This window comes from Dromaius novaehollandiae, chromosome 9 (assembly GCF_036370855.1).
Source record: "Dromaius novaehollandiae isolate bDroNov1 chromosome 9, bDroNov1.hap1, whole genome shotgun sequence".
Taxonomy (NCBI): Eukaryota; Metazoa; Chordata; class Aves; order Casuariiformes; family Dromaiidae; genus Dromaius; species Dromaius novaehollandiae.
Genome location: NC_088106.1, coordinates 29,708,756 through 29,780,844, shown reverse-complemented (window position 1 = coordinate 29,780,844; position 72,089 = coordinate 29,708,756). Strand labels below are relative to the sequence as shown.

Sequence of the window (72,089 nt, the reverse complement as noted above, 5' to 3'; positions counted from 1 at the left end):
CATCGCTTTGGAGGACTGCTCTCGCTATTTGCTCCGTTGCCTAAAGAGGAACCTGAACTGTAAGTAATAGTGGTAGAAATGAAGCAGAGAAAAAAGGGATGAGAAGAAGGGATAGAAGGGGTGAGGTCAGGAGAGAACTAAGGAAATAACAGAGAAAGGCCAGGTGGGGACAGAGGTTTTATGTCCATGCCCAAGTTTTAAGGAGTCTGCTATGTTTTTCCATAGGAGCTCCCAGGAGGAAAAGCTTTCATCCCCAAGTAGCTCCTTGAGAAGGTAATCATCTCTGCGTGGGCTCGGAAAGAATAAATTACACCAGACAGAACCAGACACTATCTGTGACAGAGGTAGAGTTAACGGCTGTGAGGACCACGGTCACAGGAGAGCAGGCTGGATTCAGAGGAGCCTTTGAAAGGAGCCTTCCCAAAACCCACATCCCCACGACACGAGCAGCTGAGACGAGCCTGGACATGAACAGCAAAAAAATGGATGTTTCCTCACCAGCAAAGGCCCCAAGCAAGGCGAGCAGGTTGACAGGAGCCAGCTCCACCAAGAGTACAGGCGGCCAGACCCATCCAGCATGACAAGGCAGGTCAAGCTGCTATCGGCACGCCCGGATCCAGAAAAGATCCATGGCCTCGGGATGTAGGAGCATGTTTCAGGGGAACAGAGAGAAGTTCTGCTTCTCTAAAAAGAAAATGAGGGAAGATATATTCCCCTTGGAGATCATGGTTCCCAGGAGAGAGGGGAGTTCAGTAAATATTGTGCATTGTGGTAGGAGTGTTGAGGCCTGCCGTGTCTTGGAAAAGGTCATTTGAATGGCATTTTCTATCTTAAATTTTTGTGATTCTCTAGAGGGATGGAGGGAAAAAGGCTGTGAAGTGGATTCCACTGTAGTGGAGCCAAAAGCAATCACATTCCTCATGCTGAGGCTGTGCCGGCAATTTTAGCTGAGATCCTTGGCTGTGCTTTTGAAGTAATGGGGTTCATATGATGAAAACAGGATGCTCCAATGGCCAAAATATGAGTTTAGCTTTGGCTTACACCTTTCTAATTCCCCGCTCTGTAATAAGATTTTCTATGTAATGTTGGAAAGGCTTTAAGAGCTATGACTCACAAGGCAGGAGGACTTGCATTGGGATGGCTGATGCCAAGGCACGCTCCTTGCAGAGCTGAGCCTGAACCACTGAGATTTACAGTCTGGTATGCAAAGACAACCCAAAAGCTCTATTTGACTGACTGCACAAGCTTGGCCTGTTAGGGTAGTCATTCAGGAGTTGCTGCCTGCCTGGCTTGGCTTTCTGTGCAGCAGGAACAAGGCAAGACCTGAAGTCAGCTCATCAGCTTTCTTGGCACAAGTCACCAGTCACAGCAGCTTTTCGGAGAAGAGGAAAAACCCACTGCAAATTCCCTTTTCTCACAGGAGATTTACCCAAGGAATGCATCTCCCAGCCTAGTGAGATGATGCAAAGGGTGGTGACCAAGCTGTAAGGGTGAAGGAAGCCAGTAGCTGGCCTGGCTCTCAGGATCGTCTCCACATGATGGTAGTGGGTTATCACAGTGCTTGCTGTATGCATATTTTGATAGAGTTTAATAACAGTGCTGCTTGGAAGTGCGTAGGAAGGCAACAGAATAGCTTGAGGCAACTCATCTCCAGAGCACATTTCACAGGCTAAGAGACCTGGCCTGAGCAATTAGCCTGAGGAAGAGGCTTCTTAGAGGTGTCAGTAAAGTAACAGGACCTGCTTACCCAGAGCTGGGGCTGATAGATGGAGAAGACACTATCATCTTGTCCAAAACCAGACTGCAGGGAGCAGAAGACAACCAATGATGTGTGGTAGGAAAAGGAGCTGGCCTGAGGAGAAGACACCTGTATAGATTCTGCAGAAGCCATACCCATTTGGTCTGCCATCCGAGTGGGTGAAGTGCTGGGCTACGTCTGTCAGGATGGAGGAAGAGGTCTAGACCTCCACTGAAATTGCATGTTGTGTTCTGAACATCACCTTTCTTGTACCACCTGCTAAGATTAAAGAGCCCTGGGAATCTGCTTGCCCCAGCTCATGGCATCCAAAGAGAACAGGCACCTACCGGAACCTGCTCAGGCCCAGAGCACAAGCAAGACGACCTGTGGCCGACTTGTGAAAACAGGCAAGGGCAGAGCACGTTTTACAGCGTATCTCAGCATGCTCAGACCTCGCATTGCTGTTTGTAGCACAGTTGTATGCCCTGCTGCAATGGAGACTACTGAAAACCGAAAGCCTTTTCCTGATGAGAAGAAGAAATAACCCCTCCTACTTCTGGGTCTTCCATCTACCCCTTCTTCTAGTAGACTTAACCATTGAATAGACTCGACTTTCTGAATGCAGAAGCAGAAATACAGATTGGAAACAGGCAAAGGCATGTGCTAGCAACACCAAAATATTGCAATCCATTCAGGCCTTTCAGTTAACAGAGTTGAGAAGTAGAGGTATTTGCTTGTTCCTCACCCTTCTTGTAATAAAAAGCAATAACTGAGGAGAGCAGGAAGAAGAGGCACTAAATGCTTGGATTTATCCAGCTTTTGGAGAAAAACCGCTACTACTGATGAAAGTGCAGATATCTGTTTTAGTTTTCAGGGAGGATAGCCTCAATTCTCACACAAGAAGACCATTTCTAGTCTTCAGGGGAATGAACAGGGCCTTGATCTATAGCTCCAGCTTCCAAAGAGCAAATAAAATGCTTTCTCTTTTCATCCACATCCCGAAAGAACTGACCATCATGAAAAGTGAGAGCACCACTCTCAGAAGGGAAATTACCGGTTCGATTTCCGAGCTGAAGACCTAGCCTCTGGTCGATGCTGCAGATCTGCTGGCACAGCCGCTGAGCACACCCAAACATGCATTTCGAGAGCCTCCTGCCTCAGGCATGTGATGTGCAATGGGAAGGTGAAGGAAAGGGGAGGGAAGACCAAGGGGAGACAGGGAGTAAGGGGAATGGGGAGAAGGAGACACTGGGAACTGAGCTTTTTCTACAACTGAGATTTAACATGGTTTTTGTCACTTGTAAAAATATCCTCTCTGCTCACCAGAGAGTTCCTGACTCTCAAACCTAGCAGAAACCAAGTGAGAGCACTCTGGTAGATGTTTGCTCAAGTGGCTTTGTTTTTTTGAGTGGTGGATAGGCTGTGAATGAAAAGTTTCACATTCCTCTAGGGAAACGGAAAGGCAAAAAGAGCCAAGTTCCAGGTGGGACAAAACAACTCATCTTTCTGAGTCTTCTCCTTTGGACAAATGAAATGGAAGAGACCCATTCAATGCTGCATGAGCATAAGACAGAAGCATGAACTTAAAGGTGCGTATAGCCTCCACTGATTTTAAGTGGGCTAGTAACTGTCTGAAGCTGCAATTCGTAACCTTCCCAGGTTATTAATGCATGGCACTGACTTTGCAGGACTTAAGCACCTGCTTAAACTGTCGTGTGAGGGTTGCTCAAAAAAGGGATGTTTTCCTGAATTGCAGCTGCTACATTTTGCAGACTTGAGGCCTGAAGCACCTGAAGATTTCTGTGAAAGGAATAATGGATTTGCTAAGTATTGTTATTATTTAACCAACAAGAGTGAAAATTGAAAAGAAAATCTGTTTACCAACAATAACAATAGCAGATATTTGTCATCTCTGTCAGAAATTCACAACCCTGCAATTTCACAGGTTTCATAAGCTCTTGCTGTTAATTTTCTTGTTTGGGTGGGTTTTGCTATTTTAATGAAACTTATTTACACTAGCGACTGGTGGAAAATCATTCATTAGTGGACAAGAACTATTGATTATTTTCATCCAACTACTCAGCCTTGTTCTAGCCAATTACTGTAACCAATAAATACAGAAATATCAACCTTGCATTCCTGCTACTATTTCCAGTAGAACCTTAGTCCCTGGATAATATGTATCTTGCTGGCCTCAGGGAAATGCTGTGCTGAAGAAACCTCTTTTAACATTTATGTCACATTGCTGTCATCTGCAAGCTTCTGGAGAGCAAACTAGTCCCAAGAAGGTAAAGACTGCTGGTTAGGACTTTCATATATTTAATAAAGTATTTACTGGGAGCACAGACAGAATTACTTAAAAAAATAGTGCCAGGTTTAAATGGCTGGATAAAGGCAGAATCTTAAACTCTGATTTTACTATGTAAATTCGGCCTGATTTGTAAAAGTCTTCACCTCTTAAAGGTGGCATTCATCTCACCTGCCTTCAGCTGTCTAAAAGCTAAGTAAGAAATCTGGGCCTCTCGTGGAGCTTGTGGTCCATAGAAAGGGCCCAGCAGTGCTGGCGGGTGCCAGGGATGGATGGCAGGAGTCACAGCTTTAAAACCTTGGCCCTTTACATGCATTTTAATGCATTTTGGAGGGAAAAAAAAAAAGTATTGCCACTTTTTTTGCTGGAGACGTAATTACAGCATCACAGAACAGTTGAGGTTGGCAGGGACCTCTGGAGATCATCTAGTCCAACCCCCCCGCTCAAACAGGATCACCTAGAGCACATTGCCCAGGACCGTGTCCAGACGGCTTTTGAACATCTCTAAGGTTAGAGACTCCACAACCTCTCTGGGCAACCCCCGGGCTCGCTCCCCACAAGCTCTGAATGTCTCCAGACCTCAGGGCGACATGTGGCCAAGACCAAGGGGTCGGGTTTGGTTTGCTTGCTTCAGTTAGGACTGAAATTATTTTTACCCCACAATTGTGTGAAACATGAAATCCAATCCACTGCTCAGTGAAATGTCACCCCTTTTAGCCACCAAACCTGGAGCAGTATTTCAGACCCTCCAGCTGCTTGGTGTGGCCAGAAACTCCATAACTGCTGCTTTCAAAGAAAATTTGGCTTTTTCTGTGGAAACCCCAGACAAACTCCTCTCCTCTGACCCATATGATCCAGCTGAAGTGCCGCTGCTTGTCCCCTGGGAAGCCACCCCATCAAATTGCTGCGGGAGCCTTGGCAAGAGGGGCAGAGCCATGACGCAAGAGAAATACTGGCCACGGTTTTACCTTTCCCAGGCGTTGCATCAATAAAACAAATAACTAAAATTTAATTTAAAAAAAATCAGCACGAGACAAAGATTAGCGGCTAGGTGAAGGAGTCACATGCATACGCATGCACATAAATGCATATATATATATATATATATATATATATATATATATATAAAGGGGTTGGTTTTCTGCAAAGTCTAGAGCACTGAAAGTTTCTCCTGAGTAATTTCCCAGTAGTCCTCGTTAATTCCTTAAGATTTTCCCCACTTCTTTTCAAAGCCTAAAGTTCAAAGACACAGAAAGGCGCTGCATCAGCACTTTCCTTTTTCCTTTTTTTATTTGGTTTTTCAGCAAAGTTCAATCAAGCCTATTAACTCCTTTCGTTCTTTTTTTTTTTTTTTTTTCCCCCTCCTTCCTTGAAGGAAAAGCAGCCATGGGCTTCAGCTAAGGCTGCTAGACACAACTAGATTTTCCTCCTTTGTGCCACCCCGGGAGCTGCCCCTTTCCTTGACAGACGTCGTGTCCGTGTGTCCATCTGCCTCACGCCAGCCAAACGTATGGCCCCGCATCGCCCTTCCTCCATCAGCCTTACCAAGGTGCTTTCTTCTGGCCCTGGACAAGGGACTTTATCACCCTGAGTAATAGGGGATTATTCTTAAAACCTTACTTAATTACTGAGTATGTATCTATGCATTTCTTGAGTATCTATGCATTTCCCATGAGCTCTGACAGCTGTTTTTTGCAAAAAAGCGTAGCTATCTTTATTAAGTAAATATATGTTGCAAAGCCGTGCTGCATTTTCGGCATGCTGATGGTTCCTCCACCAGAAAAAGAGCTTTTGGGCAAGTCACTCATTGCACACCCCTGGCATAGATCTCCCGCCTGGCCAAGACGGCGGGTCCCTGGGTGCTCCGTGCCACCGTCGCCTGGCTTCTCCCTGCCAGTGAGCCGCCAGCATCGGATAAAACCACTCGCCGCTAGAGCAGTTTCAAGCAGAGCGCTACAGCTATGGTCGTTCTTGGTTATTTATTGCTAAAGCCAAAGCAGCTCAAAATCAGGTGAGGGATAGTTTGGTGTTGGAATTGTTTTGAGGCAAAAAAGAAAAAAAAATAAAAACCTGATGCTAAGGGAAAAATAATATAAAGGGCTTTTTTGTTTCCCTGGGAAAGCCTCCAGAGTCTTCCAGCCAGGCCAACCACCTCCATTTGGCTCCCGGGACTCGGCTGTGGGCGGATGGGGCAGAGGTGACACATCACCTATCGCTGTTCGCAGCATCGCGGACGGCGCGGGAATCCCCCCCGGGCTCATCTGTCTCCTTTTCCCACTTGGCTCTAATATCGCCTGCCGTGCTGGTGAGGCAGAGCCCACGCCACCGCTGTAATTGCGTGTTTAGCCATGAGGCGCCACACCTGACAAGGCAATGACTGGGAAATAAATGATAATTTAGTGAGGCCTTTTTTTCCTTCTCCCCCCGCACGCGCTGGAATCGGTGATTTGAGGCCACTTCGCCTGGCACCTGGGAGGGTGTATGTGCTCCTGGCTGACACCAGCCTGCGCGTAACGGTGATTAACCGTCCTCCCCTGGCAGCAGAGGACAGGCTGGAAATGAGGAAATCATTTACCTCGCAGCCCTGCTTCGCATGATGGGCACGGCTGCCGTCATCGCGTTCAGAGGCCGGCTGGCTCCCGGGGAGCTGTGGCACGGGGGAGGACCAGATTCGTTTTGGTTTAACATCCTCGGGGACGGCCACTTTCCCAGGGCAGTGCTCCCCGTCCTGTCGGCATCAGGTGCAAACCAGCTCCCGGGGTGCAAATAAGCCATTTATGCCCGTGGGACCAACTGGTTGGGAGTGGAGAGCTTTCCCCATGCCTTCTCTTTTCCTTGGTCTCTCCTTTTTGCTATTACGAGAATAAAATCGAAGACCCTTGCTTGATTATAAAGCATAGCCCTGCCTGCAGGCGCTGCACGGCAGCGTCATTCCCGCGTAGGCATTTCAATCCATTGCGGCTGCGAAGGGCTTTGGAAAACCTCAGCCTCTCAATGCAAGGCGCAATAATTAATTGCAAGATCGTAAGCAGTGATTTTCTTGTGCCCCTCGGGACTTAGATCTCTCGGCGTCTGAAAGGCTTGCTTCGCTATATCACCCAGAGCATTAATGCAAACTGCAGACAGTAATTATACCAGACATTAAAGTTCTGTAATTGTATGTACTGTGTGCGTATTTATAATGCAACAGCGATCGTAGCGCCGTGGCAGTACTTCTTTCTCCTTGGTGTCGCATCTCTCTGAAAAGGAGAAGGCAAGTCACATAAAACATAAAATAAAATCCAAATATATAAAGGTCAGGGTAGTAAATACAAAAATAAGCATGCTGTCCCTTTAAATATTTATCATTAGTGACATTTCATTACAGGAGGGCTGGAATTACAAAGTGTGTAACGAATTTTAGGAGCGTGGGGGGCCCAAGTCTCAGGATAAAAAGGCTTTGAAATGGGATGAAAATATGTTGAAAAGGGGTATAGATTATAGGCATTTTCATGCCCTCCTTGAAGCAGATTTAGGTTAGTAAATAGTTTATTGATGGTGCGCTCTGCTCCTCCAGGTAAATCCTGATGAGGCCCAGGGTGTGCGGATATCCCGCAGAAAGCAGGGAGCTGGGCTGGGGATTGGGAATGGGCTGCAGAATTAAATGAAAATGGTTTTGTGTTTGGCAGGACAAAGCCATGAGGTCCACCGAAGACCTGCCAGAAGGAGAGAGATCAGATCCAAAAGCAAGACTAAAAGTGGGTGATGTCCAATTGCATGTGAAATAATACCCCCAGCAAAGCTAATATGCGAAGGGAAACACCCAGAAAAGATTTCCCCTGGGGAAAGTCCTCATCCCAGGTACATACGCCCACCCCGGTGGGCTGTCAAGCAAGACAACAAGCCGAAAAACCTCAGCAAACTCCATTCCCATTGCAAACCCAGTCATACCACTGTATCCGCAGCCTAGGTGAAAAATAGCCACTGGTCTGGGCTAAGGAAGTATCCCTTGAATAAGAAACACTCCCTTTTGGGATGGCTCTCACGAAGGGTCTAATATTTTTAAGCCCTCTGCCTAAGTGCCGATTCATCAATGCATTAGAAACAGAACATTAATCTGCTCCTCTGGTCTAGGCCTTAATTGTAACATTTTCCTTTTAATGAGGTGAAGCAGGAAAATGGGGAGGTAATTGTGCCAGTGCTGATGGAGGGTTTCCTTTACAATTTTAAAACTAATGATGACATAAGGCGGGTATTATTTCTCTTCGGCAAGGGGCTTTTTCCCGCAGAGGTGATCGGTTTAGAGCAGAGAAAGCGCTGGGGCCGTCGGCGAGCTGGTCTCCAAAGCACCTGCTCCAGCAGGGCTTTAGGGAGCATCACTGCAAAAAACGGTCCCTTCACCAGCTAAATGCCTGGGGTCTGACAGAAGGGATATGCCGGGCGCTGGGGTATATATATCTTCCTGACTTTTTGCATGTGGGTGGACGTAGAGCTGGGAAAAGCCCTGAAATTCCCAGCCCTGTCCCCTACGCCTATTGGATACATCTCTGGGGGGGAGGGGAAAAAAGAAAAAAAAAAAAACCACCAAAAAACTCCATGCCCAGGAATGCTAAGTTTAGCTAGGAGAAATCTCAAAGGGAGCGGGGTAAGGGGCAGACAGCTCTGACTGCAGTTCAGCAGTAGAAACCAAACAAGCATATCCATGAGGCTTTTCTCCGAAATCCGTCCTCACATCCCTAGAACATACCCACGCTCTCCTGGGACAGAGCATGTATTTTTCTGATCTTTTTCTGGACAAATCCCAACTATAGATTGTCATAAATGGCAACGCACACTGTTGGGTCTCCCTTCGGTCTCCTCTAAGCAGGCAGAAATGATAGCAACAGTGAAGGGCTCACACGGGGCTCATTTCCAGACAAGCTGGGAAGCCGTCAGGTGAATCTCTTTGTATAAATCTCCTCTTCTCAGTGTTTTCTTCACCCGATGGTGCCCGTGGGTTTTGCTGGCACTTGCTGAGAGACATGACGGCCACTCTTGCCCTCTGGTTTCCTACCCATGTCTCACACATCAAGTCACTTGGGTCTTCCCTTTTGGGCTCCAGAAACCTCCCCTCTTGCCCCACCAAGCCTTTGGAGAGGTGACAGATGAAAATCTCGGGGACAGATTTGGGCAACACGAGGTTGTTGGGGTGCTCAGGCAGGCGCCAGCAGTGCCAGGAGAAGATGAGGCCATGTCAGGGCACCTCTGGGGAAGCGCTGCTTTCCTGGGGACAGGGACAGCCAGCGTGGCAAAACAGCCACTTTTGTTCCCTTCTCTTCCTCCTCTCCTGCCTGCCCCAGCTCTGACACTTCCATCTTTCTGTCCTCCTCTCTGGGAGGCCTCTCAGGAGGACTTTGGAGGACTATCCTCACAGACTAATGAGTCTCAGAATAATTGGTCTTCTGAAGGATTCAGACTCATCACTCTGAGTGGAAGCTACTAATGTTGGTTATTGTCATTGCATGTGGCCCAGGAGGGAGTTCTGACCTTGCACGGCCTAGCCTGCACCCACAAAGACATTCATGGGTAAAACAATTTCAGAAGAGTCACCAGGGTGCAGAAATTGTACAGAGACAGGGTTCCTAAACTGCCATCCTACACGGAAAAGATTTTTGCCATGTCGCTGAATTTGAGAACCTCTCAAACCAGCACAGCCTGGGGAAAGGAAAGGGAGCTGGAATTGCTGGGAAGGGGGACTGCATGGGCCAGCTCCACCACAAGCAGCAGCGGGATGGTGCCTTAGGCCAGGAGGAATGAGGATATGCTTGAGACATGACCTACAGCATGCATTTTGCATCACATTCTTGGTCCTTCAGCTAAAGGCATAGAAGGGAAGAACAAACAAGGCACCAGCTGCATGAGAGAGACCCACAGGTCAGGCTCTGCAGGCCTGGATGGCATCAGATTCCCCTCGCTTCATGTTCTGCTGCAGTTCCTGTTCTGCTGAGACTGTGGCAGGGATTAACTCAGGCCAGAGTAGGATACAACCAGTGTAACTGGGCTTGTGGAAGAGCCTGGGTTGATCAAGAGCCAGGGTGCCAGCAAGCCAGCTCTACCCACCTGCCTTGTCGTAGGCTGCACGGCCCCAGGATGCCCATGGTGCTTGCAGTGTTAGTGGGGCAGGATAGGAAGTGCCCAGCTTTTGCAAGACAGAAACCCAGCTTTATTTCAAGCCCAGACAAAAGAAGTTTCCTAGACACCTGTTGGCTAAGCCAAGCTTGCAAAGTGCCCACTGGTAAAGGGGCTTTGTACCTGCTCCTGGCTCCAAGGTTCATGCTGCATTTGAGGCTGATAGGTGGCAGGAGCTCTAGGAGAGCCAAAGAACCAACAAATCCCTGGCGCCTCTGCGGATGTGGCCAAGACATTCTCACATCTCCTGGAACTCAGATTCTGTGTCAGGATTGATACAGGAAGAGTTGATGCTGCCTTGGATGGGGCGGTCCACACAACTCTTGCGCCCTTTTCAGCCTCATTTTCTCTAATGCCATATAATAAAGTATATGCCATCTATATGGGATGGCCTAACTCTCACTATTGGCCCAGGTGAGACACATGGCAAGAGACCACAAGGCTGCCTCCCTTCTGCCTGTTAGCAGGTAAGTCAGGTTAGTCAGGTCTGGAAATTTGCTTTGTATTTCTTTGAAACTTCATTTCTCAGAAATATAAGTAAAATATTTTGGCCTAGAAACTTCAAACGTGATTTAGTACCTTGCCCGTAGCAAACAGTGCTGCCACTGGAGGCACTGGGGCATCTTCCATGATTAACAGTGCTAGCACACACGCAGTGAAGGCTGTCTGGCAGATGTGCGCGTCAGAAAGCACAGCTCAGGGCCTGGCTGTGTGACTGTCACAGTTAGGCAGGGGCCTTGAGTACTGTTTCAAGCACCGTTGGTCTTCCAGTGTTGACTGTGCCGGTGTGACATCTGCAATGGCGACCTAGGGGAGCTGACACAAGCAGACTCGCTGAAGGCCCTGGAAGAAGTGTGCTGGTACAGCCAGTCTGGGCACATCTGCAGGAGTTTTGTCTTGATATGGGATGCGAAATCAAACTAGCGGAACGCTGTGAAAAATTACAGGGTCAGAAACTCATGGATTCAGAAAACTGGAAAACGTGTTTCAGGCCTGTGCACGTCTGCTGGGGCTGCTGCCAGAGGCCCTGCTGGGTGGCCTGGTCCTGGGGCTCTGCTGGCCTGCTCCCTCCAGCAGGTCTGCCTCTTCCCAAAGCACCACAGCGGCACAAGGACCAGCCCAAGGCTTTGGTTCTCAAGGCCTCTCCCCTGGGAGAAATGGGTGTCCCAGATGCAACAGGGCTCTTGGGCAAGCAGTGAGATAACCACAAACTCAAAGCAAACAGTGTGGGGAGGCAGGTCGCTGGGATGCTCCTGTACAGCTCTTCCTTTATCCCAACAGAGGGACACTCGTCCCGCTTCCCCTTGAAGGTGGCCAGTGTCAGAGACACCACGCCATCCCGGGCAGTCTCAGGGCATCACCAGCTTGAAAGGCAGCAACGTTTTCTGAAGGCCCAGTCTACATTTCCCCTGCCACGCTTCAGTGCGATTGCTCCTAGTCCTCTTCCCCGGCGAATTGCTCTCTGTTCCTCAGCTGCATTTTCACATGCCAAACAGCCAAGTCGTCCTTGCTTTCGTTTCTTCCTTCTCATTTGCCCCATGTTCCCACCATCTCCTCCACTTGCGTTCAGTCCCTTCCCTCCCACTATTTTACGACATGTTGAGACTCAGGGTTTCATAGCTGCTCCACCTGCTCTGTCTTCTCCATCCCCAACCCACCTCCATCCCGTGGTCACTGGGACAGCAGAGGGAAACCAGACATTTATCCCTTTCTCTTCGCAGTTCAGTTTCTGGCTTTATTTTCAGCTCCACCTTCTTTTTCCTCCCTCTCAGTAAAATTTCTTAACAAGCTCAAATCTTACTTTGTATTAAATCAAAAGTCTGAGCACTATGCAAGGGCTCAGAAAAACATGATTTAAATGGTGCCTTGCCCATTCACATCAGGTTAAGTCTATAGAGGTAATTTACTGCATATAGAAACAGGAAGGCAGAGGGCAGCTCATTAATGTCTAGGATTATTATTATTATTATTGCACTAAAACAGAAGATCTTTTTCATTTTATTTCTCTTCCTAGTGAATACAAATCTGTGGTACAAACAAGAAAACCCTCCCCTACCAATCCTTATGGGTCGCTATTGATTTCACGAAGGGAAAGAAAAAGAAAGAAAAACAACAGAATAGAAATACATGAAAAATCTAAAAGCTCACAGAGGCAACAATTTAAAGGATTTCAAAGGCTGTTTTCATAAGCCTTCTGGGACTCAAATGTAGCATATTGATTAAACTTCGGAAGCAGCTAAAAGCAGCTTCAACATAGCTAATTAATACAGTGATGCCCTGATGCCCCTTCTACTTGTTTTACCAAGCTTTCGCCTGTCAAATCAATTAATATTCACTACCCTGATGAAAGCAGAAACTCTGTTTATCATTTGATAAATTGATCAATGTATTGACTCACTCAACATAATTAACTGACCTGTCCTGTGGGATTTAATGTGGTGTCCTGTAGATGCTTTTGGGGTGACACAAAACACACAAACTCATATAGACTCTTGTTTTGACTCTACAACAAAACCAATGGAGTTTCCGATTTGAGGTGGCATTTGATGTTCAAACTACTCACCTGATTCTCCATAGACTCCTGGGCAATGGTCCTTCAAGGAGAAAGGTATGTCATTATTCCCTATCTGAATGGTGCTCTGTGTGTGTGCTGGACATGCTGATGGTATTTAGGATGTGGTCTGCTGAGCTCCCTTTCTTTAAGGAAAATTCCTCTACTTCTGATATTAAAGGGAAAATTTCACAAGGAGGATGTGAAATCGTCTCTTTGCATTTATCCACCTGCATTTCGTTGGGAACTCCACCTGTCCTTTGTTGTAGATCGCCAAGTTATTCTCTGTATATGTCTTACACAAGGACAAACATTTTCCCACTTTTCCACCATTCAGGGTAGTTTGTGGCAGACGTCTCCCCCGTAAGTCAGTTCAGAGCTACCCTAATGAGGCCGACACTGAGACAGCCAATACTACTGCACTGTAATATTCTAAAATGGGGCTTTCTCTCTCTCAAGTCTCCTTGAACTGAGGAGTTCACACCTATATTCAGGTTCCTGTCTTGAATTATTCCTCTTCTGAAGCCATCCTGAAAGTCAGATGCCTCGATGAGGCTTTTCGGAAGGTCCTTAAGGCAGTCAAATGTTCGTGTCAGTTTTCTTTTGGGATTGAGGAGCCAGTTTTGCTGCTTTCTTGTTCTTCAGAGAAGGTGAAATATGAGGCAAAGGAGAGATCCAAGGCAGGAGTATGCAAAGTGTGTATTATTTGGACACTGTACCAACCAGGATGACACCAGATCCAGTGGAGGAATAGGGGCTAGCTGGGAACAGTGTGCTATGAGATGTTTGGGGGAGACCTTGGAGTAGTCTTGTCTGAGATACACTCACCTATATATACCTGGGGTGTTTCCAGTCCCTCCTAGGGAAGCAATGGATCAGGACATATGCTGCAACACTTGGTTTAATTTGCAATTGCTCGCCCCAGTTCGTCAAGCAAAAGACGTACCACGTTGCCACCTTTGTTGTGGTAACATGTACTCAGGCAGGCTGCCAAGAATTTATCGCTGTGCATGCTATGGTCCTCTGGAGGACCCACGTGGCTGGTGGCCCAGCACTGTGCTGATGTGATGGACACCGAGGGAGCAGCCACCACTCCTGTTTGTCACCTTTTGGGGGCCCCTTTTGCATCATTCTGTTGAATATGATAGCTCCCAGGGGTGAGCTGGAAATTCTGGATAACTTGCAGCTCTTGGAAGTAAGGCAGAGGGATGCTGGTGGGTGTGCATGTACTCTGCTTCGGATGAGGAACCGGCTTTGATTCAGAGCAAGATTTTGGCACCCCCAGTAAATAGCTGTAAGCTGTGTATTGAATTTTAATTCAATGCACCACATAAAAAAACATGGGAAGAAAGAGGGGGAAAATAGTTGCATAAAAACATTTCAGCAACATCTGCTGCCTTTCTCAGATATTTCACCAAAAGCCTATGGAGTTCAAATATTTTCTTCTAATTAGAGAGCTTTCCTCATGAACAGCTCCCCTGTATGCTAAAATATATGGACACCTCCCTAACCACCCAGAGAGCCTCCTGGAACCTGCAGCATTGCCAGCACAGACACATACTACGGAGAAACACACATCTCTATTTTAAGTTATCTTTAGTGCAAATACCTAGTTTTCCTATGGGAGGAAAAAACATTCACCACCTCTCTTCCTTCCTTCACCAGACCATGCACTCAAATCATCCGCTCTGCTTTGTTCAGCTGGAGCACTTGCTCCCTTAGCCAAATAAGCCAGCACTCTACAAATTCCCAGCAATTGCTCTGCTGAGCACTGCTGATCCATTCCTGATAGTCTGAGAGCCTCTGCTGTTTTGCTTCATTCATGACTATTTGGGAGAGCGTGCTCATATTTTCAAAACCTTTTCCAGAAACCACTAGTACCTGATCTCTGCTTTTTGGCTGTGCTGGCTGTGCCCCACTGCCATTATGATAGATTGCACTATTCCCATGGTGCATTTACTGAGCAAACATGGTTTACCAGGACCATTTGTGAAGAGATATACATGTGGATAAAGTATTCTGGCTGCTTGAGATGTCCTACAATGAATGAATTCTTCCATGTTCTTCCATATGCTTAGTGGTGGCCTATCTCAGCTATTACGTGGGTGAATATTCAGTTCAAATGCCTGAAGATGCTCAAGATGCTCATGGATTTTGTCAGGGTGTTTTCTGGATCTAGCACAATACAGATCAAATTAGTTGGTTAATTGTTAAGCCTTTCAAGGAATAAAAAGAGGAAGGTGAGAACTCAGGCCCAAAGGTGGAACAGTTGTGCTAAAGCATGCTCCTAGATAGAGCTGGGCAGGAAGCAGGTGTCCTGTTTCACGGACTATTTGGGCTGTTGGAAAATCAGTGTGAAAAGCAATTTGGGTGTCTGCCATTGCTCTTAGTGTCCTTCCAGCTGACCCCGCAAGTATCCTTCAGAAAGCAGCAGCGCTTCAAAATCCAGTCCTTGGCTGCTGGTGGAGAGGCGTTCAACCAAGTGCCGTACATCCAGGGGGACCAGGCGGCGATCCAGGCCCTTTGAGCAGCCAAATCCTGCCACAAAACACCTAGGAGCTCCTTCTGCTGGCACGATCTGCAAGGCGGGCAGGCCACTCTTAGAGCAGCTGCAAGGCAATCACAGGGAAGACACCAGTCTCTGTGCCTCCAGCAGTGGACGCATTCAGAGATGGCAAGCTTTCAGCTGGCATGATTGGCTTCTCCCTCTCCACTTCCCTCCCTTCTTTTTCCCATAATGAACCTTATGGCAAAAAAAAAAAAAAAGAAAAAGAAAAAAAGATGGTAGATATTTATCAAGTCAGTAACTAGAGCTTTAGTGAGTGTAAAGGAAATATAAAAAGAATAGGGGTCCCCCAATCCAAAATTGGGAACCATGAAATCCTGAGAGAGAGTCTTCATTACTGCTGGTTTCTTTGGGTTCCTGTCCAATTTATTGTGATGTATCAGGGAAGAAAAGCCTTCATGAAATAAATATGTCGCAGGACAGCAAGGGAATATTGTTTCTCTAGCCTCAGGGTTAAGACAACCAACTCAGATCTCATGCACCTGGAATTTTGCAGCTCGTTCCCATTACCCCTCTATCAGCAACACGAACACGGGTTGCAGGGAAGAGCTGCTGAAATGATCTGGACATGATTTACGAGGCAGGATGAAAAGAGCAAGGGAAGTCTAGCTTGTTAGTTCTGATATTTAGAAATGATAAACAACATGAAAGGGAGATTTTCTTTTTTTTAGTGCCTCCACACAGATGCAAAACACGTAGTGATAGCTCAAATTAAGAATGGGAAAATATTGGCTTAACAGTAGGGGAAAACTTCCTGGCAGAGAGATTTGTTATGAATGGATCTATGCTACGAATTGCCTTCCCAAAGGAAGGGTTGCAAACCCTACTGCCTGATCCATTTAAAGCCAGATTAGAGTAAAACATGTAGCAGAGAACTGCTAGCAAAGTGGCTACTGATTCCCAATATTTTCCAAGCTCTCCCATGCACCTGGGCAGGAGCTACTAAGGACTTACGTGCTGCCTTGCGAGAGGAGGAGGTCAGGAGGGTGTAGAGCCTGCTCTTCTCTCATTTCCACCGTGAGAGATCAGGAAGAAAGCTTTTCACTGCAAAAGAGAGAAAAAAAAAATCTTCCTTGACTTCTCTTGTACCACTCTGCCCATCCTCAGGGGGACAGTGCCTTAACAGGTGCCTCTGGGGGCTGGTCACAGCCGGCAGGTTGAGGCTCTCCCCACGGTCCCATCCCTTCCCACACGATGCAAATCACTGCCTGTGTTTCGTCCCTCGTCTGCAAACGCTACAATTAATTCCCCAAACGTGGCAATTATTTCAAAAGTACGGCATAAATGGTACAAACCGCCACTTCGCACAGCAGGATATCAAAACCCAGGCACACGAGGGGACCCACAATCCAACAGTGTGTAAACAGGAGTGACAGCCCCAAACACAGGGCAGCACAAAGCTGTGTTAATTACTGCTCCCGCCACAGCCTGGTAATTTGCTGATACCAACGCCTTCCAGCACAGCCCCTGTGATCTGCTTAGTAATTGGGATACTCACAACACGCCGGGCAGAGGAAGCCAAAAAGAGCTTTCTCTGCTTCCCCAGCATTCACCGGTAATCTCTAATTGCGGCGTCAGCAAAGGTCAAGTGCACTCCTCATTAGCTTCCAGACCAGTCGTCAAGAGTGCCTCGAGTCCTTGAGATTTATGGGGAGAAGGAGGCAGAGGACGAAGTGAGTGGAAGACAGATTGGCGACCCACAAGCCATGGGGTCTTGCCCCCAGGGGAGGCTGACAGACAGTTTTGTCGACAGTATGGGTCCTTCACCGGGTGGAAGGACCAACCTGCTAGGAAACGTTGTCAGGCAAAATGTTCTGATGGCCTTCAGGACAGTTGGAGAAGCTCAGTGGAGGCCCAGATAGTTTCTGGGGAAGTTAGAGGGTATCCTGACATTGAGCTGTTTTAAATAGTTTACATGACAAAATGTTTTGTGCAGTGAAAAATAGCCTTTCCCAGAATGACACTTTGTGCAAAATGTCCCTTCTCCCTCTGCATTTCAAAAATTATCAGCAACATCAGCGTCACTTAGAGAAAAGCCAGCTGGAAAAAAAAAGCATGCGCTTGTAAGCAAAATGTTTCAAACGACATTTGAGAATTATTCTCAACAAAAAATGTTAACTTCGCAGAAAAAAATATGGAAAAACAGAAATGAGGTCTCTTCCTTGAGATACACATCTGAAGTTTTGTGTTTTCATGAAAACAGTTTCCAGTTTTATCATCTCTGACCGGAAAAAGTCTACAGCAGCTCCTTGGAACTGCCACTTGCTGAACCTTTTCTGGTGGTATCACTGCTGCACTTTCCCTCCTTTCCTTGCGGAAAGCAAGGTTTTAACAGAAGAGAAGCCGCCCGTCTCCTCCATCACCTTGGCTCAGAGAGACGTGTCACAGGAAGGTACACTCCCCATAAGCTCTGCAGGAAAGCAACACAGCATAGTGGGGGTCTCCTTCAGAAGGGGGCACACCGGACCAAACTACACGCAGAATAAGGAGCAAGTTGTGACAGATGACATCGAGGGAGCGGCAATCTGGAGACAGGCAGCCACGGAGGCTTGATCAGGGCCAACAACTCGATGGCTGCTGTATTACTTGATTACCTGAAGACACAAGGCAGAGGACAAGGCAATGATTTTCAAATGCATAAGGGGAGAGAGAAGGCAGCCTTCTCACCAGCTGCTGCAAATACAGCAAGGAGTAAGGGGCCTGAAGTGAAACAAGGATGCTCAAGTTAACTCATCAGGATGTGCTTTCTAGCAGTGCAGCACAGAAGAGGGTAGGGGAGACTGCAACAGCAACAGCCCAGACAACCCCGCCCTGAGCCTGTGGGATGCAGAAGATGGTGTCTATGAGCCCTTCTAGTCCTATTTTTTTCCATGATTATCTAAAATATTCAGGAATCCAATACCTTTCCAGGGAGCCACAGAAAAGTCAGCTTACCAATGCTCTGTCTGCAGAGCAGAACTAGAAATGCCTACTTCTCTAGGCGGTCATCCCACCTAGGTCTTGCATCCAGCACTCTTCTCTGCTCCCCAGGCATCATAAGGGTTTTTGGAGCCTTTCCTTAGCATTTCGATGAGACATAAGCAGATTGTAGCCTCTGAGGCTAGAAAAGGCTATCAGCTATTGAAAAAAATCTTCCTTTCCTCCATTTATACTTCTCAGGAGTGTATTTATAGACCACAGTCACATCTCCTTTGACTGCCTGGGAGATGGCACTGGCTACGTTTGAAAGACTGGCTGCAAAAGCACACACATGAGTTGCAAATAAAGGGCTTTATTCTCATACACATGGGGCAAAGAAAAAGGCCTGGTTCAGACCTGCACGGCAATGGGCAGAGCCACCACGGTGGCAGCCCACCCCAGGCACTGGGTGGGATTTCTTGAAGCAGTAGGCAATCCTCCTGTCCCCATTCCTAATTAAAATGCACAGGGTTTGATTCTTAATTGCCCATTGTGACTTGCAAAGCCCATCCATTAAAAACTTCCCCAAATTTCCAAATAAATCCAGGGTCCATTTTGGAGCTCAAAGTCATGCATCAGTCAGATTCATTTGCCTGGTAACATGAAAGTCCCTTCCTATTTATCTTCTCATTTGAACTATATAAATACCCCGCAGCAAAAATCATTGTCTCTCCACAATTCCGACAAATAGCAGCCTTTGAAAAAGAAAAATTAGTGGTGGGTAATTATTTTTGAGGCAGATACCAAAATGATAATTTCTTAAACAATTACTTTGAAATATTAACAATTGTTCTCTAAATCCCAATTTAATTCCTGATATGAATTATAGTTTGTCAGATCTGTGCTTCTGAAACATTTGTTCCTTGAAAAGAACATAAAAAAATGCCAACACAACCTTTTGCTTCCTAACCCTCTAAGCAGACTAAAAATGCCTTTGCTCTTGTTTTATCAACACAAATAATTAAAACACAAGAGAATGTTTGGGATTCATACAGTTGTATTTGGCATCCTATTCATATTTATTTGATCTGTAAGATATCATTTTAATTAAAAGCTCAGTCTCCCCCCTCCCCCGCCCCCCGGCCCGAGAATAAATTATTTATAATAACATCACTGCTTCATGCTACTGGAGACAGGCGGCTCTTGCGAAGAAGTCAGATGTTGGCAGCGGGCTCCACGTGAGGGCCGTTTGCCCAGGACTGGGATGCCAGGCACGCACGCAGGAGCAGAAATGAGCAGCAGAAAAGGGCAAATTGGGGCTCCTGAGCCATCTGCAGCCCGTGAGATGCTCGAGGGAGCCTCCTGGCCGGAGGTGGCCGAGCCCAGCAAGGCTGTGCTGGGCCAGAAGCTGTGGGGCATGGGAATTAGGGGGTTTCCTCCAGATCCCCATCACTGATGCGCTCCAGGCCCCCAATCCCCATCGCCAACATCCTCCAGGCCCCCAGGCCCCATCCCTGGCCTGCTCCAGGCCCTGCCGTGACGCCTAGCCCAAATCTCTCCCCGCCACTTCTTCGCTGGCGTAAGGTCACTCAGGCTCCTGGGGAGGTGGGTTCCCGCAGGGTAGCAGAGCTGGCTGCCAGAGCTATTTATAGCTCACCCAAACCTTTTCCAGTCCTTGTTCCAGTTGGCAAAAAATTCCAGCCTGAAAAGTCTGCACTGCAAGGCAATTTTTTTCCCTCTTGAAATGAAGTTTTTTCTTCTGTATGAGGGTTATATTTATTTAACCATTTCTCTCCAGTGCTGCAGTTTGAGGGTAGGAGTTGGGATTAATTATACACACTCCCAGAAGCAGAGAGCAACCACGAGACCATTCGGTTTGCGCTTGCATTGTGTTTTCACTGATGCACGCAAGACCTCAGCCAGCATCCGGTAAGAGTCTTTAGCTGAAGCACATTTATTAAAAAGACCTTTATACTCTATTTCCTCTTCTCTAGCTTTACTCCCCATAGTACAACCTTTACTCACACCTGTTCCCTTCGAAGGGCTTTAGAAACAACTCAATACTGGAGTGAGTTCAAATTAAAAAAAAAAAGAGATTTTTTTTTTTTTTTGTATTTCCTTTCAAGTCCAAGGACTAAATCTAGAATAGGATACTTCCCACTGAATTCAGGGCTTGGCAGATCCAGTCCCAAACTCTGTATTCTGGGCGGAGTTTTTCCACGTGTGGTTGGCTTGCATTTGCACTGCGTAATGGCTATCTTTACTGCAAGCACGCTGTTCAGAAGTGACAGAGTCCCCACGCTTCCAGAGTCATGCAGCAAGCGCTTCCAGCACACGCCAAGGGCCACGTACCTCAACATGACTGGGAAAGACAGCCCACTCCTAAATGGGCTGCTCTGATTTCGTAATAAATGGACAACTCTCCTGGGACTCACAGTGGTTAAAATGCTGCTCCCAAAAGCAGGCATAAAGGTTTTAGTTAAATTATTCTTGATTAGTGCTAATACTAACAGGAACCTGCAGATAAGCATTTGGGCTGGGTCCCCATCACTTTCTTCTCTACAGCTGCTCTGACAGCAACTCAATGGCCACTTAATAACCTGGTTTCCATTCAGAAGGACTCTGATTTCCATAAATGAGGTAAAAATGCCTCCACAATATAGGTCACATAATTAAATACTAGTACCTAGAATTATTTATGAGACATTATAGCTATGCAAATCCACCACTTGAAGCATTTTTATAAGTATTTATGAGTAACCATGAGAAGATCATCCCAAGCTGCCAGTGGAAAGCAAGGGTTGGGTTTTATCTAAAATTAGCCACACTCTGTGTTGGCAAGAGGGTTTTTTTCACAGCTTAATAGACTGTCCTTGCACCTTTGGGAGACCTGGTCTTTAGTTTTTAATTTTTAACATGCCAAGTTAAAGGTTAAATGTCACGAATTTAATGCAAACGAAGGGGCTGTTAACGTGAATACAGGGACTACGTGGAATAATGTGTAACTGTGTTTTTCCAATTCAAGGACAAAGCCCAGTTGCATATAAAAATGGCCATGGCCACATGGACCTTTCTGGGCCAAACTGCCCCAGGGACCACGAGGATTATGGGGATGACGGGGGGTTACGGGACCACAGCTTGCCATGGTAAACCACATTTTGGCAGAGGGGTCCTGCAAGCTCTCCTCATCCCCTAAAGGCAGCATCTGGCAGGATCTGGAGCTGACTCATGGGTTTGGTTCGCTCTCAAGAACTTCTCAGCTGGTGGAACCTCCCACATGGGGCTGTCCCCAGCTTCCTGATAGGGAGGTACGCAGGCACAGCAGGACCACAGCAAAGTGAGGCACTGAGGAGACACAAAAGCTCACTTTGTGTGGGAATGGGAATGCAGAGACAGCAGGAGCAGGAAGAAGTCTTCTTCCTGGATGAACTCAAGTCAACCCGCAATTAGGCTGGGAGCACTGGGAGAAGCTGGGAGGCTTTGAAGGACCTTTCACGCTAAGCTCTCTGTGGCTGCAGGCTTCAGCACAGGGTCCCTAGCAGAGGATGCCCACAGACAAGCTCTGAGGCAACTTAACAAAAGCATCTTTCCATGCCAAGTCTCCAGGTGAGTCTCTTCGGTATTTCCATCCATTGCTCCTTTTCTCATTTCCTCTTCCCCATCTGTAGGACAAGCGACAGCCCATGTCTACCTCTGCATCCCCTCCCTTCAGCATGCCTGTTCCAACGTCGCTCCTGCTGCAGCTCCCTTGTGACCAGGGAGGTAACCGAACAGCCAGGAGGAGAAGACCCATGTCCCCTTCACTATCCACTCCCAAGGCAACAGCAAAACCCAAGGCAAAGCATGAGAACAGAGCATGATGTTGCCCTTGGAAGATCTCCCTGTCCCGATAAACCTGTGGTCAGGGCTTTCCCTTAAGTCTCATCTTTCTGCTTATTACCTCTGAATGAACTTCACCTGTGAATCCAATGGCTTTTTGAACACGTGAAACTGGTCTCTGCAACCTCTGGTGGCAAGAAGTTTGATGGTGAACCATCCCTTTCCTATCCCAAACCCTCCTTTGCAGTGATCCAGCCTTCTGCCTCAGTCCCTCACGCAGCAGTTCAGGTTCGGGGTGCTCCTTTGGCCTAGGCAGCACCACCTTGCACCTCTGGGGCCATAATCCCCATCGTGTGTCTGGGCTGCTGCTAATCTAATCTGCTAATACACTCCTTGTACGGTGACTAACTGGAGAAGAGGGTGCTTAAGGAAAAAAAGTCAGGGCCAAATGAACGGGAGGCAGCAAGGCAAGCTTCAAACTCTGAGCCAAATGAATCGCCAGCGGCAATTTCCACATTTCAAGCTGCCCATGTAGGCTGAGAAGATGTTTTAGTGAGCTTTCCAGCCGGAATCAAAGCTCACTGAATTAGAGAGGAAAAAACAAAAAGCCTTCTTGTGATGGCTCTAAAGCAATTCCTTTAGGAGATGCACAATATGGTCAGGGTGAGAACCAGTGGAGTCACAAAAAACATGGTCCTCCTCCCCACATGTTCTAGTTTCACATGCAATAAATACAGCCAGGCTGAGAAAGATCTCGTAAGGCACTGTGGGTATCTGCTTCCCTGAGCACAACAGCCGAGGAAGCTTTGCAGCATCACAGCAATGGTCACATCCCTGCCCAGGACCAGCAACAGCCCCTTGCGCACAAGCACATGCACACGTGCACAATCCTGACCTCTACACACATGTGGCAAGAGGCCACCCCTGCCCTGCTCATCCCCGGACCAGCCATCCCTCCCCATGCTCCTGGCACCAACCAGGCTCTCCCAGGAACGGTTCTCGTTGAGGTGTCAACCCTGGATGGGGGTTTCTCCTTGGAGAAACATCAGCTAGCACAAGGAGACATTTCTCCACCTCCTCTATTTATTTTCCATGTTTCTTTTCTTTGCCAGATCCTTTTTTTTCTTTTCCCTTTTTTCCTCCAGCTATCTCCAAACTTTTGCAAGGAAAGCAGCTACTTTCAAGTAGGAATAAAATAAAAAAAAAAAAAACAAGGTCACTGGAAAAGATAAAAAATAATGAGTTCCTTTCTGCTGGACTCAGTGCTCGTCTTTCCCTCCCCCTCCCCCCTTTCATCTCACTCCAGAAAAAGAAAAATAAATCTTTACTAATCCCGCTGGAGCCCTGCCTCCAGATCCGCTTGCGATGCCAGTTGTAGCCATACTGAAAACTGAAGTTTGTTCTCAGACCCTGTGAGAATTTATTTATTGCTCCGGCCCCCAAAAGCTCCCTCTTCCTTCTCTGTTCCAGACCCGCTTTTCCTTGCAGGGCAATTGCAGCTCTCAGCTCCAGGTCAGGCTCAGACCAACTGCTGGCCACTGACAGCATATCTTCTCCTTTTTTATGACTTTTAGTGGTTTTTTTTCCTTCAATTTCCTTAAATCTCAGGGATTTGGAAACCAATGAAAGTCTCGGAGCTCAATTTTAAATAGTTGATTAAAGAGCAGTCAGCAGAGAATGAGGAGGAAGCTCTTGGGGAATAAAGATGATTTTTGCCATCTAGGTTGCACACAGGACAGCTACCCAGAGCTTAGCCCACCGAGCACCAGTCACACCTCCGTCTGCTGGCAACAAACCCAGCTTTACGGTGCCAAAAGCGCCAAAGAAAATTGTCCAGGAGAAACACCTCCCCCCCCCACACACTTTGTGGCAACATCCATCTGGGCAGAAAAAAGTCTCAAAAGTCGTTTTGCTCTGCCACTTTTTATTCCAGTATTATTCCAGTTAATGTTCTGAAAGGCCATTCCAGTTTGAAATGGGATAAAACACTGCGTTTGATCTAAAATGAATTGGGGTGGGGAGGAAAGGGGTTATTTTGGTAAAGAAAAAAAAATCAAAGGGTCTGTAGTTCCCACTGATCCAAACCATTTCTTATTTGAAATTTTTGTTGAGGGTTGGACAGCGAACTGAGAAGTTTTTCATTTGTCCAGCTCTAATTGGAAGCCCTGAACTGACGGGTACTTCATATTCGCAAAATATAAAGCGTGAACGCTCCCAGTGGGAGGGATATGGCCTTGCTGCTGCTTTCATTTTATTGGCTTGCCTCCTCATTTTAAGGCAAAAATGCTGGATGGGCTGAGTGGGGAGGAGGTGGTAGGATCAAAGAGAGGTTATGGCACACTCTTACGCTCTTCGAGCTCCTCCTTTTCATCGGATTCCCTAAAAATCAGTGTGTCCACTGTAATTGCTAATCCCAAGTGGTGCTTTGCCCAGATTTGTGCAAGGCGAACCTGGGAGGAGCGAGACATCTGGCTGTGGGAGCTTTCCGGCGTGCCTGCTTTCAGGCTGTCCTAAAGAAACCTCCATTTACAACTGGCCTACCCCTAGAAAACAGTGGTGAAATCACAAAATATTTTGCAGAATACCTATCCTGTATGGACCAGGGGGACTTGGCTGGTAAAACACCTCTTTCGTTGCATTGTCCAGCCCCGGAGCCCTGGGAGGTTGCCCCAAGGCACGCGTTCCCGACGGCATGCTCCTGCTAGCTACTCCAGCTGCTGTCCAGCAGCTCCGCCGACAAAACCCCAAATGGGGACAGAACTTCCACAGGCTTCAGCTCTCTCCGGGGCCAAGGGCAATCAGGCTTTCACCCCCATGCTGCAGTCGTTTTGCAGCCTTTCCTCGGTGCTCATTGCCGATTTCAACCTTCAGCAGCTCGGTCTCAGCGGAGGCATCCTTGCTGGCATCCGCCACGACACAGCGGTCTCTGTCATATCCTCTCGGCGGTTAACGGGCTGGTGCCTCCTCTGCCAGCTCCTGCCTGTGTACATACATTCACAAAACCTCTCCCAAGCACATCTGATTGGCAGCATTTCTGTATCGATGTAGACAGAGATCTGTATCATCTTCTGTGCTTCAGTCCCTGTTTGGGAAACACTGCCAAATGAGGGGACTGCCAGAGCAGCGAAGGAGTCACACTAACAGCAAGAGTGGGCTCAGATACATCAGTGACTGGCCCGAGCCCTTGGAGGGACTGGCCAAGCTAGGACCACCTTGGGTTCAACTCTGAGGAGTTGGCCTTCTCTAAAGGAGATTCCCTGCATCATCAGCTGGTCAGGTCTCTAGCTAGACATTAAGAGACCTTTTGGTGAGGTCGGTTTCCCTCTGAGTGCCTCAGTCCTCGTGCAGGACACATCCATGGACACAAGGATCTGAGCTGCACACTCGTTCACCTCATGTGAGCCAGTTGTGAGTCCATCTGTCTGTCCAGCAAAGGAGCTTCAGCCCTCCTCTTCCTCCCTGCCACCCATCCCTTCCAGCAACCTCCGCAAACGGCACCATCTATCCTGCAGGCACTTCACAGCCAGGGAACAGAGCCCATGCCGAAAACTGCTGATGGAGTCCAGAGCAGAGGAAATAAAACCGCTTTAAATGGGAATTGCTCTGAAGAGCCCTGCCGAGGGAGGGCAGGCGGCGAGGGGGGAGAGGGGAACTCTGCAGCTGTTTTCTTTCATGTCCTTTAAAGCTCCTGTTGGGTCGTTTTTTAATTAAAGTGTTTGGAGAAGGCTGATGGGATTTACTGCTCTTTGTCCTTGGCAGAGTCGCGGTACGCAGAGCGGCATCCAGGGGCTTGCTGAGGAAAGCGGTGCTGGCGCCTTGTGGCCTCCCGCTCCGTGGACAGACGTGCCGCCCAGTCAGCCCCAGCGCAGGCGACCTCAGCTCTTAATTGTATTTCTTTGCAAGCTGCTGCTCCACAAGATCAAATGCAAGATGAAGGCGAGATCCAGCCCTGTGGAGGCAAGCATGACCCCAACATGGATGTTGATGGAGACCTCCAGGTAGGGCTGAAACAGCTCCCAGGCCTTGTGCTTTTGCTTTGCATGGGGCAAATAACCATGATCAGCTCTTCCGAGAGACTCCAAGCAGTCTCCCAAGGAGGAAAATGCCCTACCCTGGGACAACCCGAGCTCTGCTCCTGTCCCAACCAGCACACCACTTCCAAGGCCTTTTGCATGTGTGTTTTATTTGGCAGCTTTCGACAGAAAAATCACATGCTGTCAATCACTTGCCCTTCCTGGGACAGCCTGCTTCATCCCATGGCAGGTTCTCCCCAGGCATCGGCCAGACCCGACCTCCATGGAGCATCTGGACCCAGTGTGCCGGTGAGAATCCAGCAGGACCATCGGCTGAGCCCTGGCTCTATGCCATGGAGCAGACCTCTCCAGGAGGAATACGAGGCAAATGTTTTCTCCAAAATGGGATGTCCTATTCCCCTGCCATGGAGCATCCCAGCCACACCATGAATATAGCAGTGCAAATAGGTCAACCAAACTGTCAGTGAGCCAAAAATCTGATTATGTGAACTCGTTGCTCTTTACCATTACTATCCCAACGGCTTATGTTGGCGGCTGGTGGGTTAACCGTCCAGCTGAGTCTCTTTGTGGAAAGAGAGGGCTACATAAAACCAACTCTTTCTCATGGTAAAACCTGCCCTGAAAGCGTTGTCTACAAAGAAATGCTGTACTTTAATCCCAGCTGGTTTGAATTTTCTGCATATTTGTAAAACAAATGATCTTTCCATGCTTAGCCAATGTAGTTATTAATGTTTTCATCCCCGAACTAAAACACATTGCAATTTCAGTACCTGCTAGTTATGAATAATGAACACATTAAAAAAATATCAGCATTTGTTCATAGGACATTCATAACAAGACGACAGTGTTACATTCAACAGTTAAAGACACTGACAGACAGTTTGACCCATTCGGGGATTCAAACCCCCCAAAAGCTTCTCCAGCTAGACGGACACCTTATCCCAGCCCTGCATCTTCCCCCTCCCTTTCTTCCAGCTGTAGTATTTGATGGAGGCAGGAGAATTGGGTTGCTGTAAGTGGCTAAATGATAGCAGCGAGATAAGCAGTGCTCCGCTCTACGCCACGTTTTTTGCACAATATCATGGTTCATTATGAAGGAACGCAAATACCCCGGCAGAATCCTAACCTAATGAAAGTCTTATTTTCCAGAGTAGCAGTTCATTACTGGACTTGCTGCGCAGTCGAAACCCCTAAGGTGAAAACAGCACAGGGCTGCTGAATCTCCAGCAAAATCCTAGTAGGCTTGGACATTTGCAATTCTGCTGCATCTTTCGTTGCGGGTGGGTGGATGTTGCTTGCTCTAAATCAAAGGGGTTTTGGACTCTGGATGGCCTTAGGGGGTGCGGGAGTATGGAGGCTGTTCCCACACTGCAGCCGGTGAAGCTTTAACACCATTAACCAGCTAGATGCTCAGCCTGGGATAGGTGATCGCTCCCTGACAGTAGGAGCATGGATGCTGGTATGCAGATGTGCGTCCTGACTGCTCCCTAGGAGAGCCATCATGAACCATGGTCCATGGACAGCCTGCCAGAAGCCTGCAGAGACGTGTCCGGTGCAACAAATCTGCGCACCCTTACTTGCAGCAGTAAAAGATGGCAAAACGTTGTCATCTGTGTCTTTTTTTCCCCTCATCTGTTCACAAAGCAATGGAAAATGTAGCAACACAGCCAACTACAGCTCTTCTAGGACACAGCCTCTCCTCTGCAAGAGCATGCTGGCATCCCCTGCCTGGAACAAGATTCATCTCCCAGGGAAGCGATGCTTTCATTTTGGCCCAGCTGAGCATGAGAAATGCGGATGGAGCAGAGCATGAATCCAGCCTGAAAAAACGGCTGGTTCTGCTTCCACAAAACCTGCCACGCAGCCCACCTCTGCCATCTGCAACCTCCTGTGAATCTAGGTTTCCTCAATAGCAGGCGTAAAACGTATTTACACTCTCCTCCAAAACAAGCAAACAAAAAAGACAGGGAGTGGTGCAAAATAAAAATAACTGTCCAGGAAAATGGGCAGAGAAAATACTTCCTTCCTTCTCCAGCCTTATGGAGGAGAATCTGCTGTACATGTTGGCCTTCTTCACTGGTGCACTAAGTACACTTCTCCGCAGCGCCCGTACGTAGCCTAGGAGCCATGAATCCATTTCCTTCCACTATTTAGGCCTGTAGGAGATGAAGGCCCACTGGTTTTCAGCAAGACTGCAGCTCATCCTTGAATGTGGAAACAAGGCTCCTAATTCGCCTAAGTCCAGCAATGCTGGGCAGTACAATTCTTAACGACCTCTAAAAGCCTGGACATCCAGACTCCAAAGTCGCAGAGATACACCAGAAAATGCAGTCACTCTCTGTCGGGCAGAAAACAGCAGTTACATGCCACTTCTCTCCACATTACAACCACAACCCATCTTCTTCAAACACGTCAGTTATACATGACAGCTAGGGCTGTTAAAAAAATGAAGACTAACAGTCATGAAATTCTGTGGAATTACAAAGATATTTGTACTTCTTCCAGGAGGGAAGAGCGCTCATCTCTGCTAACTGCACCAACTGAAAGTTAAGTACTTAGACACAAAAGTTGTCTACGCTCCCTCTATTGAAACAAGAGGAGACAGATACCTCCAGAGAACAACTGAACCCATCTGCCATAGACACCTCTTTTGGGATAGGGAAAGTTGTCTTCCGGAAGGAACTTGCTTCCGCATGGACTACAGAGAGCGCCAAAATGAGCATGCACCTAATTTTTACATGATTGGTTAGGAGAGATGAGTCCCAGTCCATCTGTTAAAATACATTAGTTTTTCCTTCTTGTCATTCTTTGCAATTATTAGTAGTGCCTCCTCCCTGCTTCGTTATCCAGAATATTATCAAACATGTCCATCATGACTACATGGAGGATCACTCTAAATAATAACAAGAAAGGAGTGCTCGTCTGTGAATTCGGCATACCCCCAATCCCTGCTTTCCCCTCCCCAGCACACTGGCATTTTGTCTCTTTTATATCTTCCTTCCAAAAGTCAGGCTCTAGAAACTAAGCGCAAATAAAACACAGTAATCCCCTTCTCCACAGCAGCACTTCGAGGTGACAGAGACATCCACAAACATGTATTTAGCAATATTACCATTAAGCCAGCCCATTATTCCTAGTCTTACCCTGCCCTAAGCCTGAGCCTTCTCCATCAGAGATGTCAATGCCAGCTCCCAACAGAGCTCAAACCAGCAAAAGAACAAAGGGGTCAGGAGAGGAGCAAAAAACACTGGATGCAGGTAGGGAAGCACTTGCTGGAGTTATACATTTCCCAGTGCCATGCACACACAGGGCAGGACCATGCTTGGCTGGCCGGGGTGAATGCAGGTGACATGCTTCTGCTTCAGTTTCCCCCTCTACAAGATGAGACTACCCACATGAAGCCACCTTTAAAAATCACAGAAAGTTCTTTGGAGAACGGGAACTTGAAACTGGTTGATCTATTTATAATATTTGCAGGTAATGGAATGCTAATATGATTCATTAACGCTGAGACACTGTTCATTACTGTCTTTTCACTCTTCCTTTGCAGGGCCTGTATTTCTATTTTACATGTAATCTGTTTTATTAAGCAGGTTCTTAATATAAAAAAGTATTATCTTCCATGTAGATTTTTTTTAAAGCCCCTCAAATTTAATTAGGCCCCAAAAGGTTCAGGGAACTTTGGATATGTAGCTGAAGTCTGGAAAACTCATTCGTACTCCACCTCCAAAGCATTTAAGTTTTCCTCTTCACTGTTAGATACTCCATCTTCTTCCTCCTTGAAATGTCAGACAATGCAATTATTCTGTTCTTCAACGTTTTAGCTACCATAGGAAAGGAGAGAGCTGTTCTATTACCCTCCAATCTGCAATACCCAAGCGTTATCCTCCGCAAGAGGCTCTGCCCACGGCTCCCCTGGAACTGGGAAATAGCTGAATAGGACTCTTCAAGCTCCTCCCAGGTAATTTTCCATGCTGAAAACCGAAACCTCCAAGGCAACTGATTCTCTTTGTCTTTGGGATGCTGAGACTGACTCCCAGGACTTCAGCAGTGGTTTAGGTCTACTTCAGCCAGGTTTGCTTCAGCACTAGAAAAGGGAATGAGCTCCTGGTTCTGGTAAAGCTCATTCCTTAGCTAACCTTGCCTGGTATTCACAGTTTGAAGGTATAATGTCTCAGAGCCATCAGGGGAGAATTCATCAGGGGATCCAGCCTCAAACCAGAACCCCAACTCCTGGTCTGGTCCCAGACCGTACCTAAACTTCAAACTTTGTGTGTTCACTGCTCTACTTTTTTGCTAGCAGGAGGGTTCGCTAAAGAAAACCCTCTAGATTCGAAGAGTGGTGAAGCCGCAAGGCCTCCAGAGGTGTCCCATGGCAAAGACTGGGTCTGAGTCAAGGTGTCTGGTATTTTTACTGCTTGGAAATGAGTCAAAACTGAAGCCAGGCACTTTTAAGAAATGTGACCTTGAGCAGGTCAGTTCTGACAGCTGGGATAGACCTCCCAGCTCAGGACCTGTTCTTGACTGTTGGTCCCAGCACTGACCCACCTCCTTTCCAGCGGCAAACATCCGAAAGCCCTCTGCTGCTACCTCTCTACAGTTGCCCAGTGCAATGAGGGCAAAACACGCTTCAAAACCAGTTGCCACGTTAAGAGGACTTACTGCCCTTTGGCTTTGCACTGTGTACTGCCCACGTTCAGTCTCTTTTCTAGCTGTCAAGCCTTCCTCCAGCAACCAGGATTTGCAGTCTTCTGCAGCCCTACCATCCTCTCGCTTTCCTGCTGCTAAAACCTCCCCTCCCTTCCAGGTAGAGGATTTTTCAGCTGCCATTCCTCCTCATTACCATAAAACAGTTAGCTACATATCGTTCCACTTTATGCGGAAATTGGAATTTCATCTGTGACTTTAAACAAATGGGAAAAGGTTCTGAAACATGTGCTTTTATTGAATTAAATATTAACATAAATACAGGGGGCTGAATGCAGCACCGGATTATTAATTTTAATATTTAATCCAACCAGAAACCTTATGGTTGTTTTAGGGCAGTGTATTTTCTTTAATCCAGTTCATTTCCCATCAGCACTAAAATTAAGTTTTCTTAATGAAGGAAGGTGATCAGGAAATCACATTCCCTTGTTACAGAATATTTGGAGCTAGCGACTGAGAGCATGCAAACAATAAAAATAAAAAGCAGTAACAGTACCACTATGTTGGTACAGACAAGGAATGAGGAAGATAACTGATATGCTGCATAGCTCAGATGAATAAGAGCCTCTGGAGATTAAAAGAAGCAGGTGACCCTTAAGTGTTTATGATTCTGAGTGAAAACAGCACAGATGGCTCACTTGGAGGAAGGTGTTTTCAAATACAAGCTCACCTACCAGGCAGTATGGAAATATTTAAGAAGAACCTCTTCAACCTAGGTCCCCTCACTCTCGGTTCCTTGGGACCCCAGGTGTGGCGCTTGTCACGTCACACCCACAGCAATGCACCCAAGACACTGGACTTAGCAGGGACATTCGGATTTCAGCAGAGCCATGTACATCAGCTGCAGAGCTGTGCTTTAAAATACACTCCTCCTAGCTAGATCTGGCATGTTCCCAAGCTGTTGGGTCCACACGCCCCATGCCTTTGAAGGATGCTCGCTGCATGCTTTGGAGGAGCGGGTATTGGAAGGGCTGGCCAAAAGCACTGCTTGCCTTATTTACAAGAATTTAAGTGTAGCATTTTTGGCTGTATCTGCTGTTTCTCAGCTATCCTGCCAGCTGCTTCTCCCTCCTCTAACTGGAAGGGAAAAGGTGTGGCAGACAGCATGTCTGGATTTTAGCGATGACATTTGGAGGAAGACAGAAGAAAAACAACCCAAGCAGGAAGATGCTTTGGAAAAAGTATTTTTTGCCTGCTGCAGCTCGAGTAAGGCAGTCTAGTACTTTTTTTTTTACACCAGTGGAGGACCTGATCCAGAAACCTGGGAAGAGTTGCCCTTCCTCAAATGAAGCACCCTCATTTCTTTTGCGGCACTTATTGGAAGGGAAAGGGTATAAAGTTGCTGGTGCCCAGTAGGGACTTGACATGCGCATCACTTAACCATCCTGGCTTTAGATGGACTCTGTTCCCCAATAACACAATAACCCTGTGGGCAGTTATGTTTTCACGGTGGACAGAAAAAGCCACCTTTGCTGGGAAGCAATCTGTGTTGTGGGTCTTCTTTGGCTCCTTGGTGAACAGCTGCCTCTTGCACTACCTACAAAGAGGGAAGCAACCGAGGAAGAGGTGGGAGGTGAGGTTATTGCTTTGGGAAGTTGCTCTGTGATATGAGCTGGGAAGAGAGACTAACGCCGAGGGAGAGAGAAAAAGACCTGCTACAACTGACAGAGAAGGATAAGAGGCAGCCAAGAGTGACGGAGACCAAACAAGAGAGACCAGGGCAGAGGCGGAGGACAGCAAGGATTCATTGGGATTCAGACTCGCCCAAGCGAAGGAGCAGACAGCAGCTGACTCCGGATGCTGAATAGCAACGAGCTTCTCCGAGTGCCGGGCAGTTACCTACAATTATTTTCCAGCAGCGCTGTCCAGCTGGAACGAGGGTGTGCAATAGCAACGCCGCAGGTGGTTTTGCCTTTGGAGACCCCTCTCCGACCCCAGCCTCAGGGAGGACCGCTGATGCATTAACTCATTCGATTACCTTTTAATGCTGAGGCCCAGATTTTCTCCCCAGGTTAATGCCAAGCAGAGCTGCACATGGGCTTGAAGAAGAGGCAAGATGGCCCATCCATGCCAACACATCCTCACATTTCATTGTTTAAGCTCTTAAGCTTCTATTTGAATTTTAGCTGTAAAACACTGAACTGATTACAACAAAATAAAAGCCCTCCTTAATCCAGAGAGGAGGTCTCGATGAATATTTCAGCCAGCCACGTCTTTGCTGCATGGAGGCTGCATTCTTTAGGAATACTGCTATTTTCTAGGGCAATGAGAAGGGGAGTCCCCCCCCCCCCCCCCCCATAGCATGCAGTAAACCAAAGCCAGATTCTGCCAGGCCCTGTGAGTATCCTGCATGGTACAGGTGACTAAATGGGCAAAAAAAAAAAGGCAGGGAGAATTTGTTCTCTGCTACCTGCCCGCATGATTCTTGCTAGAGGGGGGCCTGGAGTGTGATCCTTGGAGGATACTGTAAAATTCAGATTATTACTTGTTACTACAGACCCAACAAAACACTCTGACCTCTAAGCATCTGGCTGTTGCTGAGCTGGAGATGAAAGACTGCCAATTCAAAGACAGCAAAGCTTGCCTTGGAAACAGTGACATGATGATTATTGCTATTGTTTATAATAGCACATAATGATGGAACTGGAGAGCACCATGGCCACTGGGAATCGATTCCAGCATAAGCCCTTCCTGGTCCAAAAGAAAGGAACAATGACAAATGTTTCTAAATACTGAGGGAAGTCAGCAATGAACTTACTCATGCCTTGGCCACAAATTGGACGCCCATATTAATGACAGTGTCTCTCAGCCCACTGCTGCATTACACACTGTGGAGGAAAATGATATAGTTATGGTCTGTTGCAGTTGTTCTTATTTACAAGGTTTCAGATTTTCTCCTTTTCATGCATACGCCTTTGCTCCTGCACAACCAAGACTCGAGCTGATGAGGCTGTGAGGAGTTCATGCCCATGCTCACCAGCCTGGCTCAAACCCGCCCTACGATCTGGGCCCTGCGGGCATCAGGGAGGCATGAAAAATACAGTAACCATACAAGAAAAAACAGGTCTGCGGAAGGGTATGACTGCTTGGAGAACAACAGCTGGTACCGCAGCCACTGAAAGCCAGAGCAAGCTCAGGGAGCAAAAAAGGGCCTGACCTCGCACGGCAGAAGGGGCTGGCTCTGGAATGAGCATCAACAACAACTTAGCTCTACAGAAATAGCTTCCAAGAAGTGGTGGGAGCATCTTCCCCACAAAACCCGGGGAGGTTTTCATGGGACAGGCTGGAAACGTGAGCTCCTTGCAAATACAGCTGCTTTGCTCCCACACTGGCACAGCTGAATGGGGACGAGGTGAATCAGGGCAACTTGCCTCAAGTTCCTCGCTAACTGGGACATCTCTCCACCACTCCCTCCTGCTCCGGGTAGGTACAAAGAGAGCACCCCAGAAGCATGCATTCGTGACTAATTTCCAGCCGGTACCTTCACAGACCCCAGGCAGCCTTGCAGAATAAAGGGAATCTGCAAAACAAAATGAAAGAATTTGTGCAGATGAAGGATGGTCTTTTCTTTTTTTTTTTAACAATAATCATTCATTTATTTTGTACCTGGTTAGAAATGTTAATAAAAATTAAGTTCTCATTTTCAGCAACATTTTCTTTTCTCTCTCCCATTTCTTTTCCAGCCAGAAAAAATACATTGTCATAAAATTTCTTCACCTCGAGAGATAACCCTCTCCCATCCCCTACACTGAAAAAAAGCCACTTTTGAGACCCTTTTGTTGGGATCTACAAGTGACCTCATGTCCTTGAGCCAGGACTCCTGCGCGGGAAGAAAAGGCAACATTACCACGACTGCACTTCCTACTTGGCAGTAACGACGAGAGCAAAAGGTAACAGGACAGAGAAAACCGGTAACCACCTGATGCCGCAGAGCAGGCGTCTTGGGGGGCGATGCACAGAAATGATCACTAACTGCCAACTGTGCTCACAGGACCAAGAAGGCTCTGGCACAGCTGTACTACTGGATGGCTTTGCTCGTTGCCCAGGCAGTCACCAGTTTGGGACACACCAACAGGCAAATAACAGCAAAAGCTGCATCAAAATAAGTGTAGCGTGAAGTAGGAAGACCCAGGAAAGATTCAGAAGCTCCGATTTGGTCAGCCTGAGCCCACCCACATCCCTCTGTTGAATGTTGCCATCAGCTGGGCATCTTGGAAGGCCAATCATAAACCACAAAGCACAAGGAAATTAGAAAAATTAAGCCGGATTCACCCACAAACTCCTTAAGGGCTGTAAATCACGGCAGCGCCAAATGCAAGGCCCTCGAAAGACACTTGACCCGGGCTTGCACAGGCTCTTGGGTCACAGCAGAGCAACAAACCCAGTAATCACACCGTCCCCTAGTAAAAGCCGTAGCTGCTGTAGCACCTCTAGACTCCCACCAAAGCACGTGCTACACACACCTATCACCGCAGAGGCCACTGTGACCCACACGGTTTGCAGGAGCCACAGCGTCGCTGAAACCGTACTGGCATGGTAAGGGGCCAGAGCTGGACAGTCAGGCCATGATAGATGGACATCAGTTAAATGCTATGACTGAAGACACAGACTCTCCTCAAGTATCATTTACTTTCAGATAATCTTTAAGGCAGGAAACTGATGCTGGATGTGTCCTCACCCTTATTTCCTTATGGACTCTCTCTACCTGTTGTCCCTGGACGTTTATTGTCCTGCTGTCAGCTCTTACCTTCCCTCGTCTGGAGAGGCAGAGAGCAGCCTTACTGGCAAGACACTGGGAAATGTGTACCTGTGAGGGACAGGCATCGCACAGGCTGTGTGCCTTTGAAATACGGTGCAGGGATGCACAAGGGCTAAGCCCAATGCTGTTTGCAGTAGGGCTAGCACAAGCTAAGGCAGCCTCTCCGTGGCCATCCGCCGTGCCCAAGCTGCAGATCTCCTTCGTTACCAGCAACGGGAAGAATTTGCATGGCTCCCGAGGTGACGGGATGGGATTTTGGAAGGCCACCTTGAACCTGTTCTTCTCTGTCTTCACCCCTTCCCTCCCATCCAGTTGGTGGGAATCAGTGTTGCTATGTATGAACACAACCTATGGGATGGTCCCCAACTACAGCCACCATCTAAACACAGCAGCACTACTGCTACCTCTAGAGAGATGCACTTTGATAGGATGGACTTGCCCTGCTCTAGAAAGCTGGTCCAACTCCTTCCCATTCCAATGCTTCATTTTCTTGTACTCTCCCTCACCTTATTTAAATCAGTGATGGGCTTGGGAAACGGAGTGCAACCACCTGCCTCCAGCCCAGTGCACTGAAGTGTGCACAATTAGCAAGCACAGGGCGGGATTTCCCTCTGTGGCTTCCTCCCATACCAGGGGGACGCAGACTGCAGAGCTGGCTTTGCATTTTGCTTGCAGAAGTAGGAACCTCTGCCCAGGGAGGTTTGCCCCCAAAATGCCCCTGCAGTGCTTGCGCATCCTGGCAGGCTTCTCCCTGATCTTTTTCATGGGTGGCTGTTAGCACTGCTGGGTCGAAGGCTGCAAGGATACCAGTTACCACGAGAGGACACCATCCTACCTCCGACTTCCTCAGAGCACAACGCTTGGTAAAAATATCCATAATAATATTACAGGGACCGACTGGAACACACACAGCGGAGAGGGGAGCGAGAAAGAAACAATATGTTTATCATCCTGCTACACCCAGCGAGAACACTGTCTTGCCATTTATTTATGCAGCAAGTACCCCTTTAAATACACAAATCACAGGAGCATTAGACTGTAATAGGCAGACCAGAGATTAGTTGGAATATAGTTCATTTGGCGATTTGTGTGTGTGTGCCCGTGTGAGCGTGCATGTGTGTGTGTGTGTTGGTTGACTTTATAATGGAATAAACCACATTTAGCAGCTAGGTAGCTATGGAAACATAACCAAAATTGTTCTACCACCTTTCTGCCGCACTGCTTTCTGCAGCCCTGCAAATACTGTCAAGGGAGGACTGAATATTGTTTTCTTATAAATAATAGAATGTAAAAAGCTACAGAAAGAATCACTAAATTAGGATCTTGAAGTGGGGATGTTTCAGGAAAAAAAATGCCCAGTAGATATAATACTAGTTTCTGATGACTTAGCAATGATAAGGGATGTATTTTTATTCTTTTGTCTGTATTTTCCTAACTTAGAGAAAGACACAGGTTGAGGAAATATATGTATTTTAGTGCATGTACGTGTGGGGACGTAAATGTGTGTGTGTGTGTGTGTGTGTATAAATATACATGCATAAACACACACTACAAACTGCATCTGCACAAACAGAAATACATCAATAGCATTCGGGTGCTTAAAAAGCAAAGGACTTTTTGCTGCTACCCAGCTTGTCACGGAGAGCACTTTCCCCACACCGCAGTCACAACCAGAAGCAATTCCAGTTCTCCAGCCCAACTCAAATCCAGCCGGGCTTCCCAATTTCTGGCTTGACCTTTGAATTTGCCAGTAACCACAGCCCTACCTAAGTGCTGCCAATCTTGCTGGGGCAACCATGACAAAGGCCGAGAAGACTGGTTATATATTGCAGCTGATTTTCAAGATCCTTTAAACCGGGAATTAAATTCTGGCCCACTGGAGTCAGCAAGAAAACATCGAGTTGTCTTTGCTAGGGCCAGAATTGCGTCCTCAGACTTATGGCTATTTCCCAAGGCTGAGCAGTCAGGGTGAGTCCACTTAAGTCTTTTAGGTCAGAAATCTGTCATCCACTGCAGCCCAGATGACACAATGATGCACAAGTGACACCTTCCTGCTCTGGCATTCGGCTTACGGCCATTCCTAAGCCGGAAGGGGCTCACCAGGAATGGCCAGGACAAGGACGACATGGAACTAAGAGAGGCAAATGGCAACAAGGGTCTTGCCAGGTGTGCCACTTCTTACCAATGTGCCCCCAATGGTCTACATTTCGGGTGCTGGCCCTGCTCAGCATTCCCACACTTCCTTGGCCATTGCCCTGGGCAGATTTTAAGGGAAGTACAGCCTTCTTACTTGTATGTATCTAACACCAAAATGCAATCTCTCCTCTACTCTTCCCATTCAGCACTTAGAAGCAGTCCCCTGAAGAAGAGAAGAAACAAGCCAACGCATCTTGCTTGCCTTGCAGATAACATGATGCTCTTGAGGCAATGGTCAAATACAGAGAACAAAGTCCGGGGTTTCTATACAGCACCGGGCCAGAACAGAGGTCCATCTAGCTTCATGTCCATCTTCCCCACACTACACACAACTTTCTTGGCTCTGTTTGCTCTTTCAGTTCTGTCTTTTTCAGATCAAGGTGTCCTGATATTTTGAGCTCCTATTGCTACGAAAGGTACTCTGTAACCCACTCCCTTTCATGTCTTTCCTTGCAGCTGCTGGCCTGAGACACAAACACCAGCACTACACACAGCATTCAAGATGTGGGTACACCATAGATGTATCCAGCAGCATAATGATAGGCTCTGTTTTATTCTCTGTTTTTCTCTCTGTAATTCTTAACATTCCCCTTGGCGTTGTGATTGCTGCTGACATTTTCAGAAACAGTCTGCAATGCCTCTACAATCTCCTTCCAGAGAGGTAATAGCTCATTTAGACCTTGTCACTGTAGGTATAGCTATAGTTGATTTTTCTCCATGCGCAGCTACCAACAATGAGTTTCCTCTGCCATTACATCATGTAGCCATCGGTATGCTGCAGTCCTGCACTTCTTCACAGGCAGCTTTTGTTAGCACCGTCCGGAATAATTCCGTGCCCTTGCAAATTTTGTTATCTATCTGCTCCCTTTTCCAGATCATTCGTGGATATGTTGAACACCACCAGCCCTATCATGGGTACCTTGAGGACTTCACGTGTAATCCTCCCTCACGGTGAAAAGGGATCGTTTTTTCTCCTCACACCTTGTTTGAGGGGGCTGTTTGTCCACAACAGCACCTTTCTCCTATCCATAGCAACTATGTTTTCAAAAGCCTTTTGTGAGGGCTTTGGAAAAGCAGCTCGGCACCTAATAAGCTCTTAATGTTCTGAGCTTATCCAGATACTGCCTTATGCCAGGACCATGAGCAACCAAATTAAACCCTTTCTTTTCCTCTCAGTACACGTGTAAACTTGCTTTCTGTCTCTTGTTCCCCTTCATGTCTAGCAAAAGCACATCTTACTCTATTCTCACATTTGGGGTCTGATCCTACTACATCTAAAGTCATTAGGTAAAGCTCCCTCATGTATCAGCTTTCATCCCATTCTCCTTACCCACTAGGTCGCCCTCCAGAGGCACCTGGATTTCGCACACCACTGCAACACGAGAGGACAGCAGAAGCTTCTACTACACCTGAACCACTTATACACTCCAGTAGGATCCACCAGACACGCACTGGATGGGAACCTCTGTAAGGACTGAGACATCAGCTAGAAGGTGTAGGAGGCCCATGAACCCTCCCTCACCAGGACTGCTGTGATTACGGTCAGGCTTTTCTAAGGGGGTCCATGGAGGCTGAGGGCCATATTTACAAAAGTGCTTAAAAGCAAGATTTGCTGCTTCTCACTTAACCTGCCTACATGTCAAATGTCCAGAAGACTCATCTGGAGTCCCACTACAACCTGTGGAGAGAGACCAACCCTCTGGAGGCTGACTGAACTCTTTAGTCAGGACAAGATGACCTAGGAAGTCCTGTCATTCTCCACCAATTCCACGAGAAGCCCAGCCAGCCAGCTCAGCTTAGGAACCACCCTGAAGAGGTGATGTGAGGACAGAAAACCCCACTGCCCATGGAACTTACAAAAGAACCTAAGGGCCCACTTCCATAATTTAAAACTAGATGTCCAGCTGCACGGGCAGATGCCTAAACATATTTTTAAATCCAGCTAACAAATGGGCTCTGGACCCAAACCAGCTGAGCGCTCTGAACGGTATCAGGACAAAAGAGCTGACAGGGACTCTCCATACTCATGCAGCATGCTGGAGAACTTGGCTCCCACCAAGGCCTTTTAGCAGAGGTGCCTTCTACTAGGGAGGAAGGAGAAGTGGGTGATGAAGCAAATATCTCCGGCAAGCTTTGTACAGTGAGAGTTAGCACTGCTGATTAGTAACAACAGAGGGCTTAAGAGACAGCTGGGCTGCTGCACCCCTTCTGCCATTAGCTAGCCAGCCTGGTGAGACATCCCAATTAAGTGAGGCCTTATCCACACTTAGGATTTCCTTCTTCAGATATTGGACTTACCCTGCACAGAAGTAGCCATGCCAGCTTCTTCTTCCTGTCCGATGGAAGGAGCACTGCCCAGCCATATCTCAATCCAGTGCCATCAGCACTGGGTAGAGAGGTTAGAGGTTATATTCCCTCTCCAACCCAATTTGATGTTGCTTTAACAATTAGAAGGATGGTAAAACAAAACCCTTTACTGTCTACTGTTAAACTTTACTGTCTACTGTTTTAATAAAGAGTCAAGCTCTTCCTCCGACCATTAAATCAGCAGTAAAGCAGGATAGAGACTGGTTTACGAGATTCTATCTGCATCACTAAATACAAATAACATTCAAATGTGAGGTCTTGGCAGCTGAGAACAACTACTCCCAGTTGCATGGCTTCCTGCCCACTTCAAGGGCTGGATCTGCTGCTGGTTTGGAATAGGTACAGCTCATCCTGCCTCATGGGAGACGAGTATAGAGTAAGACTTCTCAAGGGCCCTTCTGACCCGATTCTCCATTGACATCTGTATCACTGGAAAGAAGTTACTACCGACGTCATGGTCATACAGACTGTAACCGTTGGGTTTGCCAATGGTTACCCCGTAGCAGAAGATTCTTGCTCTGCAGAAGATTCTCTGTGCTCTGCAACACCAAAGTTGGGCCACTACTCAGTGGATTTGAGTGCCATATAATTAGGCAATGTCTAAAGAAGCTTAAACCTTTTGCTGTCTTTGGGATGATTTGTGTTTATCTAATAGCATTAACACCCTTTAATCTTGGTTTTCCCAAGAACCCCGTCTCCTGCTCTGCAGCTGTTGGCAGTGTGAATCTGAGCACATGCAGACCTGGTGGTCTGCTCCATTCATTCTCCGTAGCACTAACTTCTAAACACGTTCCAAAAAGCCTATCCGCCACTTTTGTTCCAAAAGTAATAATGATCACCCAACCCATCCCTGAAGTAATTTTTAATAGATCATAGTTGTTCCATCAACTTTGATTACTAGAAGTGAGGTTTTATCTCCGGCGGGGCAGGGGGGGCTCTATCTGCAATAGATACTGGGTTACTACCATTTGTGGGCTGTTCCAACCGTTCGTCCAGCCATAAAATTATTAGCACATTATCCCTGGGCAACGACTTGTAATTTTCTCTTTTTATTGCTCAATAAACAGTTAGCAACGCAACCCCCCAGAGCGAGAACAGAGACTAACTTACTACTTACACATACATAACCAATGTAGCAAAGAGAGAAGGTACAGAAATACAGAAAAACAATCAAAAAAGAAAGGAGGCTATTTTGTAAGACTGTTGTTAATGGAAGGAAGATGCGGTATAGGATATTTGCAGGAGAATGGGGGAAAAGAGACAGAGGTTTGAGAAGTCCTATAGGAGAGGAAAGGGTTGCTGGAATAAATTTCCCATGATAATAGTTCTCACAGCACAAGCTTTGGTTTTCCATACCTCAGTCTCAAATGCTAATACTCCCAAGTGAACACGCCTGGATGTCTAAAGAGCCTTGGGAAAGGAGAAAAAAAAAAGAAAAAACAACAATTAGTTGACACAGCATAGCTATAATTGCTCCAGCTATATTATAGCTATATATTTCCAGCTACAGCTGGGAAAAAGGACTTTTGAAGAGAGCATGGAGAAAGGGGCTGTTTTAAATGAAAAAAATCAGTTAATGGAGATTGAAAACTCATCCCAAATCCAAGTCTAATTTAATTCTAAATAGCTTGGATGCTTTCTTTCCATTCACAAGCTTGTTAAACTCCCAAATATATACATACGTATATAATTTTACATTTTCAAAACAGATCTATTCCACTTTTTGTTTCAACATGACATTTCTATTTCAAAGTTGACCTATTTTGAGGAGTAAGAAAATTAGCTGAATTCCCCAAAATTGAAATGCTTCACTGTGGGTTGAATAAAATATTGGGTTGGTTAATTTTTTCTTTCTCCAAAAAAGCACACTCCTCACTGGGGGCTACCAGAACCGATTTTATTTATTCTTTTGAAGTCCAGTTCAGCCAAGAAACAGAAAAAAAAAACCCCCCAACCCTACACATTTTGCACAGCAATGATTTCTAGCCTAGTTTCACATTTCAAATTAAGAGACCTAATCTATCCCATGGATTTGGGATATAGGAATGTGAAGTGTCAGTATGGATTGATAAATTGAATACTGAGTTTTGTCTATAAGGAAGGTTTGCTGGGGCAACACCTCCTGGAAAAGAACTAGCCACAGCCTGCTCTGTCCTGTCCGACACAGATTTCTCCTGATATCCACCACTGTAGTTTGCCGGCAGCTTTGGAAATGAAAGCAAGTTGAGACTTTATATCGCATGCCAGCCTGGCAGACCAATCTCTGGATGAATTCACTAAGAGTCAAGCATCAGCTTTTAGGAATCATTCTTCAAATGTTTTGAACATTTCCCTTGCCAGTATTTGATTGAAGAGATTTTTAATTGACGTAAGACACCTTAAACTAGTGCTGCTGCTGCTGGTGTGAGGGGAAAGAAAAATCTCATAATGGTCTTCAAAGCCAAAGACATACATTAAAGCACCCTTGCAAAATTATGTGTTTCAGTTCTGCTGAGGCTTATTAATTAGGATATCTTATTTTTGCAAACAGTGGCAATAATTCTGATACATGAGAGTGAGTCCTTGACAAATTTGGGAATGGTACAGTCCAGGCAAGATGAGATGACAGCAGCTTTTCTTTCTGATGCAGGTTCTCTTCTCTTCTAAGCTATTCTGATGCCACCTTCCTAATCTGCAATGTTGTTGGGTGGGAGAAGAAAAAAAAAGATCACTTGGATTACTATTTGCACATCTCAGAGCCTTTGCTTCAGGCTGCCTGGAGGCTCAGTTGGAAAACTCTGCACCAGTAACATGTTTCCTTGACAATACGGACGAGATTTTCTTTCTAAAGCTGGAACCCGGAAGCACAGATCATCTTTGCACCCCAGCCCCTGGAAACTGCTTCTCATTTGAAGAGTCGGTTTGCCAGGGCATGTGACGGAGTGAGACCTGTGTAGCTTTCTGATAGCATAGCATGGAGCTCAACTTTCAAAAACTTTTCACAAAAGGTTGTGTTGGGACTGCTCAGTGCAATCAGTGCATGAACTGCTAATGTGGAACTCATGATTGCTTGTAGCAATCACAGGGTCTGAAAACACAGCAGGATTCAAAGGAAGATCAGCCACTCACACAAGGTAACAAGGACATCTTAAAATGAGCAGCTATTGAACTGGGATTGGGAGCTAATTTATCCCAAGGGAAGGTTATTTGTTAACTGCCTCTTGAAGAGTCTCTGATAGAGCTGGAGGAAGGGTGATAATTCCTTTTCACAACAGCCCCCAAAGATTATTCATTCTACTCAGGAATGAAAATTAAAGCCTCTTGAAAGAGAGGAACAGGGACTACAGTCAAAAGTGCAGATGCTTCAGGTTCACATCCCTGTTGCCTGAGTGAGAGTAGAGGTTCTTCAGCCTCAGAGACCAAGACTTGACATCTCCATGCAATTATTCTCACTGCCCAGCTCTTGAGCATCCACAACTGCTATACAGATGTGTCAGATAACTGTCACTGACACTAACCCACCATGGTTAAGTGCCTGCATTGCTACCCCCAAAGTGTCTTCAGCCAAAAAGTGGAGATTTGAGAGTCAAAAGAGCCTATTTAAGCAAAAATGTTCCTACTGAATCCTCTGAGTAACACCACTGGCTGACCACAATCAAAGCTAAGATATAGGATTGACAGTGCCTGCATCTCTCTTTAAGGTGTGATCCCCAAAATAAAGACAAGGTTATCCATCACCCTTACCTCTGCACCCAATAACCCATGCACAACTCTGGCATAATGACACCAAGCAACAGTCACCAGAAGCATTGCTGTGTGCCAGTGGGGCCAGCCCCAAAATCCCAGAAGAACTTTGATACCACCAGGCAAGACATCAGACTGGGTGGCAGCAGAGAGTCGTGTCAGGGGCAAAGGGGATTTTTACCACATCTCATGTGTAGACTGCATTGCCTGTTCCCCAACATTTAGGCAAGTGCACATCTATACGTGAACCCGTCACTTCTTTCTATAACCAGTCATATCACCGATCACTTGCTAGGCTTACCCACTGGCTGGCTGGTTTCTGAAGCCAGAGAGTTCACAGATATGTTAAACCTTATTTTTTTGTCCCTATTTTTTTCACTATTTCCTAGTGCTTCTCTTCCTTTAGCAGGCCATCTGTCTGGGCCACACCTTCAGGCACCTGAATGGACACAGTGTGCTTCTATGCAGACACTATCTCACTGTCTTGTAGAGAAGAGTTTTCTTTCAGGCCTCGGTAAACCAGAGAACACAGTGAAGGTGCTGCAATGGGTTATGTCCCCTAAAAGATCAAGGACGTGAGACCAAGATGGAGAGGTTAAATTTGAGCAGCCAGTTCTGATGGCTACAAAAAAAATCAGAAGTTTGTGATTAAAAAGCAGAGTTATTTCTTCCTCATTGAAAGTCAGGCAGGTCATGTTCCTCACCCAAACTCCCAACTCCATTTGGATCTAGAAAGAGCTGGGCAACCATTTTCATCAGTCCACGAATGCCCTACCAAATGGCAACCGTTTAACCTCCTCGAATCTCAGGTGAGCTGATCACAGCTCTGCAAAAGGGACGAAGACCTAAGTGGGAAGAGTGCTGTACTAGGAGTCACTGCTAGGAGGCATCAGGCCCCAGAGCTCTCCTCCAGAGACATGAAGTGATTCTGAAACTGAGCAAAGACAAAAATGAGGTTTAGACCACAGCAATAAAATAAATCAATGACAGAGGTTCAAAAAAAAAAAAAAAAAAAGACAAATGAAGTTGAAATTCGGCCTTGTTTGTTTTAATGTTTGGAATGTTTTCAAGTTGATTTATGCCCCCTGCTTCAATCTATTTCTCTCTCTTCATCTCTCTCTCTCTCTTCCCTCTCTCCTTCTCTTTTTTTAAACAGAAAAAAATATATATTTGGGAGTTAATTGGATTTCCAGGCTTCGCAGCCAGACACTGTAATTGATCTCTGAAGAGATGGATTTGTTGGTCAGCTGGGCATGAATCTGACAACCTGAGAGGGAAGAAAAATTTCACACTGTGCAAGCAGCAAAGGTGGGTGAGACCCAGGTCCTGCTGGCAGGACCCTCCCTGGCACTCGCCAGAGATGTGTCACAGCTGCTACCCAGGGAAAACTTACCCCTCTCTCCTGACCTTGTCCTAAATTTCCAAGTTAACTAGTGAGTTTTACTTTGGGGCCCTTTGGGCCAGGAGATCTGGATCGTCTGGGACAATCCTGTCATTTAGAGCTGTGTCTCAGAGGAAATTTTTTTGGCTTCTGTTTTGTCCAGGTTCTTTGAAGATACATGTGGAAAAATGCCTGTTTGCCTCATCTAACACATGGGATATTCATTGCCTTCCCATGCCCCCCTATTTTTGGCCTGCCTTGAAAGTCCCTGATTTCCAGAGCATGCGTGCCTCACGTAAGACTCCCCCTGCATCTGCAGCTCCTGCCACCCCATGCGTCTCCTCAAACAGTATTGTTCATCCTCCCTCCTAGCCCAACCATCTCCCCAAAAGGCAGGTGCTATCTTAAAATCTCTTCTTGAGATTCTTGTCGCAGCAGGCTGGTTGTACCCATTGCCCACACCCACGTTTTCCGTCTGTGCTGGCAGTCCCTAGCCCAGCTGGCCTCTGGGCGTTCCCCACTGAACCAAGCTCGCACTATTGGGCAGGAGTAGAGCAAACCTTGGCCGTGCCTGGTTCATTCAGAACTTGTGGGAGAAGATGTGGCTCTGTGCTAACACACTGAAGGCGCAGCAACTTCTCCCTAATGCAAGTTCCTCAGTCCAAGCACATCCCTGCGTGTAGAAATCCCTGAAGTTTGGACTTGAACAAGCTTAAACCTGCAGAACCAGCTGCATAGGCAGAACCACAGAGACATCTCCCTGTTCCCACCAGACCTCTAGGAACAAGGGATGTGTTTCTCCTCTGCTAGATCTGGGAAAGAAGTCTAAATTCTGTTATCATCTTCGCTATTCCAAGAGGCCTGATCCTGCCAGCCTGGACAGAGCCACAGGGGAGGATGCTGTATCCCCAGGTACCTCACTAAAACCTGTCATGGTCCTGTGCTCTCTGCTGCCCATCTCAACAACAGATGGCAAGCAGCAGCTCTCGACAGACTACAGCACGCTCCGGCAGCTCCCAGGGGATGCTGTTTAGCACATCTCCCTGCAGGTGTGTCCACATGGGAATGCCGTGCAAAATGAGCACAGGAGCAGACTCGGAGCGCAACGGGTGTCTCTGCGGTTTAGCATGATCAGCCCCCAGAGCGCAGGAGAAAGGCATTTCTGGGAGCGTGTCGACACGGCAGCTGCAGAAGCAACCCAGCTGGGCAGGGCGAGCACTGATTTCCCAGACACAACAGTCTTCTCTCATCACAGAGGGGCAGTCATCACTTCAACCTCTCGCCCTAGACAGACAAGCCCCAGGCTACCGAAAAATCTCGGTTACCTGGGAAAGCGCCACATCCCAGGGGAAAAGCTCTCTGCAAAGTTTCTCTCTTCAGCACAAGACTCTTCTTGGCTCATTTCACTTTTCATTGCATATTCACCAGAAATACCAGCCTGTAGGTCTACTGGTATGGTTCGGAAGAGCCAGGAAAGATCCACAGTCTCTCCTGAGAGGCACCTCCTTCTCCTTTGCGGTAGGTATCACACCCCCATTCATCCGCTGACTTGCCCAGGAGACGAAGACTTACAGTGTTTTCATCTGCCAGAGGTTGCAGAAGCCAAACATAACCTGAGCCAGTGCTAGCTGAGCGGTGCTGATGCTTGGCTGTTCAGAAGCAGCCCTAGCATAACTGAACCCAGCTTTTCTGTGCTGCTGACACCACCTGGCACAGGCTCACAGGAGGAAACACTGGTTTTGCACAATGCATAATTAAACCGTGGAGCTAACTTCCACGGGAAGTTGTTGTGGCCAAGAATTTGGGACATTGCAGAAAGGAAGCAGGCATGTCTACGGATAACAAGAATAGCCAGTTACAACAGCTAAATTCCAACACGTATGCTGAAAGTGATGCTAATGCTGCAAGCACAAGCAGATCTCACGCGGGGCAGATCTGTCTACTGCATTTTCGTACCTCCATTTGCAACCTCTCTGAGAGCATAGGGAGTTACAAGAACCCAATCCAGTTCCAGCAGTTCCCCTCTTCCAGCATTTGTAAAGCGCGTGCCACAGATATCGTGCAGTCTTATTTTGCTGTTGTCTGGACGGGATATAAAACTCTGTGTAACGGGAGATTTCTGGAATTGCAACCCAAATTGATATGCAGGAAGATTGCTCTGTACAGGTGTAAGATATCACTCACTCCCGAGCTTTACAACTGCTACAGACCGCGACTAGGAAGCAGCTCACAAATGGTCATGCAAAGGAAAACATCTGTTACAAACTAGCAGGTACACAGATCATCTGCAAATTGCACAGCTTGCGCCTGATTTCCCCCTGCCTCGTTTAGCAGCTTCCACCGCTGCAACGCGGGAGGCGGCCGCTTGCAGAAGAGCCCTCCGCAGCACAGGGCTGGAGGCGATGGGGCTCTCTGCAGAATCTGGCCCAGCACCCGCCTGATGGATGTAGGTCATACCACACGCACGTTACTTGACTTGGACGGCCATCAGTCATCCATGCACCTCCACATGGCCATCAGTCATCCATGCACCTTCACAGGGGGAGGGGAAGACAAGGCAGAGCAGGTCTAATCCGGCCTCAGAAACCCCAGATGGCAGAGCTTGGAGGGTATTAAGTTCAGAAATCCAAGCAGGCTGTGTTTCCTCTGTTTTATTCCTGAAGCACTACTCTTTCCTGTTAGCTTTCTGGAGCAGGCCCAAGCACTAAGTTTTACTTTATACAAGGCATACGGCCCCTTCCCCTTCCGAGCCAAGTCTCTCCTCAGGCAAACGTACCTGCTTTCTCCTCGCGTTGACTCCTCGGGCTGGCGGCACACACAACTGCTGTTTTCCTCCACCTTGCACACAAAAGATTTCCTGATCTCAGCTGGACCTTTGCATCTGTTTTGTGTTACGGGGCTTAGATCAGGAAACAGCAGGATTCTGTTTCCATCATACAGGATCTCTGGTTGATCTCCAGCCAGCCTCAGGACTCCGCTGCAGTTCCCAGCATCACTGGCGATGAGAAGAAAGGGAGGTTCCTCCCGCGCCTTGCGACAGGGCTCTCCCAACCACTGTTTGAAAGCACCCGTCCGTGTCAAATGACTCAAACGTCTCAGACTCAGCCCGCAGCTCTGGCTGTGCCTGATGCCTCTCCACCAGGATCACAGGCCGCTGGAGTCCTTCGTGGCCTTGCACAGCCTCTGCTCCCACCCACGGCATTCCTTCCCTCTTCCACCAGAGAGCCACGCATTCAATTTTGCTTCTTTTCTTCTTTTTTAAAAAATGATTTAGTAATATTTATACGATCTTTATTCCTTGAGCAATGCAAAGGGGAGGCAGGAGCAGATGACCCCTGTCTTAATCACTGACGCTCACACATTCCTGGAGCTCCTCCTCCCATCAAACACATCACGCTTTTGGCACGTGATTTATCATGTCAGAGGAGTTCACCACCTCTGGCATGGAGCAACAAGACTTATTAAGTCCTGGACACACACCTTGGCAATCAATGGGAATTTTAATGGTGACTTCCTTGAGAGAGGGATCAAACCTTTAAAACCCCATTGCTGAAACAGATAGGAGCCCTGCATCTTGCAGGACCCCCTGGAAACAAGAGGGCTCCATAAGCATCTGCAAGGGCTTTGAGGGGGCAAAGGGTCCCCGCGCACAGTCCGGTGAGACCATATGTGCTATGCAATCCTTGTCACCCAAAACCGAGGTCAGGGATGGTGAACTCGAACTGGAATTGGCTCAGGGGAAGGCTAGCTGGACCATCAGAGAAAAGCTGGCCTTTTTGCAAGAGTCAGCTAGAAGAGTTTGACTTGTTAGCCTAAGAAAATGAAGGTGAAGAGGTGATAAAATTGCTCTCTCTCCAGGTATCAGGAGGTTTAACTTGAAGGAAGTGAAAGTGCTATTTAAGGTGAAATGACAACATCAGCAAAAGGTCATAAACCATCCATGAATAAATTTAGGTGAGAAACCAGAATAAGGTTTCTCACTGTCCAAACAATTAGGGGAAAAGCCAGTGTAATATGAATTTTTTTCAGTCTAAGAAAAAGACTAGATGCTTCCTTGTCTACAACAGCAGAGAACTGGACTTAATGGCTTGGAGATACCACCCAAGCCCATGTGGGGTTTTTCTGGTTTTGTTTTGTTTTTCTTAAGCCATGCAGGCTAAGGATGCCAGAGAGGCAAGGTGTGTTGAGAGTGGTAATGCATTTGTACAAGGTCAACTCATATAACTGGAAAAATGTGACAGGTTTGGGGTTTGGGTCTGACACAAACAGAACAGCCAAAATCAAGTTAAAATGAATCAAAAGATAAGGATAATTCACAGAAGCCAGTTGACCAACCTAAAGGCAGTATTTGACCTAGCAACTGAGCTTTTGGGAGGGGGATCTGAACCGCCTGAATGTTCAGCACAAGCAGAAACTCTCCACTGACAAAACAGCTCTGCCTGCCCCATAGCCGCCCACGCGCAAATCCACACAGAAAATCCTTAAACAATCACAGCCCCTACTGGAAGAAGATTATCCCTGGAAGACATTTCCCCAGAAGCTTCTGTTTGTAGCTTTCGAATAGCCCCTTGCCTTACCAGAATAATTTCCAGGAGCAAATCTTTTGCAGACCAAAGTAGAACTGTAGAGCAAAGCCAGCCAAGTCAGCCCCCACAAGGTGCCTCCACCAGAACTGTGCAAACTCATGGACCTGTTCATGCCAAAATGCCGACACACCAAGCCCCTGCCACGGGAATGTCACTGGCCAAACAGCCACCTTTACAAGCCCCAGTGACCTCCAGAGACACGTGTTATTCTCCATGGAAGAAAACTTTTCATAAAAAATAAAAAGAAGAAGGAAAAGAAAACCACTCTGACTTTTCAAGCCTGATCCTCAAGAAGGGTACAACCTTCAGAAGTGAGCATGGGAACTAGAAAATTAAGGATTATGGGTAATACTCATCAGACAGAGGGCTTCACATCCCATTGTAATCAGCAGTTGATCCTTCCTCTGACCCGGGGCGGGGGGGGGGGGGGGGAAATAAAGTTCTCTTCCCTGTTTCATGACGTCTTCTGGCTGCCAAGCTCTCCTCATTGCAGCCCTCTTCATTGCACGGCAGCTAACTGCCTTTCGCTCTCAAATGCCCAGACAAGTCAACATAGCTAGAGTAAGCTAAAGCCCCAGTTACCCCCTGCGCTGCAGTGATTTCAGCAGTCCCACCTCACCCCCTGCGCTTGCCTCCCCCTCGCCTGCTTGGTTGTGCCAGCTCACCGGTGTGCGACCTGGAGCACAGGAAATGATCCACCTGAAAAAATTACCCAGCCAAAAATATAAGGTCTAATACACTGGCCGATTTAATACACAGTATTATCGCTCCCTACAGACAGAAGCCTTTCTTATTTTGAAGGTACTTAAGCACCTGACTTGGTTAGGCCTAAGTATTTCTCAAAAATCTGGCCCCTCATGCAGAACCAAGATAATCTTTGAAGACACAGCAACTCAACCAGCTTTGCTAAATCAATCTCACTGTTATTTTATTCAGCGGAAAAAAGTTCCCAGGGATCACATTTCCACCAGAACCTGTTAACAATTTATAACTATCAGCTTAATCATTAAAAACAAACAATGGGAAAGAAAAATCATTAAATTAATCCCTGATCTGGAATCCCAGAAGAGAAAATGAATTATTTTTCAAGGCTGTAAGAATTAGAGGCCAACCTCCCAGATCCTGTAAAAACACGAAGAATAAGCGTATGCATACTCTGCCAGACACCATCTAAGGCTGCTGCAAGAAAGACTTTTGTGTATTCCTTTGATGCTCTTAGCTTTTCTCTTCAAGGAGCCTGGCAACCACCTTCTGGTACGGCAAGGGTAAGTTCACCCCTTTAGAGTGCAGGAGATGTCTTTTACGCCTTCAGAGTACTTCCCAAAGAAGAGGGGATTACTCGAGCACTGCACTCGCTGCACTGAAGCCTCGGAGGCTATCCTGTGGCCCCTTCTGCTGTCCTGAGCGCAGCCTGGGCAAGAAGGGTGAAGCCTGCAGAGACGCAGTGAGGACCTGGACAGCAAACTGCTACCCCTGCACTTCTGGGAAAAGCATGTCCACACTTCCTAGAGAGGACTGAATGCCCTGTCTGTCTTCCCCCTAAAATTAACATCCCTCCCACCCATCCGTGTTTCTGACCAGAAATACTCTGATGGGCCATTTTCACCTCTCCTTTCACACACACATAATATATTGTCCTAGCCCTAACCATGCCAGTTGGTTTCTCTGTCCACTCTGTGGGAGGAGAAGCAGAACTGGGGGCAGCATCATCCTTGCATATTACTGTATAGCCTTGCATATCCTTGCAGAAGCCTAAGTCCGTTGCCTTGCCAAGAGAAGCAGGTCTAGATCCAGGCCTGGGGAAGGTGCTGAGCTCAGGACCAGAAGGACCACAGGAGGCCCAGGGTCGGAGAGCACCGTGCCTCCTCCCCTACAAAACCTGTTGACCCTGTGGTGCATTAGGAGCTTTTATTAGACCAGTTGATACAGAAAGCAAGGACAGGTCCTGGATGCATACTCTGCTCTTGTCTCATGAGACTCCAAACCCACCAGCTTGTCAAGTTTGCTATTTTTCTTTCTCTTTCCCTTTTCCCCTTGATGTATCATTTGGACTAATAAAGGTATTAACTACCCTGCAAAAGCCATAGATCACCACCGTTGACAACTATCCTGCAAAAGCCATAGATCACCCTACCACTGCTAATATAATAAATGAGTATGTTAAACAGAGATAAAACAGCACAGGCGCAGGAGGGAGAAGCATCTTTTACTGTGATACAGGGGAAAGTCGGTGGCAGACCTGGTAATAAGATCCCCAGCCCAATGGCTGGCCCAACACCCAGGTCCATGACCTATGTGCCCATGAGTAATTGAAGGTGATAACAGGAAGCTATGGAACCTGGAAGGAGGAAAATTGCTCCCCCGCTAACTGCATGATGCTGGACCTAGAGCCTGTTGGGTGAGGCTTGGAAAATTCAGAATTTTCTCCACTTGGCTGAAGGACACATTGTTCTACTTCAGCAGAGCGACTGCCACTGCTGAGCGGGCTGGTCCAGCCACTCACACCCAACAGAGGGCAGTGACACCCTGGCCACAGGCACCAACCCCTCCGGGTCGCCCCGGCCAGGGAAGCGGGCCAGCCCCAGCGCCAGCCTCTCCTCCCCGCTGCACCAGCGATGACCTACCCACTATCGCCTTCCTCATCGCACTCCTGGCGGGGCTCGCCATGTCCCCACCCAACACAAATCAACGGGGCCTCACCTCGGCGGGGCGAGGACGGGAAGCATCCGTCGCAGCGCGGTGCCAAAGCCACTTCCTCGCCGCTGCTGCTGCGCGTTTTCGCAGGCGCTCGTCAAGAATCCGGGTGGAAAAACCTGCCGAGGGAGGGAAATGGGGGCCTTCGCTTTTCAGGCTGTTAACTGTAATTAGCCTGGTTTCTGAGATGTAATTATCTCGCAATCTCAAAGCAAACACCCCGGAGGAAATTGCACAGTTAAAGACAGCATGGCATTAAAAATAAATTATGAGTGCTGCCCGCTATTGCTACGGATCTGTCAGTGTTTTCACTCTAAAAGCCCCTGCTTGGGGGAGGCAGAATCACCCATCTGTGACTTTCCGTGCCAAACTGTCTGCCTAGACGTCGGATCGCTCCATGTCTCTGTTATGATGCAGAATTAAAAACAGTAACCCCATGATCAGGAGGCATTCAGTTTTGTCACAGTCCAATTACAAAATTGCTGCACTTTGGAGGTGGAGAGGTTGTTTTGTTTCGGGTTTTCTTCCCCAGAGGAATTAAATTCCACAGGCTACTTAATACATTGCACGAATAAAGTGTGTTAGGTGTTTGGAAACAAGTTGCTGCTAATGGATCATGATATTCTTTCCTCATGCAGAAAAAGCTCCTGAGCATACTCTCCACTGCCCTTTTTGTCATTGCTTGAACGCTTTCCAGAATTAGGACCGTTCCTTATTGCCCAAATTGCCATGCCAAGGACTCATCCCAAGGGGTGGGGGATCCCAGCTAGATCAATGGCTGGAGTCAACGGTCAGCTGGATCTCCTAACAGGCTCTGGCTCTTTGCTTGGCAAGTCCCTCTGCTCGGCTGCAGCCCACAGAGCCTTGCTCAGCTCCAAGCTCCACGCCTGGCCACTGCTCTGCAATGCCTGGCTGAAGAGCAGGTATGGCTCCTGGATGGGGCGCGAGGCTGAGCACACAGTAAGGGAGAGGAAGGCTACGTTCTGCTCCTCACATAGCTAGAGAGTGAAATGAGACCCACGAGGAGGAGACGCAGCTTGCCGTTTGCTTACTTCCAGTTTTAGTGTCTTTTACAACCAGTGCTATATGGTGACATAAGCACAGGCTCACCAGTGCTATGATCTATCTCTACAGCAAGCAGAGCTGTGCTGATTTGGGTCATCAGACACTACCAAAATCATCCCAGACTGCGTTCCCGCATGGCACTCATCTCTCATGTCAAGTCTCTTTCCGTGGGCCAAGTTCCAGATCAGAAGAAGGTCCGAGTGACCTTAACGCACACATCGCACAACCAACACCTGCTGTGTTGCACAAAGAGAAACAGCCTCAGAGGGCAGCAGCATTCAGATGTCTAATGCCTTTGAAAGCTGTGACACTCAAACACCTCAACATCTGCAGAGAGATGGGACATGCCACCACCTCCAAACCATCATGCTGACTACACAAAACACCAGTTAATTCATCTTGCCATGGCTGAGGTGGACTAGGGACTTCCAGAAACATGCTGAGCTCTGATAAGCTTCAAGAGAAGATCCAAGATGACCACTGGTGTACCTCTCACCAGAAATGCTGTTTCTCCGAGGACTCCAGCAAATGCACCCCTACACAGCAGAGCCACTGCCCTACAGGTAATTGGCGGGCGCTTCAGTACAAGATACAAACGCTCAAACACTATGGAGCTTTATGAAGCTACAGCAGCACCACGCCCCAGTTAGTTAAAACTCAAGTATTTCTTACAGTATGAATCAACCTCACAGTCTCTCCTCTCCACGTATCTAGTCACTCACAGGATGCAAAGAACAAATCTGGAGAGCCCATTAAAAGCCACTCAACTGGAAAATAGTTTCTGGCCTAATTCTAGCACCAGGGTCTCAGGCAGTGAGAGAAATCTGACAGCAAGAGTGTCTGGGGGGAGGAGGAGACAGAGCTGTTAACTACTTCACTATCTAATGTATAGCACTCTCCAAGAGTAATTAATAATTAATATTCGTAGCTTGCTTAAATCTGTTGACTCTGTAAACCGCAGCCTCTCACTTAAAGGACTCTTGGCATGCTGAGACAAACTGAAGAACAGCCCCCGTGGAGATTCAGCATAAACTACAGCGACGTCAACTCCCAGCTGCTCAGCACTGGTTTTAACCCCTCTGGTTCCTTTGCCCTCCTTATCTTGCTTAATTAAGCATGCTTCCTCAGGAGCATTTCTTACCAGAGGTGGATGGAAAGTCCAACATGGCAGGACCTGGGCCTCTGGTCACTGCAATGCTGCTAGCAATGCTCTCGTGTTCCTTACCAGGACCAATGCAGTAAGGTCTTTGGTTAGCATAGGACACCTATGTCACCAAGTTCAATCCCCTTCACAGAATATGTTCAGATGCTCCTGGGACGTGGACCACGCACTGGGTATCACAGTGATACCTTGCAGGAGAGTAGTGGAAGCTCTGTAGCATAGGCTTGATACATGTTGCCAACAACCAGTAGTCTTGTCTCAAGTACCTGGGAACACCAACCAAACAAGCACCAGACAGGGTCCTGTCACCAGCTTTGTTTCCTAACTCCACTGCACAATCCTCTTAGATTTATCAGATTCAGGTGTTGAGTTTACTGCATCAAAGATCAATGAGAGCCTTCTAGAGACTAAAATGTTCTCAACACTTCTGGACCTGTTGAGCAGTTGTGGATCCCACACATTTACACTAGTTTCAAAAGTGATGGGTCAAATACCTGGAAGAAAACTTCTTTCAAAACTATTCAATACAAAGATAACTCCACTGGCTCAAGAAGGCACTGAGTTACTCACTCAGCCTCCAGCCAATTGTATCTTAGGAGGATTATTGCAAACTGCTTTCTTGTTCTTATACTCTTTCCAAAGCATGTACATCTGGCCCCTTTCTAGACAGAAACCTGAGCAAGATTTTTTTTGGCCAGGCCCAGTGGTGCTTCCCTCATGATCCTAGAAGGGCTGCGTCAGCCACTCTGCAGACTGCTGAGAACTCCACTTCTTGACCCCGAAAGCTTCCTTTCTCCAAGCTGCAGGAACAACTCATCATTAGGCCACTGCAGCTGATCTTGTAGAAGCCCAAAGCCTATCACAGCTCCCTTCTTTGCTTTCTTTTACAGCTGACAGGCAGTAAAGGACTCCTTGTGAAATCTGCACACTTCCCTCAGCAATGGTGGATAAACTGGCCACCAGCCCTCCCTTATCCTTCTACAGCCAATGTTCAGCAAAGCTCCCTGTCTGTTCTTCAGGATCATGCAGTCTCGCTGTGTAGCTGCTCTCAAAGGTCACCTTGTACAGTATTGGGAAATCACAGAGAGGCAGACTAAATGGACAGAACCTGTAAGTTTAAAGCCAACAAAGGCATATAGTTTGGCTCAGAGATTCAGCTTTGCAAGCTGTCAATGGAAACCTGCTCTCCATGAGCACACTGCTCAAGGCTCATCTCTTGAGTGACCTCCAGATATGAGTGAACTAAAATGGTCCGGAGACAAGATGATAAAGTCAGGGCAATAGCAAGGACTCTCTCAGTAAAGGCTTTCGTCCTGCTCAGGCACACATGAAAAGGCAGATTTTTGGCCACAAAAGGCCACTTTGCAGCCTTCTTTCCAACAAAGCCTCCATTCTATGGTTCTGCCCCTAATCCCCTTAGCCTTCACTCAAAAGCTGCAGACGTAATTCATGTAGTCTCCATCCTTTCCCCACTTCCCAGCATTGTTACCACCTTAATCTTAATTTCACAGCCAGGAAAAGATGCTTGATGCCCATGGTATCTGTGGGCTCGTATCAGTTAGCACTGTAGGCCTGAGCTAAAGGAACAAAGCTACAAGGCTTGGAAAGCCAGTGTAGGTTGTGCACGCTGACAGGTGGAGAGCTGGAATGGAACAGGGCAGCAGATTTCCCTGAAGGGAACCACAGCTACCGAGGAACAAGATCTTCTGCTACAAATACCACAGAAGGGAAGAACTCAGAGGTCTGGACCAAGACTTAGGCACCTTTGTGAATCTGGTCTAGGGAACCGCCCATCAAAATGTCCTAATTTTGTCTCTGTAGTATCATCTCAGGGGCGAAGATGGCTCCTACTGCAATCAAAGATCACCTTTTCTTTTGACTTTACACAAGACTTGGAAAAGAACTTTAATATCTTTCAAATATCACATGTTGGGATAATTCAATATGCATGCAGATTCCTCATAATACAGCACATTTGGGTCATTCAATATACATGTATATTACTTGTTCTCCTGTATTCCAAGTTTCCCAGAACATGAAAAGTTCCTGTTTCATTATAATGAAAATTATTTTATCTTCTGCCTTATGAGTTACATTTTATCCTACTTCTGTTTTAATCTGGTGATAGTTCTCTAAGATACAGGAAATAATTTAACTCAGTAAGTTACTCATCCTATTTTATACTTTATTTCCCATGTAGTCTCCAAATTCTGTTCAGTTACTTTAATCACTATTCAAAAATACATTTCTATTGAGATCTGCTTTTCTTTCAAAAATGCAATGGAAAAAGGTCTGCTTGGTTGCATTCAGATGCGAATGCACTAAAAAATACCTAATATCAGGAAACGATTATACATAGCTTTCCTAGAATTAATAATGTGGCTTTAGCAAGGAAGAAAATATGCCCATAAATAATGATTTTTCCTCTTCCTTGCTATTATAATCAAGGACAGCCAATGTGATTCTGTGGTTAAAAAATACTGAGGATTTGGTTGTCCTGCAAAGACATTAGTGGGTTTCAGTGAGAAACCAAGCTTTATGAGAATGAACTGTGGGAGAATGTGGGATTTGCACTGCGGTCCAAAAGATCGATATTTGGGGGGAAAAAAAAACAAACCTTGCTTGTAATTTGTCTCTCTTGGTGCATCTTGTCTTTACACTCTAAGCAAATAAGACCTTTCCCCCAGAGTCTCATAGTGAGCTAGATAAATAACAGCTCTGCTTCCCCCAAAATTTCAAAAATTTAAGAGACTTTCCTTTTACTAAATGAGAAAAGCAATCATTTGGGTTTGAATGAAACCTATTACTCAACTTAAAACAAAATGCTTCATTCAGTTACCAGGCATCTGCAAACGTTGTAAGAGTTCAAGAAAAAGGTATGTGAGATTCTAAAATTTAAAGTTCCCTATTTTCATGAAAATGGGAAATCAAAGGCTTCAAACTAAAACAAGGGCAGGGGGGTATTATGGTATAAATCCCTTCCCTCTTCCCTCCCCTCGAATGGGCAAAACCTACATTTATTTCAAACCTTTTCTCAGGGTTCACAAATTTGGAGAGGGAGGCCACAGAAGAAGTACGCTCATTGGAAAATTGAATCTACTTGATGTGTGAGTTTATCTAAGGAGGACCAGTGGATCCAGAATATCTGCTGGGGCTTCCAAGGACTGCACATCATTGGGGTTAACATTACAGGAGCTGAATCGGGTCAGCTTAATTCCAGCCTCTTCTCCTTCGCCTGCGTACCGCCGTTATCAAAGCAACATGCATCTCTTCATTTCTGACCAACGCGGCCTTAAAGAGATACCTATTGGTCTCACGCCAACAGAAAGGGACCAAAGACAGGCCAAACACACAAGGCACATGGGGAGACAGCTGCTGGTCTCCATCTTCTACTGGTGTTGCCATTAACAGCTTCCCAGGCCTCGCTGCTGCTAATCTTGACACCCAGTAGCACTCCTGCGAGCCAATTCTTCTGGCAATCCCCATTCCCTCTCGCCTCCTTACGTTCGAGCCGGTTGAGAGCAACAATAACCCTCTGTAAGGAAGAACGGAGCAAGCAAAGGTGGATAGCACGAGACTCCTCCTGAAAGCAGGCCCACAGCCGGCAACTCCGGACAACAACATCCATTTTGCTAATGACTGGAATAATGACGGCATTCTTGTTAGCAACTGTGGAGATAACAAGGCCAACACTAGTCGTAATTATTGTAAAATGTGCAGAAGGCAATTTAGAATAATAAATGTTTAGAAGGTACAGAACACACACACGCACACACTCACAAAAGAGCCCGTCATTAGCTGGATCTCAGTCTGCGGCGTACGAGGGCCGCTCTGATTGCATTCTTTGGAGGCACGTCATGCGTCGGGCCCCAATTTAGCAATGCCATGTCCCCCCCGCTCCAGTGAGGTGAGGAGTACGCGCTGGTCCCCTGCCTGCCAAACCGCAAGGGCGCCCACGGTAGAAAGGCAGACCCAGGCAGGCTGTCCGCCAGGGAGGAAGAAGCTAATGCCAGAGGAGGAAGCAGGTAGGAGATGGAGCAGTGCAGTGTTTCCGACTGTGTTGTGCTGTCTTTCCATGCCCGCAAACCAACCCTAGGGGTACTGTCCTCCTACCTGATCGAGGCCGCCTGCCCAATGTCCCACCACACAGCAGGCGCCTGTTGTGGGACGAAAACATTTCCTCGTGGTGGAAGCGTGCCATGAAGCAGGAGGGCTCCCCTCCCCATTACAGCCACCCAAGCCAGCATGCGTAGCGTGGTTCAGAGTGACCCTGCTGCCACCATGAACCACAGCCCAAGGGCTGAGATGCTGGGACAAAGGCCCAGGGGAGAAGACCAGGTAAGAAGACCAGGTAAGAAGTGGGGTCCAGAGCATGAGAGAAGGGGGAGAGGGAGGCCCAGGAGAGGAAGGGGGAAGCTGCGAGACTCATGTGAAGAGCTGAGGAATCCCTGCCAAAGCAAACAGTTGGCCGCGTAGGGCTCTGCACGTCTCCGGTTAATTTTGACCATCTGGCATTTACTGAAATCGTCTCCTTTTGTGCTCTCTACAATGAAGTGATTTTGTATTCCTGCTCTGGACCGAGGGCACTGCCGTCCCAGCTATCCCTCACCTTATGGCACCTCGCTTCTCTCGACTCTCAGGCTGGAAAAGTAACGTAACAAGCAGGAAGATGGGAAGAGAAATCGGAGCAGAAGTTAAAGGCAAGAACCCAGCCACAGAAAAGCAGGGAGAAAAACCTTTAGGAAGGTGCAATCGCAATGTGATGACAGGCTGGCGGGACAGACTTAGCGGCAACAAGGGGTCCCCTCGCTTTCTCACGTGTGCAGAATGACTGCATGATCAGAACAAAGCCAAAAGAGTCATTTTGTAGGGAACACTGGCACGAGCCTCTCTCCCATAACGAGGGTAAGGGACCGAAATAATCAACATTTCCCATGGAACAGAAATGCAAACATTCAAATTCACATTTTAACAGGTTCGGTCGAAATACATCACCCTGTTGTTCTTCAATTAGAAAAGACTCACGTTTCCCGGCAGAGCCTGCAGTCCCAGGCCATATTCCATAGCACTGCCGCCTTATCTTATATTCCCTGTAAGTCAGCAAGAAACCTCTCAAGCTCAGGACGCACTTCCAACATTACTCATTGCAAGACCTATGCCGCACCCAGCAAACGGGCCCCAGTCGCTTTGTATGTGTCTGCAATTCTCCCAGTAGCCACAATGCCAGGAGTTTTGCGTGCGCAGTGAGGACTGCAGGCAGACGCTCGCCGGCTCTGCTGGCATAAACCAGCAGAGCCGAAACTGCAGATCAGCGACAGAGAGAGTCTGCCTCCCGGGAGCAGTAAATTGCAATGCTGGTCCCCAAAGACCCTCCTTGCCATTAAGTGATTAATGAATTCATTAACACCTCGAAGAACACAGGAAATATGACACAGCCTGCCTAGGCTTTGCAAAGGTTTTTTTTCTTCCCTTTAAGCAACAGCAGAGAATAGCGACTAATTAAGCTATATGGCCCATGGCAGCACTACTACATTGATCCAGTGCGGATGAGGAGAGTGATGAAATTCTCTGTCTCATGCTCTGACCAGCTTTTATTTGACCCATAACGAGATGCTAAAAGAAGGGGTTTATTGCTATTATAAACCTTCCCTTCCATAGAAGGAAAAAAAAAAAAAAGACTTTTTACTGTAATGGCTTTAAGTGACTTTCCCAGCGTTCCCTGTCCAAGGGTGGAATAGCCCTAGGGGACGGCTGGAGGTAACTGTAAGGCATGGGGAAAGGGGGAAGAATTGTGCAATGGGCTCTTCAAGCCCTACAAAGAGCTTCTTGCCTAAAATCCACTGTCACATACTCAAGACTGCTTCACTGACAGTTTTATTTACTAAATGTAACATAAGCAACAGGCTAAACACTTGGGTTAAAGGGTGTGCAGGACCCGGTGTCGAACACCTGCATTTAATCAAGGCACAGGGTTACCTTCCATTATCCGTCAGCAGGACGCTCCTGGTGCTCCCACAGCTTCATCCACAGCTGAGCAGCTGGCAAAAGACAGTCCTTTCCCCTCACAGGAATGACAAGTGTCTCTCAGCCCACATGGATCTTGGACGGGTTTCCCAGGTCTGGCTCCCCTCTGAGCCTGCGTCTAACCCCACGAACAGCGATCGAAGAGGCCACCACCAGCAGACCAAGACTGCACCGTGAGTCAGTTCTAGCGAGGGCTGAGCTACCTGAGAACAGCCATGCCAGTCGAAGGGGACAAGGGATGCTCTGTATCATACAAACGGGGCGGCCAAGAAGCCATCACGTATTCCTGCTATGGGCAGACGTTGGGGCTTCAGGAGATCTGAAATTGGGTAGAATCAGATTCAAAAGACAACTCACTTTCAGACACGGATTACTAAATTGGAGGGAGTTCAGAGAAAGCCACTACGAAGATTAAAGAGCAGCAGGTATTGATTTACGTAGGAAGATCAAAAGAGCTATATTTGTATGTAGTAGTTTAGCTAAGTGATGACTAAGTGTTTAAAGGGAAGAGTTTGAAGGACATAAACTGAGAAAGGGACCATTAGGTTGAGTGCAGTGAAGAGAGCTTAACAGAGCAATAGAATGAAGGAAAAGGAAGAAAAAAGAGGGAAATCTCCACTGCCCATCTGGGGATATGTTAAGGCAGGGAGATCTTGACAACACCAGCAACGCTGAGACCCAAGTCACATTTGGCAAACCAGCTTCTCACAGTATTTCAAGCCCAGCGCTGCACCTTGCTCCCTCGCCACTGCAGCTCCATGGCAAATGCAGCTCTCATAGTGTGCAGGCAGCCAGGAGTGCAAAAGTGAAAGCTGTGGGGGGGCTCATGGCAGCACCACAGGACCATGACTGAGCACACTGCAGCCTGGTGACACCTAGGTCTCTCCAGGTTAGCCAGCGTTCGTGCAAACTCTGAACTGTGGAAGCCTTGTGGCTGCTCTAACTTACATGCGAGCCAGACAGAACCAGAAACAAGGCAAAGAAATACATCTTAAATTCACTTTTGAACCTCCCACTGTCCTGCTTCATGCACACCAGAGCCTAAGGATCTGGTCCTCACTCTCCAAACTTATTTAAATATTACTGGAGCTATCGCTTCACGTCTGGAGATAGTATCTGCAAAGCACCACTCTGAGTGAGGCACAACACTCAATCCGTCTGCGTGGATTGGTGACCTCCCAGGCTTACAGGGACCCCTCTGCTTGAGTCTGCTCTTACTCACCCTGCCCTGTCTTAACCGAGCTACACAGGATTTGCAGGGGTAGGGCTGGGACCACAATCCAGAGAGAGAAGCAAGGCTATTCTGTTCCTTCAGATACTTCAGACCTAGACGAGAAAAAAGTTAGTTAATGGGACTAAAAAGTGACCTACCTTGGCATTCCTCTGTGGGCTGAAGCTAATGGATGTCTCACCAGTGCTTCTAAGAAGAGAAATAGCCAGGAGCATTCCAGAAACTGGTACCTTGGAAATACTCGGTACAGAGGACTCCTACGAGCATATGACAGGGAGGAAAGACGTCTTTCCCTTCCTGGAGGAGCCTGACGGTAAACCCTGGGCTGGAAAGGCACAAGAGTGTGCAGCACTGGAGTTGGGGAGGACTTGGAGGCCAGATGTTTCACTGGACATACAAGCAGTTCATTTTTCAAGTTACCTTGTAGGTTCGTATCTGCTTGCTATGCTAGAGACTGCAGCTGTCCATAGTAGCAACACATAACTAAGCCTTTAGAGAAGGCACTTCCTATCCTGAGAGTGAAGAGAAGGGAAAGATAAGAGAGACAAAGAGAATTTGATAAGAGAGTCTGACTTAATTGCTGTGGCATTGCCTGGGATATCCTGGAGACTTTACGGACTAACTTCTCAGTCCAAAAACACCAATAAAAAGCTTTTGCTCTCAGGTCTGTGTGGACCTCCATGCAGTTTAGATCAACGCCAATGTTCTGCTCACTGGCCACACCATTCAGCGTTTTATCCACCAGTTGCTCGAGTGATAGTGACCCTTGGCTGGGAACATCTCTGTAAGAGCAGAAAGTAAGTCACATAATGAGGTGGACGGGGCATGTTATAGAGTGAGCTAAGTGAGATTACATACAAGTGGCAGGATGCACAACTCATTATGGAGCCACTAAATAAATTTATGCCACCCTATCGCTTGTCAACAGAGTCTATCCCCTGATCAAGGGGCCCTTGATCCGTGTGACCACGCATGGATCCAAGAAAATAAGCATTCGAACATGGACAAAGTGGGTGATACGACACGGAGGCTGTTTTGTTCAGCCACGTGTGGTCCCCTGGAGACAAGTTGGTCACTCTCATCTATGCTGCCTACTTACACTATTGCCATCTGGAAAAATACATTATGATGCAACAAAATGCAAGATAACGCCCCTGGGAACAACAAATGCAAATTATAGCTACTTATAATATGACAGATTACCTTGGAAAGCACTGACTCCAACGAAGGCTAAAGAGGCTTTACGTGGAGTAACTGAATATTCATTAGAGCAGGGACAGGGATGAGGCTTTCCCTGGCCATTTGCATTTGCTCTCTCTTACCCACATTTACATGACTGTGTATGAAAAAAAATACCCCCTCAAACACTTCCACGAGAGACTCACAGAGCCCTTGTGCAGACCACGCCATAACTCTGCATTTAGAGCGCTCTTGCAGGAGACGCAGGGATGTCTTAGGCAGAGAAGAGAACTGGCCCTTCTTCAGCAAGTTCATGAATCACGCTATGCACTGCAAGGCAGGGGACATCAACACGTCCACCACCAGTAGAGCTGTGAGCCTATGGGGCAAGCGTGCCTGCCAGACCACGTGAGGTTACAGCTGGATGCTGTAAAAACACCATATATACCTTATTCCAAGCGTGGGCTCTGCTAGGTAGCCAGGGGCTGAGAGTCAGAACTTCACAATGCTTGTATCATGATGCTTTTTGGTGGACCCAGTACTTGGTGTCCACACAAGGAGGGGAGACGCTAGAGAGCATTCAAATGAAGGCCACGAAAATGGCTGAAAGCCTGGAAAAACTAGTAACTCAAGAGAGCTCAATTTGTTCAGTTTATCAAAGAGGTGGTTAAGAGATCAAAAGATGTCTAGACATCTGAAACATGGAAATATACTGAGTTGCAGGGGACTTTCCAGGCATTTTGACAAAGACATGGCAAGATTCAATGCCTGGAAGTTCAGGTCAGATAAATCCCCAAATACAGTGCAATTTCCCAGCAGGGCGGGAAACTGAATGCTGGAGGAGCTTGCAAGGGTGTGGATGATCATCATTTGACATCTTTAGCATAGCAGTAGATAACTCTGGAAGAGATAGGCTTTAATCCAGCTTCTGGGAGAAGGTCCAAAGCCTAGGCTTGGAGGGAATTGGGCTGGACGGCTCAGGGCATGCCTCTGGCCCTGGAATCAGACTGTGCCCCTGTTCACTTCCTTCTTCTTCGAGCCATGACAAGAACAGGAAATTCTGCATTATCTGCGACTAAGCCTTGAAGCTCCTCATTAAGGCAGTAGCTACAGTCAAATCTCTTTCTCCAAGACACCAGCTGGCTGCTTGCAGACTAGAGGAAGGAATTCATTTATTTATTTTCCTCCTCCAGGCTAATTTGGCCAGACAGATGTTGTCTGCTGTTTCTTTTTCTCACCTTCCTCTGAATCATCCAAGATTAGCTGCAGCTGGAGAGACCATGCTGGAGGAGCAGCCCAGTGCTTTGCAGCAGTACCAGCAGCCTTCTTTCCGGCTGGCATATCTCGATCCCACGGGCAAACTGTCACCAGGCAGACACTGTCCCATGGGTTGGAATGGGAGGGAGAGGAGGCAGGGGGAAGGAGGGAGGGTCACCTTTCTCTGTAGCATGAGGCCATGGCTTGCCCCTTTGGGATCAGCTAGTGCCACCTCAGCCAGTCAGTTATCTGGATAGCATCTGGTGTAACATGCACCATAAACATGTAGGTTCAATAAAGTTTTGTTATTAGGGTCGTCATCTTGTGCAGAGTTCTTACCCTGTACAACAGATGCTCTGGTCTCTCAAGCGATAACGCTATTCAGAGCCTTGTAAGATTGCCTAAATAAATACATGCAAGGGTTTAAATTCCATCTCTCTCCTGCCCTGTCCCTTGAAAAACTCTCTGGTGACTAAGCCCATTAGGGGAGGAGCAAATCTCTTCCAAATGTCACAGCTGATCTCCGCTGACCTTATCAAAGTGCAGGATCAATACACTGACCCACTCAGAACAGGAAACCTTAAGCAAAAGCTGAAGAGAAGCAATTAAAGCAGAATTTCAAGAACGGGAGTGGGGGGACAGAAATATCCCATTTTATCTCTAGAGAGTGAAAAACAAATGAGCCAAAAGTAACCGTGGTGCTTAGAATTATCATATACATAATTAGTATTTGATAAAGCAGGAAATAAAACATAACACCCATTCATCATGCTGATAGCTGCAAAACTCTATTGCAGAGTTCTCAGGCGTTAGCAGTGTGCGTACACATCTTCAGCATCACAGGTACGAAGTCACATGCGAGGCTCGGGGAACTGAACATGCCATGGGCTCTGTGGGTTCCCTGTGACCACTCCCTGGGACAGGTTTGAGCATGCAAGGTGGTAGCTTAAAGCATGGTCAAGAGCTCTCGACTATCTGAAGGATGGATAAGCATCAACAGAAGTGTTAGCAGCAGCTAGCAACCTGCCAGGGAGTCTGTGACTTCAGGCACACAGGGGTCTTCAGGACACACCTCTTAGTAAATTCAACCAACACTCCTGAAATCTGGAACCTGACCATCTACACTGCGGTTTTGAACCGGGCCAGTCATCACTGTTTCAGATAATTGCTTGTCCCATTCTGGGAGACGGCACAAGCCAGGTGTCATTTCAAACAGGCAAACCACACGCAGACAGCTTGCACTGGAGGAAGAGTACGGACATGGGCCGAGGAACACTTCAGGGTACATGGACAGATGCAGCCAAAGAGGCTACAGTCAGAAATGCTCCAACACCTTGGCCACTACAAATCATACAGGGGCACCTCCACTAGCTAAAGCCTGGGCCCTTCGACTGTAAGACAAAAAGGTATTAGCAGATAAACTTCTTACTGGCCTTCCCGTTAGGAGGGCCATCAACTGGCAGGGTAGAAGGCTTGGGAGCAAAGAAGAGCTATGGTTCCCATGGAGAAAAGTTCAAGGGAGAAGATGAGGCAGAAAGCACTGAACGAAGTCAAAGATAAAGGAGAAGAAAGGTCAATAGCAGGTAGGACTAGGGGCTCTGCCCAAAGTAGATTTCTATCCAGGGCACTGCCCACAAAAATGAGAAACTTTTTTTCTGGTCATAGATATTTTTAAGATTTACCTTTCCCTCACAAGGGCAAAAAATAAGCCATTTGCAAGTAACCCAGTGACAAAAGGCAACAAAATCAGCTTCTGCCTTGCCTAACAAAAATAGCCAAGCACCTGATGGTGAAACTATGCAACCATCATTGCTCTGCCTGACCAGAACAGGGCTGTGCCTTAGCTTCTCATGGCATGCGCCGATCACCGGACTGTTACCTTGCGATGTGTCTCTTTCCACCTGCCTAGTCCAAATTACTCCACTTGATAAACACTAAAAATTCCCTGGAATACAGCAATTTTCCCAATCCTCAGGTGAACTGCCTCATCACCAACCACAAGCTGCTCTGAGGTACAGAAGGTCTCAGGTCCCAGCCCTTCCTTCTTCCCTCTCTTTTTATTTGCAGATACCACCACCAGCCCAATTTCACCGGCTTCTCCGGCCAGCTCTTCATGAAATCCCATCATTGACCCAAAGAAAAGGAAGAGCCTCAGCTCTCTGGCCGACAACCTTTCTCCAGGACAGAAAGAGCACTATGAACAATCTTTTTTCTGAGAGAACCAAAAAAGTAATCAAAGAGCCTCTGCTGTCCTGGGAAATTCTCTATGCACCAGGAGTCTCATCAAACCAGGGGAAAGCAAGCAATAGCAAATTTAACAGTGCCAACCACAGCAGACACAGATGGCTGCAGTTCCTAAATAAGCATTACATTAGTGCAAAGGAAAAAAAAATAAAGGAAGAAAGAGAAATATAACAGCTGTATCTTAAGCCTGGAGGCTGATGCTAAATCTATGTTTGTAGATGCTTTCAGCACTGGCAATAAAAGTCAAGTTGCTTCTACATTAAAGCGGCACTACTGACTGCTTCATGTACAGTCCTTGACCTACTACAAAATCATGTGGTGGGAATATCTTCCAGATTTGTCAGATAGCTTGGGGGAACCTGTGGTGGAATGGGAGGACAGAGAGGGAAAACAGTGGGGAAAAGCAACGATTTTTTACAGCAACTTTGTGCACTGGTTTAAATAGGGGGGTTCTGATTATTTAAAAAAAAAAAAACAAAAAACAAAAAACAAAAAAACCAATAGCATGAGATGGCCTTCACTACACTGGCAGAAAGATCATTCCCCTTCTCATCACTGCTGTCAAGCTAAGGACCACAGCTAAAGCAATCAGTACACGTGCTGTAATTCTGCTTGGATGCCAAAAGGAGGCAAAAGAATTGCGAGGTCTTGACTTGAAATCCCAACTCCACCAAAACTAATGAGGCCACGGACGCCTCATTCTGAAGACAATGGGACACCAGATAAATACAAGGACAGTTCAGAGAAAGCTGTTCTCAGCCCAGTGCTGTTAGATATTTTTCTCAGTGATCTGGAAGGAAAAATATGAGCTTGCTGCCAGCAAAGATCACGGTTGACACAAATATTGGAGGAGAAGTAAATGCTGACATGAACAAGTCAGCTACAGTAGGCAAGCTGTGTTGGCAGTTACGCTGGCTGTCTAAAAGTAGCCTTTAAAACAACCGTATGCCAGGCTGGGTCCTAGAAACAAAAAATGACGGGCGTGCTTACAAGGTATGCGGTGGGCAACAGCCAGTTTGACGAGAGCTTCTTGGCATCATGGGATAACCCAATTCTTGGAAGTGTGAACAAGGAGACGACCAGCTGCAATACAGCAGAGCATCCTCTCCAATAACAGGCAAGACTGGCGCTACGGGCCTCAGTCGTTCTGGTTTCCATACTTTTTGAAAGGCCGTCCAACGCTGGGAAAGATTCTGGGAAGTCACATGAATGCTCAGAGGACTGGGAAGCTTGCCTGGACTGGGAGGTACTGCAAGCTCGGTGTGCTCAACTGACGAGCGAGGGGACTGAGGTGCACTTGGGCTTCCCAAATCATAAGGTCAGGGTATAGGATGGGTCAGCAAACTTCAGCTGTTGACATCAGAAACTAACATCTTCTCTGGCCTCTGTTCAGGACAGCGTTCCAGCCCGGGACTTCTAAACATGTCCAAGCCATGGTGAAATCACCACATACTTGAAAGAAGCACCTTCCTGAATCAGCATCTGCATCTTCAGAGGGATCTATATTGCTGAGCAAAAACATTCAGAGCAGCATACAAGTAGTCCCCTTAAATGCATCAGGTCTTCATAAATGTGGTTAACGTAAATAATTAAGATCCCAAAACACTGAGCTCAACTGACAGATGTACCTGAAGACTGCACTGGCTTCCAGGGGATGATATTTCTTGCTGTCATGCACATCAGCTTTTTCTTCCTTCTTTTTAAAACGAACAAGTGAACTTTCATAGTAGCTATTGCTTCTATTAGTCTATGACAAAGTGCAAAATTTCTCATCTTTGCCATATCGGATCTGTGATATCTATTGCCTCCTTATTCCTAATTTGTTCCAGCCCTTACTGAAAGAGGTACTCACACCAACGAGGGGAGGAAAGTCTGCAAAACTCAAGCCACCAGACAGGTGAATCGTATAGGGGAGAACTGCAACGTGGCTTCCCACATGTATTCCTCCGATTCATGACGCCAACATAAAGAGTACATCAGAGAGCTCAAAGGCCACATACTTACCTGGACCTGGTCAACACTTTGTTTAATCACATACATTTCTTTTTTATTAAACTGCATTGTAACATCCATATCCTCTAAGATATTTGGGCTCTTCAGCAAGCCCTCATTCCCCTCCCTGGTTAGCCCATCACTCACAAGCGTTGGAGCATTATTATTTTTTTGCTATCACGTTCCCTCTTTGTCTACTAAGCAACTTAGCTGATTAATTATCAGCCTTTGGGATTGCTCACAGAGCATAAGCTTTGAGGCCGAGGAGTTAAAAGGATGGCATTACCCAAGTGGGCAAGGTTTGGCTGATATTGCTAGAGCTGCTTGGGGATCTTCCATCAGGAAAATGTTGATTTTTCAAAAAAGAAATGATTCACCTGGGCATGTCGATATCAACACATTCTTGTTTCCAAAATAAAAAATGACCCATGTGTTTTGATAACATCAGAACATCATGTTTCATTATTTTGAGGGCACAGAATACTCTGATTTTCATTTAAAAACAACTTTTCACTTAGAAGTTTCTTTTATATTACAATTCCCTTTAAATGCCAAAATCGACTCAAAATATGTAAACAACTTTTAAATGGTTTCACAGGGATACTTCAGAACAAAAAAATATATTTAAACTCAGGAATTCTGCCATGAAAATGGAAAATATGCTTCTTGCTCAGCTCTCTGGAAGCAGAAAAAACTAACCAAGAGCCACGTTGTAGGTTAGTGAAATGGGAATTTGTGATTCCAGGTGAGGTTTCCGCACATTGGCAGCTTCCAGAGAGTCTGAGGATGGGAATCCAGAATAAGCCAAAGGAGGAAATTTGAGAGCACCCACTTCAAGGGTGTTCCCCTGAATCATTTTAAATCCCATAAATTAGTACCAAAACACAATTTCACATTCCTCTCCTTCCCTCTGAAGCAGACTCCCTGCCACGCCAAAGCAGAGTTGCATAGAGCTGCTCTTGGTGGCATCAAGAAGGAGATCTGGAAGTATCTTCTTCATCAACCTGAGCTACTCTGAAGGCCTTTCGTCAGAGAAAGTGGACCAGTGCTGAGTGGATGGCTGGGATAAAAGGCAGAGCCATGCTCCAAAGCACATTAATTGCTTATTAATTACCCCATTAATCACAGTGACACCTTTGTCTGCATTCCCAGTAGCTTACTTGCAGTTAGCTGGGACTTTCTGTAAATTGAGCTAGTTTTGCTCCCTCACTCCAGACCCCCCTGGATCCCCAGGGATAAGAAAAGAAAAAAAGAAAAAAAGATTTCAGAGTATCCCAACAGTAACACGGCAGGCCCTGTCCTGATACATGCAGGTAGGAAGCAAGCTCCCTTAATGTCAATGGGTTGGCCAAAAAAATGCAGATCACAGAGCATTTATATTACCAACGATGCCCTGAAGTACTGGAAGACTGAGATTTAGGCTACAATTTCCAAAGCTATTGAACAGATCAGGCCAAATAGCAAAAGAACAAAAACTGGGGCTGCTGAGGAAGCTCACTCACATTGAATCTCACTGTTCCTCAGCAAGGTGACCCACCAAGATTCTCCTTCCCCTGCCCACAAGAGCAGGTTTGCCCAGGAGCGAGGCTGGGATCTGCACGGAGACTAGACACCCAGCCAGATCCAAGTGCAGGAGACAGAGGACGACAGTGCTCGCATGCCACCACAAATGCTGGTCACCCTGGCCGGCCAGCCAGCGGCCAGGCTACCGCAGAGGAGCCTCCTCTAATGCCAGCCAGCCGCTGGCAGCTATCGGCCTAAGGAGCCCATCCTGGGCTTTGCTGCAGCTTCCCAGAAGGAGCTGCAAGTTCCCATTAAATCACAGCAGGCTGTAAACCAATCACTGGGGAAATTTTCTGTTCCATCACCAGTGCTTTTTCTTTATTTTATTATTTATAGCACTCTCTGATTTCCAGCAACTTTTTTATTATAAAAAAAATTATTTTCTTTGTCTGAAAATTGATATAAAAAGAAATCCATCTCTCAGCCGTCATTTCTCTTAATGATATTTACATCAGCAGATGGAGAAAAAATCACTTTTTAAACAGAATTTATTACCTGCTGACCCAAAGCTTTACCATATATCACTGTGGTTTCAGAAAGTTAGTTTCCACAGCAACATGATGTAACTCTCCAGCGTGCCTGTGCACTGCTGATGTTAACTCTTTCATCCCTAGCTGTATTTTTTGTAAGGGGTTGTCTTGCCCGCATGGTCATCACTAGGAGAGCTCAAAGTTGGTTAGATGGGCGAGTTCTACCACAGGAACCCTCTGCAAATAGGGCCACCTTTAAGAGAGTGAATTTAATGAGATTCCAAGCAACATCTTTAAGCAAAAGTGAAAGCCTGCAGGTCTCCAAAGCAAAGGGAGCAGCTCTGTAGCAACGGTAGCATAGAAGGAGGGAGGAAAAGGATGTCCAGAGATGCCTACCAGTACAGGGTGCTGGAAGCAAGCAAGTTCACCAGCTCCCACAGCAGAAACGCGGTGCCTGGTATCTATCTGGTCCTCCTCCATGCCCATCTCCTCCAGCACCAGGCGCAGGATGCGAAGAGAAGGAGTAAGGGAAAGGTAATATAGGTGTCAGGTCACTTCAGAAACTGGGAGGAGACTTCATGGAGCTAGATGAGCAAAGCACTACTTCACTTAAGACTTCAAAATCCATGGTGAATTCCTCCGGGGCTGAGGAGCTGCAGTGGGCCTCTGGTCCCTCGGTTCACTTCTTCACTGTGAGCACCACCACCCAGCACAAGGGAATGGCTCAGGAAGACCTAAGGGAACTCCCAGGCCTCTGCTCCTCAGAGTCGCACATGGGAGCTGAACAGGGCACCTGGCCCTGTCCTCAGGGGATCTGAGCCCTGAGATACCCCTTCCCCATTTCCACGCTTTGGCCCCACAGAAACAGCCAAGCTGCAGCCACAGGTGGCTTTAGCGAGAAAGCTGGCTACGCAACAGTCAAAGTTCAGCTCCAATAGAGACAGTTGCACCTATCACTGCACCTATTGATTGCCAGGCTGTTGATAAACAATTGATTTTTTTTTTCTGCAAATGTCACCTGGAAGGAGTTTTATGCTTCTCTCTACAGCGAGCAAACAATAGCAAGAAAGATGAAGAAAGCAAACTGATCTTCAGCCTTCTGCTAGAGCAGACAATTTCTGGCAGTTAGAGGCTGAGTAATAGAAATATGTTGCTTCTACTGCAATTTTAGACTCTACCATGATGGGAGATGGGAAAAGCGTTAATTCCAGTGTTTTGGCTCAGCCATCAGAACGTCACTTTGGCACCTTAGAAAAGAAATTCAACACGTACAGGCCCTTGGCTTGAGCCAGAGATACAGAGCAACAACTGGTCTACATGATGAGAGAATTAATCAGCTTTCAGGGCATGCCTGTGCTACATCATAGCCCACCAGAATAAAGGATGCTGGGACTGTGGAAGGCATATGACAATCCATAGAGACCCAAA

General features: G+C 47.0%; 2 long non-coding RNA genes across 2 annotated transcripts; both read right to left on the bottom strand.

Moving 5' to 3' along the window:
• Positions 1-7,175: 7,175 nt before the first annotated feature.
• On the bottom strand, positions 7,176-17,898 carry LOC135329192 (uncharacterized). Its single transcript, XR_010390545.1, has 3 exons — positions 16,809-17,898; positions 16,265-16,354; positions 7,176-7,285 (listed from the first exon to the last, which is right to left on the bottom strand). It is a non-coding gene; the product is annotated as an uncharacterized LOC135329192 (long non-coding RNA).
• Positions 17,899-33,461: 15,563 nt separating this feature from the next.
• Positions 33,462-41,505, bottom strand: LOC112983426 (uncharacterized). Its single transcript, XR_003259218.2, has 3 exons — positions 41,447-41,505; positions 34,250-34,288; positions 33,462-33,596 (listed from the first exon to the last, which is right to left on the bottom strand). It is a non-coding gene; the product is annotated as an uncharacterized LOC112983426 (long non-coding RNA).
• Between the last annotated feature and the right edge of the window lie 30,584 nt (positions 41,506-72,089).